Source organism: Perissodus microlepis, chromosome 23, assembly GCF_051167445.1.
Source record: "Perissodus microlepis isolate ML-2025 ecotype Zambia chromosome 23, ASM5116744v1, whole genome shotgun sequence".
In the NCBI taxonomy this organism is placed as follows: domain Eukaryota; kingdom Metazoa; phylum Chordata; class Actinopteri; order Cichliformes; family Cichlidae; genus Perissodus; species Perissodus microlepis.
Window position 1 is genome coordinate 37,778,551 of NC_140482.1, and position 72,089 is coordinate 37,850,639.

General features: G+C 39.0%; 4 protein-coding genes across 4 annotated transcripts; all 4 read left to right on the top strand.

Annotated features, from left to right (window-relative positions):
- Positions 1–1,291: 1,291 nt before the first annotated feature.
- Positions 1,292–3,288, top strand: LOC146362079 (granzyme B-like). The gene is made up of 5 exons (XM_084922149.1): positions 1,292–1,360; positions 1,485–1,644; positions 2,149–2,287; positions 2,420–2,644; positions 2,792–3,288. The coding sequence occupies exons 1-5, from the start codon at positions 1,303–1,305 to the stop codon at positions 2,942–2,944; spliced, it is 735 nt and encodes a 244-aa protein (XP_084778275.1). The 5' UTR covers positions 1,292–1,302; the 3' UTR covers positions 2,945–3,288.
- Positions 3,289–11,928: 8,640 nt separating this feature from the next.
- Positions 11,929–13,677, top strand: LOC146362080 (granzyme B-like). The gene is made up of 5 exons (XM_084921908.1): positions 11,929–12,027; positions 12,124–12,283; positions 12,514–12,652; positions 12,852–13,073; positions 13,169–13,677. Exons 1-5 carry the CDS (start codon positions 11,970–11,972, stop codon positions 13,322–13,324), a joined length of 735 nt encoding a protein of 244 aa, XP_084778034.1. The 5' UTR covers positions 11,929–11,969; the 3' UTR covers positions 13,325–13,677.
- Positions 13,678–27,579: 13,902 nt separating this feature from the next.
- On the top strand, positions 27,580–29,524 carry LOC146362081 (chymase-like). Its single transcript, XM_084922563.1, has 5 exons — positions 27,580–27,686; positions 27,788–27,947; positions 28,149–28,287; positions 28,458–28,673; positions 28,791–29,524. The coding sequence occupies exons 1-5, from the start codon at positions 27,629–27,631 to the stop codon at positions 28,926–28,928; spliced, it is 711 nt and encodes a 236-aa protein (XP_084778689.1). The 5' UTR covers positions 27,580–27,628; the 3' UTR covers positions 28,929–29,524.
- Positions 29,525–35,334: 5,810 nt separating this feature from the next.
- On the top strand, positions 35,335–37,159 carry LOC146362082 (granzyme-like protein 1). The gene is made up of 5 exons (XM_084922564.1): positions 35,335–35,405; positions 35,745–35,904; positions 36,085–36,217; positions 36,384–36,608; positions 36,697–37,159. The coding sequence occupies exons 1-5, from the start codon at positions 35,348–35,350 to the stop codon at positions 36,859–36,861; spliced, it is 741 nt and encodes a 246-aa protein (XP_084778690.1). The 5' UTR covers positions 35,335–35,347; the 3' UTR covers positions 36,862–37,159.
- The last annotated feature ends 34,930 nt before the right edge of the window (positions 37,160–72,089 follow it).

A 72,089-nucleotide genomic window follows, 5' to 3' on the forward strand; every position in this document is an offset into this window, starting at 1 on the left:
CAGATTTCTATCTTCTATCCTGGTTAAAACATCAGACAGCATAATTAAATGAAAAATATGTTGCCTTGCCTGACCTTGCCTGAAATCATCAGCACTCCTGCCATTTTACATCATTACTTGTTTTTTTTCCTTGTCATGTTGCTTTATCACCAGAAAACGATCTCTTTTATTTTTTATTTTTTTCACCAATTTACTTATTTAAATGATTAAGAAACTATTATTTCTTTCCAAAATAACTACACTGGAGCACAAGGCTGATGTTTTTCTACTCGACCAGATTCAGTTTTTGACACAATCATTATGCTTATATCTAAACTCAACAGTGCCTTTAAAAGCTGCTAGCTGTTTTTTCCACCTGTAATGTGTAATCGTTTATCATGACAGAAAGCAAGGACTTGTTTTAAATTTGCAGGTTAGGTTGTTTCTAATGCTAGTAGTCTGTATAATCACCAGTCATTTATATTTTATACTGTATCCAAGACTTCTGTAAGGTGATCACTCCTCATCATTTATATGCTTTTTACCACATTGTCATAAACATTAATTTAGTTTTGTCTTGCATCAGCTGTGGGGTATTGAAATTGCAGACTTACATGCCATGGGAAGGCTGGCTTTCTCCATGTGAAATAAAATCCAACATACAAACTTTTCACATAGCAGCTCAGTATTTCTTTTTCCTTGTAAGACCATCATTATTGTAAAAATATTTTTGTTCTATGGCTCCAGAATTCCTCCTATAAACTCCTTTCAGTATTAATGTTGGTAGTGAAGGTTATTGTGCTGTTTTCTGACAGAACATTTTAAAGCAAATAAAATAACTGTCTGTGTCACAATAATAACAGTCCAAGAAACGAATGATCAATATAGTGTTTTCTTTAAGTTTCTTTAAGTTTCATTTTATTTTGTATATATATTATTCTGTATATAGTGCTACAGAACTGTACCCCCCCCCCCAGCATGTTTACACTGAGTAGGAAATGCTCTGTATCTCATTGTACAACTGTATAGTGACAATAAAGGCATTCTATTCTATTCTATTTTTCAGTGAAACATATTTTAGTTTTATCAGTCCTTCAGGAAAGTGCTAAAAGAAATCTTTAAAGCAATGCATACAAATCAACTGAAGAATAAAATAAAGCTCTGGAGAGTCTGATAAAGTTATAAATGTGGTTCACAGCCACATAATTTGAATATGCAAATAACGCAACTTCTCTCGCTGTTACGAGGAGGTATTTAAAGACTGAACCTGCCAGTGAAGTTACCCACTGCTCTTCAGTAGCTCAGCCTGACTTTGATCTCATCATGTTTACTCACTGTAACCTGGCAGTACTGATAGTTGTACTGACTCTTCATGATAAAGGTAAGTCTCTTTTCATAGTGCATATGTGATGTCATGCATGATGTCAAAACTGAGACTGTGCAAGGTTAAGATTTTGATTTAATAGAATATGACACAACCCCCCATCCTGCTCCCACTCACGCAGTTCACACTGGAGAAATCATCGGTGGCCATGAGGCCGTGGCACACAGCAGGCCATACATGGTGCTTTTGGAGATGCACAGACCAGGTGGTCAGAAAGCACACTGTGATGGCTTCCTTGTGAATGAGCATTTTGTGGTGACTGCTGCCCACTGCCAAGCTGAGTAAGTTTAACAGTTTATGTTTACCTAAAGGGAATTATGTGAACCGATAAATTTTCTTATCCAAACACCAAGCTTAAGTTACTCTCTGAGACTGAGATCTTTGTTTCATGGTGGCTTCATAAGTTTTGTCATAAATTAGTATTGAAAAACTTTTCTTTTGTTGTATATTGTATCACTTAAATCAGCGGTCCCCAACCTTTTTTGATCCACGGACCGGTTTATGTCCGACAATATTTTCACGGACCGGCCTTTAAAGTGTTGCTGATAAATACAACAAAATAAAACCAGAACCAGTACCAAAAAAAAAAAAAAAATATTCATAACACATTTGAAAAGACCCAGGGAAACCAAGTTAATGATAAAAACAAAAAAACAAACAAACATGAATTTTCACACCCGAGCCTCAACTCTCCTGGCCCGGTACTAAACGACCGGTCTGTGGCCCGGGGGTTGGGGACAGCTAACTTAAATGTCTGAAAATTGTTTGCACTCATTTTATTTCAGGTCCTACAGAGTCTTTCTGGGACTTCATAATTACAACAAGCAGAATGAAGTACAGCATGTGAATGTGCCTGGGGAAAATGCATTTCCACAGAAAGGCTATGATCAAGCTGAATTCAAAAATGACATAATGCTTCTGAAGGTAAAATAAACTAAAATAATATTTAATGACAGACTTTACAGTGTTATCATCCTAAATGTGGTTTCTTATCATTTTTGCTCAATTGAACAAAACAGCATTAAATAACATTTTTATCTCTCTTTGTTCCTGAAGTTGAGTACCAAGGCAGTGTTAAACAAGAATGTGAAACCGATTGATCTCGCAGACCGTGATGATAGATCGCTGCCAAAATCATGCATAGTCTCTGGTTGGGGAAGTACAGAAAACAGCAAACACCCATCTCCCAAACTTTTGGAAGTCAATGTAACCCTGGTTGAAAATGAGATGTGTGTTAAGGAAAATAAGTACTGCTCAAAGGACAAGGGTGGCCCAGGTCAAGTAAGTGTTTTTTATTAAACCTTTACTATAAATAAATTAATTTATTAATTAACAAGTTTGGTAAATAATGATAATCAGCTTACTGTTATGATTACACTTAGTTATGGTCCAGTAACTACATAATGTATTGTATGCTTGTATTTCCAGGGAGACTCTGGTGGCCCATTAGTCTGTGAAGATGGAAAGGCATATGGGGTGGTGTCCGCCAGCAAGCTAAACCCAGATAGATCAGCAATTTATAGTTACACTAAGATACCTGACAACCGAGACTGGATTGACTGCATTATGAAACATAATTAAGATAAAATAAACCATGTAAAACTTAGCTGATCAAACCCCAGTATTAGAATTTGTGCTTGGGTTTAGCTTGAAAAAGAAGTGATGCGATACTGCGTTAAAATTAGATAACTGAGTTGTTTTGGTAGATATGCATCAAAAAAACTTAAAAAAAACAACAACACAAAACAAACATACATTAAGTTGCACATCAGTTACAGTTAAGTAGAATCTGAACTTTTACTATATACTCAATGCTGTTTATTAAATGAGATGCTGATGTTAGATACTGCATTACCTGATTTTTTTGTTTTGTTTTTAAAAAGGCCTGTACTTTAAACATTCTTGTTTCTTTTAGATTCAGGATGATTTGTTTGACAGATGTTATTAAAATTTTGCATTTTCACTGTTTTTCTGTTATTCCAACTGACTTCTTTTCATCATCCATCAGCCATTCTTATATCATTATGTCATATTAATGGCATAGAACTACAGTAAATACATTAGAATTACAAATTGATTAGAATTTAGAAATTCTGATTTCACTATTGATATTACTTATTGTTTTGGTTCCCATATCGATTCTCATTGACTTTACATTGGCTGCAGGTGTGAATGGATTGTCTGTCTCTACAACAGTGGTCTTCTTAAAAGTGGACATCTGTATAAAAAGCTTTAGACATGTTTTTTTTTTAGTGAAGCTGAAGTACTTTATAATATGCCTGGTTTATCTAATCATTAGTCAATTAAATGGCTAATTTCACTTACACTGACTGAGTCTCCTAACAAGACATTAGTCTATGTTTATTAAGCTTCTGCAGAAAGAACAGTCAGCACACAAAGAAGCAAATGCATCAGCCACTGAATCTGCCTGTCTTTGTCACAATTGTGCTGTACACAGACATATACACTGCATGTATTAACATGCTGGCTACACCGCGGATCACACAAACCTGTCAGGCACAGCTTGGGTTTCCAGTGCATTCAGCATAGGTACTACAAAATGCTTAAGATAAGATAAGATAACTTTTATTAGTCCCACACATGGGAAATTTGTTTTGTCACAGCAGGAAGTGAACAGTGCAAAAGTTATATAGCAAAATTAGAATACAATAAGAATAAAATACTGTACACAACTGTACAGAATAGAATAAAATAAAATACTATATACAGTAGAATAAATAGAATAAAATTCTTTGTCAACTTTGTCAGAAAAAGAGTATTGCACTTAGTGTTATTGCACGTGTGGATGTGTGTGTTAGATCAGTTGGAGTCTTTGTTGTGGAGTCTGACAGCAGTGGGGAGGAAAGACCTGCGAAATCTCTCCGTCCCACACGGTGGGTGCCGCAGTCTCCCACTGAAGGAGCTGCTCAGTGCTGTCACAGTCTCCTGTATGGGGTGGGAGATGTTGTCCATCAGGGATGACAGCTTGGCCACCATTCTCCTGTCACTCACCACCTCCACTGGGTCCAGAGGGCATCCTAGAACAGAGCTGGCCCTTCTAATCAGCCTGTTCAGTCTCTTCCTGTCCCCGGCAGAGATGTTGCCACCCCAGCAGACCACACCGCAAAAGATAGCTGAGGCCACCACAGAGTCATAGAAGGTCGTCAGGAGTGGGCCCTTCACTCCAAACAACCTGAGTCTCCGCAGCAGGTACAGCCTGCTCTGCCCTTTCCTGTAGAGGGCGTCTGAGTTATGAGTCCAGTCCAATTTGTTGTTCAGATGAACACCAAGGTACCTGTAGCTGTCCACAGCCTCAATGTCCATACCTTGGATGTTCAGTGGTTGCAGTGGAGGATGTTTGTGCCTGTGGAAGTCTACCACCAGCTCGTTGGTTTTACTGGCGTTGATCTGGAGGTAGTTCAGCTGGCACCAGTCCACAAAGTCTTGGGTCAGTCCTCTGTACTCCTTGTCGTCCCGAATAGTGTTGAAGGCACTGGAGAAATCAAAGAACATGATTCTCACAGTGCTTCCAGCGGTCTCCAGGTGAGCGAGGGAACGATGTAGGAGGTGAATGACGGCATCATCCCTGATGGCAGCTTCCCATCCAAGTTGGGTATTGGGTGGGATTGGATGTGTTCAGGCCACCAACTCCCTTTTCTATGACTCCCTCTATGGTCAGTCTACCTTGCTGTAGCCAACATACACAGCATAGTAGCAAAGCACAGCTTAGCATATCAAGTGAATTTTAAATCATATTGCATTTCATCTATCTATGCTACACTAAATGAATGTTGGGGTTAGAAAATAATAAAAGTTAACTTCAGTGGACAACTCACAACTATTCCTTTTACTATTCATTATTATCTGTTACATATAGTGTTGAACTAAATGTGGCTGAAGCTTGGAAGGTATGGCAGCTCATCTACTAATTGGAAGGTTGGTGGTTTGAACCCTGCCTGCTCCATTCTGTATGCCAAATATCCTTAGGACAAGATATTAATACCAATTTGCTCTTAGATGCATTCATTGGAGTATGAATGTGTATGAGTATGAAAAGTAGAAAAGTGCTAAATAAGAAATCAGAACATCTCCCAGAACAGCCAGAGCTATCATAAATACTCTAAAGTGTCCACAAGAGGTCTCTCTCCACCATAAGAAGGTATCTATCTGTGCATATTGTACAGTACATGGATACCTATAACAGCATTGACTACATGGCTATCAACTATTGTGAAGATCATATTACCTTAGTAATATTAGTGTTTGTTAGATGTAATAGGGCTGCACTCTGGACAGGTCCCAGTCTGGCTCAGGATATTTGTGGTCATTCACTTTCTGGTCTTTTCATAAGTTTTGGTTTTTTTGTTGTTGTTTTTTGCAAGAATATATCAGGTTGTTGAACTGACTCCTCTTAAAGTTTTTCTTTTCCATTGGAAAGGTTTATTTTGTTATACCTCATTATTTTTCAAACTGAACTGCATCTGAGGAAAGTGTGACACAGCTTGAAAAATGAAGAAGACAGCGGGTGAACCAAAGTCTGTGCTGACTAGCTTTGCCTAATGTTAACCAGAATTGCACATAAGTACTATCAGCTATCATGATAATCCATTCCATGATTATTATCTGGTTCAAAACATAACAAAGTCTTCTTCAAACAGTGGTGTTTTATCTTTCTCTTGCACTTCTCTGTTTTCTTATTTATGTCTGTGAAGGTTCTCAGTCATCCAGGTCATCGTAGTCTAAGGAGCTTGGAAAGGAAAGCGTCTGGACTTCTTTAAGTTGCTTGAAGACGTTTCACCTCTCATCCGAGAAGCTTCTTCAGATATAAGGGTCAAATGGTGGAGAGTCCCTCGAAAGACTGTTTCGAGGATGCCAATGTTCACATTTTGGACAGAGAAGAAAGAGGAGTGAAAGAAGCCATTTATGTCCACTGTGAGCGACCATCTTTGCACAGAGGCGGTGGCTTACGACACCAACTGTCTGCCATCTATAATCCAGTTTTGAGATCCTTCCCAGACGTCTTAACGCCCACTCACATCCTGGGCCATCTGACCTCAGGAAATCACATGATAGGGTGGGGCTAGGTTTCACAATGAGCTCACCCGAAACCCTGGCTGATTGAGACCCACACCCGTTTTCACACCTTGGCTCATGTGATTAGGTAGAGGATCATCAGGGGGTCCTTTTGTCCCTCTTTGGGGGCTACTCCCACGGGGTTTAAATCTGGGACTCTTAGAACTGAAGAAGCTTCTCGGATGAGAGGTGAAATGTCTTCAAGCAACTTAAAGAAGTCTAGACGCTTTTCTTTCCAACCTCCTTAGTCTTTTCTTATTTACATTGCTAGGTTACACTTATACATTGCATGTGTTCTTCCTGACATTGACTGCTAGCAGCACTGGTGTGACCTGTCTACCACGAACCTCAACATTTTGAATGTACAAGGCTTCCTGTTAATCAGTTATCACATGTCACAATCTGGTTGAACTGTGTACCATAAGTTCTCTCTCTTCATCACAGTAATGTTGAATAGATGCTTTCATTAAGACATGTGCACTGTTTACTTGGTTCTGCTGAGCTGACACCACCTGTTGTCTGGTGGAGGGTCATTTGCACGATGCCTCCCTCTCTCTTAGAACATCTTAGACTCCCCCAGGTGGGGGGCCTATTCCACCCCCCCCCCCCCCTCAGTCTCCAGGGCTTGATGTTTGGGTGTGTGCTGGCTCGTTCTAGGTGGCTTCTTGGCAGGGCCTGTGCCCCCTGTCTCTGTCGGGCCCCTGCTGAGGGTGGGTGCCCTTGGGTCTGGGGCAATACAGATCAAAAGTTTACAGTTTTACTATTGTTTTGCATTCAGTTCCACCATGTTGATTTACTTATTATGTATGCGGGTGTGCTTTAACTTTCTGAATAGGAAATGTGATTTGAGAGGGCATTCCACAAAACATTTACAACTGAGAACTGGAATTTATGACTTCAGACCTATTCAGGAATGCACTACAACCTCAGAAACTGCATGTGGGAGGAAGCCAGAGTACCCAGAGAGAACCCACGCAAACACAAGGAGAACATGCAAACTCCACATGCAAGGCTCTGGCTAAATAGTGGATTAAAACACAGGACTGTGAGGCAACAGTGCTTTTGTTCTGCATTTTATCCTTTATCTAACTTTTATCACACATTGTGATCGATGCAACGTGGGGTTCTTAAGGATACTCTGACACATGAATGGGAGTAGCCTGATCCACAACCTTTTAATTGGTAGACCTATGGCTGCCACTGGAGGGGCTGGAACAGAGTGGTGAAGATAAAAATATATCAGCTGTCAAATGTGGTCATTTTACCATAATCAACATTTGGGTGCATTCTACAAAACCAGGTACTCACCAGAAAACTACAAAATAGAATAAATGACCTGGTGGTCTGAGGAACCATTAATTTTCAGTAGCAAATAATTTGCATAATGACCCCTTCTTGCAACCCAGTTTTACAGCAAAATGTTTAATAGATATGCTGGTGTCCATTTCACGGCAACCAATGCGTGAAATGGACACCAGCATATCTATTAAACAAGAACCACCAACGCACCGACGGCTTAGGGCATCAGCCACTGGCAGGGAGTGTGGTGGTTGTAGACCTGGCCGCCACACCTGGGGGGGGGGGGGACTGAGATGTTCCCAAAGAGGCGGAGGTCCCGTAAGCATGCTGTGTTACTGTGTTACTAAACCGTGATTTTGTTTGTGAGAGTGTCTCATGACAATGATGTGCGTGCGATGTCCGTGGCTGCAACAGACGTATGTAGATCAACAACGGATAATATGGAGTGTGTGACAGAGTACAACCATGTAGTGTTAAAAGCATGGAACTACTGACATTCCTTCAATTTTTACTCCGTAAAAAGTGACAAAAACATTAGTGTCTCTACTGTGGGAAGAAAAAGTAAACTTCAAATCTGAGCAAGCACCTAGCAAGCTGCCACAGGAATGTGAAAGTCACAGAGAAACCCGTGGATCCCCCCACTGACATGACCACTGCAGCACCGGGCAACTCCCCAAATGCTCTACTCCTGCTGAACAGGTGAAAAATAGATTTAAGAGCGACAGGACTTAGTGTTGCTGCTTAGAGCTTTAGTTTTTGCTGTGTTTTACGTTTATCTATGTGAAACAGTGAGTGTAAGCACAAAAAAATATTTTATTTTATATGCTGGAATATGCAGAAAATAGGTTTAAGAGATTGTAGAGATTGGCGTATCATGGCAAACGTTTATGGAAGATGCAGTTGTGGTTAATAGTTTGCATCCACTCGTTATGAGCATGAATCATAATTTTGGTCCTTCAGTGGATGTAAATTTCTGAACCATAGCTATACTGTAGATCAGGGGTAGGCAATTCCAGGCCTCGAGTGCCGGTGTCCTGGAGGTTTTAGATGTGTCCATGATCCATCACAGCTGATTTAAAGGGCTAAATGACTCCTCAGCATTTCTTGAAGTTCTCCAGAGGCCTGGTAATGAACTAATCATTTGATTCAGGTGTGTTAACCCAGGGTGTGATCTAAAACCTGCAGGACACCGGCACTCGAGGCCTGGAGTTGCCTACCCCTGCTGTAGATGTTTATGTAATCCAGCATTAGATTCAGGTGCTGCACTCTGCCAATGACATTTGTAACAACACCCTAACAATTTGAATTATAAAATAATATATAAAAGTTGCAACTGTTGCTTTTGGTGCATGATTAAAAAAAGATCAACTCAAAACTGAGATATATCTCACTGCAATTTTACAACATCAGACAGGGGACACAGTTTATAACAGTAATCTAAACTTCATCTTATAAACAGGATGCCAGGCGGAAGAACATTTCAGCACATGTCGCCAAGACAGACACACAAGACTGATGCTCAAACTGTATTTAAGTTAATAGCTAATGCGTCAAAAAACTATATAAGCTTAGGTATAAATCACAGTATATTGCACTAACAGCCCACAATAGCATCTGGTGTCATTTCCAAAGGTTTAAGTCATGTCATTTGTTATAATATGTTTTTCATTATATTTTGAGCTATGTTAACATGTGGGCTTGCACTAGAAAATGTGACTCCATCCCAAACTGGGCAGCTCTACGTATTTCTTTGGTACACTCAAACCAGGGACAGTGGCAGTGACAGAGTTTTTTCCTGCATTATGGATTCTGAAATGGGCTGCCAATTCTTTCCTGATCGCTACTTTTTCACCGAAATGTTGACTGCTCACAGCAGATAAAAATAAGACTCAGGCCATCAAGAAATGTCCAGGTGCTCTTGATGAGCAGTCTGCCACTGGTTTACTCATGTTATCTGAGAATCCTGTTAAAAATATAAGCACTAACATATGTGAGGTGAACAATGTAACCTTTAATAGGAATTTCAAATAAGGAATTTTAATCTTTCAACATGAAGCTGAAAGAATCACAGTCATCTTGATACAGAGAACTTTTAATGTTCTCTAGTACTTTTGACCTTTCTTGCTGAAAGGACTGTAGTGAAATGAGTGTCAGCTGTCAGTTCTTGTTAATCTGTTATCATATATATGGATCTGTGTACTAAATGTCTCATTAACTACATATCTTTTTTCCTGCAGTGTTCCTGCAGTGTTTGCTGATATGCTTTTTGAAGCCATGTGCACCCCTTATTGCAGCCTACACCGATTGCATGTCATCAGGTTTGCCTTCAAAATACCGAACAGTAAACAATAAATGAATTAAGGAACGACTTCAGTCTATATAAAACTGAATTAATTAAATTAAATATGAGCACCGTATAAGAACATCAAAACTGCATGTGCATGCAAGCAAGAGTCAGCCACGAATCTCATTCTAATGAACAAAACATTTTAATTTCCTATTAGATATGTTGGTAGATACTACAGCTTTATGCCATTTTTTCTATAATGTTTTTGGAAGTCTGGAAGTCTTGTATGCCACTGGTTGAATACAGCAGAGATGTAAAGAAGAAAAGAAGCCACAAAACAAATATGGATAAATATATACTTATAAAGCTGATTTAGCATAGTCAGCATTTGGGTACATTATTAAAAAAACAAACAAACAAACAAACAAACAGATTCTGACCAGAAATCTGCAAAAGTAAAATGAGTTGATGTACTTTGGCTAGAAATGAACCTAGGTTTCTACATTTGGCCTTGTGGCATGTGGTCACCTGCTCATCCGCTGAGATAAACCAAAACCCATGCAATACTGGTTTTGAGCAGAAAATCATATGTCTAGTGAGGTCTTTGTGGCTGTAAAGCAAGCCATAAACATTGAGCAACGTTGAGTAGAGAAGACTAGAGAGTGGAGAATGTAAGAAATTGCAGTTTCACAAGTCAGCGGAAAAAGTGATAGTAATCTATGCTTCCTGATAACGGCAAAAAAAAAAAAAAAAAGATTACAGAAGAACATTTCAATATGTGTAACTAAGACAGAAAAATACACAAGACTGAGAAAAAAAGTGAACTTCAACTGACTCATTAACAGGAAAAAACAAACAAACCCCAAAACTGCGGGAACTTAGATTTAAAAATTGCATCTCTTTTTCTGTCTATGAACTGTGTTTTCTTCTGATTTCTTGAAGTATTCCACAATATGATTTCCACAACAGAATTATGCCTGATCTTAATGCTTTGCCACCTGAGATATTTTTAGCAATTAGTTAACAAAATATTTAAAAATAATCCATCTGATTTTCCCTTGTCTTAATGATAGAGCTGTAATTTTGGTAAGTCTGTTAACGCAGCGAATCTGCATTTTTACCTTTTTCCATTTTTCTAAACTTTAGGAATAGAACAGAGATATTACTATTACATTAATAATGACAAAAGCACTCAATATGCACACTTTTAACACTACTGTGCAGTTCCTTTAACACTCACTGCTGTGGTGCTTTCAATTTGTATTGCTTGTTTAATCTATTCATATCTTTTTCCATAGCACAATTGAATTTTCCTTTGAAAAGTCAAGTAAACTTCTGTGAGTACACTTATCAGTTATTGTGATTAGTCAGATGCTGCCAATGCCACTCTTTTCATGCAGAGGAAACCTAGGGTTAACTTTGTGTAACTACCTATGCTGATTGTCAGTATTATGGTAAGTGATCATGGAAAGATACTCTGGGTATGTTGAAAACACACAGGCCTCTAGTGGACTTGTTTGTTGTTCACCTGCCCATTGATAATTTTTTAGCCATTCCTCCAGTGACATGGATTGTTCTAGGAAGTGCTGGTCACTAATACTGTTTTCAATTAAACTGAATTCAATTGAATTAAATTCAGTCTTATTTATATAGCGTCAATTACAGCAACAATCATAATTACAAAAACAGATGCTTCAAGGTGCTTTATATTGTAAGGTAAGACTGTACAACAACCAGCTATAATACCAGATAAAAATATGACCTATCAGGCTCTGGAGGTGAGAGATCTTGTGTGAATATGGTTAATGAATAGAGCCACATCATTCACATATGCAAATGACACAAACTCCTCCTTCTCTTTCTGTGATAAGAAAGCATTTAAAGATTGAATCTGTCAGTGTAGTGTCCCACTGCTCTTTATTAGCTCACCCTGACTTTGATCTTACCATGTTTACCCACTGTAACCTGGCAGTACTTATATTCGTGCTGATTCTTCAAGATCAGGGTAAGTATGTTTTCTTAGTGCATACTTATATCCAAAGTCAGAACTGAAACACTGCATGATAACGATTTTGATATGCAGAAACTTTTTTCTTTCAAGTTTATACAGGAGAAATCATTGGTGGCCGTGAAGTTGTGCCACATAGCAAACCATATATGGTGCTTTTGGAGCTGCACAACTCAGGTGGTCATAACAAACACTGTGATGGCTTCCTCGTTAATGAGGACTTTGTGCTGACTGCTGCCCACTGCCATGCAAAGTAAGTTTAACATAGTTTATGTTCACCTAGAAAGAATTAAGTGTCCAGTATATTTTGTTATCGCAGTAAGCTGGGTTTATGTTACTCATAAACTCAGGGACTGGGATAAAATTTTTCATGGCGGTTTCATGAATGTACTCATAACATTTTTTGAATTTTTTTTTATTTGGTTAGACCAGCACTCTTCTCTTTTACACTGTCAAAAAGTGTTTGCACTTATTTCATTTTAGATCCTACAAAGTCTTTTTGGGACTTCATGATTACTACAACCATAATGGAGTACAGCATGTGTCGGTGCCTGAGACCAATGCATTTCCACACAAAGACTATAAACCATTTTCCTACAGCAACGATATAATGCTTCTTAAGGTAAAAGAAACAACAGTATTTTGGGGGTTTGTTGTCAAATTATTATTATTTCTTCCAAGTCAAATTTAATTTCTTATTATTGTATGTTATTACCTTTAGATAATGTTCAACTAAAACAAACAGCATTAAAAGGAAGGGTCAGAAATATGTAATATTGTAATATTTTAACAAATATTTTTGTCTCTCCTTGCTCCTGAAGTTGAGCACCAAGGCAGTGTTCAACGAGAATGTGAAACCTATTGATCTTGCAGACCGTGATGATGGATTTGTGCCAAAATCGTGTGTAGTTCCTGGTTGGGGAAACACGGGAAACGGTGAAGACTCTGATGTGCTCCTGGAAGTCAATGTAACCCTGACTGAGAATGAGATTTGTGCTAAGGAAAATAAGTACTGCTCTGAGGGTGCCACTGGACCATCCAGGGTAAGTAGCTTTTATACCTTAAAAAAGTTTGGTCAATAATGATAATGATAGTGTTCACTTGCTGCAATAACTACATACTATTCTTGTATTTCTAGGGAGACTCTGGTGGCCCATTAGTCTGTGAAGATGGAAAGGCATACGGGGTGGTGTCCGCCAGTAGTAACTCAATGCTAGATGGCCTTAAGCTCTACAGTTACATTAAGATACCTGACAAACGAGACTGGATTGATTCTGTCATAGATCATCATTGAAAGTGGTAATTCATGTATTGAATCTGTCTTTAAAAAAAGTTATATGACAACTGAGATTTGAATATTTGAACTCATTCTATTAAAATGATGGGTGGCAAGGTGGTGCAATGGTCACACTGCTGCCTTTTTTCTTCCAGCTACAAACCTTTTCTTTGCAAACCTGTAGTTTCATTTTAGTCATAGTTTAAAATCTTAAATTTAAATGTAGAATGAATACCATTTTTCCAATTTTAATGTTAGATACTGCATTTACTACTCTTAAAATCAACAGATGTTAAGATTTCAGATTAGTTTAAGAGAGAAACCAAGATGATATGTTGGATTGTAACAGCAATAAACTGTTGTGCTTCTCACTGTGTTTATATTTCATTATACAAACATATGGATAAATGAGAATATATGTATGTATAAAATATGTGTGTGTTTTTGTGTGCATGCGTGTATAATGTATGTATGACAGTTGTAAACTGCACATGCTTCCCAGAGAACATCACAGGTCAGAGGTTGACAACATACATTCATTGTTTAGCTGTAGTTCATTGTTTAGCTGTAGTTGTTGGCTTAAAATTTGTTCAGCAAAGGACCCAGACAGAGATGACAAAGAGCAAATTTTATTAGCTCCATAAATGGAGATAATTTAGATTTTTTTTAGAGGACCCTATATTAATACAGTACTAACAGAATACTCAAGTACATATTTTCCCTTTTGCTTGTTTGTGTGTTTTTTAAATAAATTTGCAAGAATTTCAAACAAACTTTTTTTGCTTTGTCATTAAGGGATATTCTGTGTAGATGTCTGAGGTAAAAAATGAATTTAATCTATTTTGGAATAAGGCTGTAACATGAGAAAATTTGGAACACATAAAGCACTGTGAATACTTTCTGCATGTACTATAGTTGGCGCTGTCACCTTGCATGAAGATCCTGGGTTCTAAACCTCCACTGACTGGCTCATAGTGTCTCATCATGTCTTCTTTTGAGGTTATCCGGCTTCCTCTCACAGTCCCAAAACATGCATGTTAGGTTAAATGGTGACTATAAGTTGGCTGTAGGTTTGAAAGTGGTGTTGGAGCTCCAGCCCAAACTCAAAAACCTTTGCTTGCATGTTAACTAGAAAAGTTAAATTGCTCCCAGTAAATGGTAAACACTCAACTACAGAGGACCGTGTTCTTAGAAACATGGACGTAAGTTCTTTATCTATCCTTGTCTATGTAGCTCTTAGGCAGTTTCATCATCTAACTCATTTTCCTTGTCCACATATAGAAATAAATGAAATCATGTGAAGAGGAAACATTATGCTAGCTTTGTATTGGTATAACGGATGAGGTCAGACATCGTACTGAGGGGTCTCTTATAGTTGGATCTTTATGTCAGAAGTGCAGTGCAGCATATGGGTGTATATGTTTGTTAATGTTCAAGAGAATAGTTCACATTCACAGTGTATGTGTGGCTATTTACTATAACACAAAAACACCACAAAGACAGAGAAAACCCCTGTGTTATACACTGCAGTTTCACAAGTCAGATAGAGGAAATGGTGATAGTAATCTATACTTCCTGATTGCTGCAAACTGGATGACAGATGCATAAATTTTTCCAAATATACAAGATCGAACTGAACTTCAATTGATTTATTGACTGAAATATGTTAATTCTTAGTTTAAAAGACCAAAAGTGGAGAAAGCATGGATTTAAAAATGGCGAGAACAATGGGCTTCAACAAATTCATTTTCTTTTTCACATTACTGCACAAAGCTAGACACGCAGAACTATGTACAAAGATATTTTTTTAGGATATTGAAATCCAAGGTTATTTAAAATTTTCCAAAGATTAGGCACTAGTTTTAAGAAAACTCTTTATACCTACAGATGTTCACAGGCTGCGTGGGTGTGTTTCTGACTGTTCTTTTGACTGATTTGCTCCATGAATGGGACTTCTTTTGCATTTAGCTTCATCATTGAAAAGGGCATTTCTCTTCTTTACTCTTCTTCTCCTCTTCTTTTTCTCTCACTTTCTCTCAAGTCTCTCAACTCTCAAGCAGAATCAGATAGACAATGTATGTCTCATTGAATGAAAAATAAAAAACTCAACTGATAAAGATGCATTAGCATGTTTGCAGCTGGCATAATAGAAGGCCATCTTTATTACATGGAATTTTAATGTCAACTCTTTTTTGTTTTCTTATTTTCCCCGAGTTACTTTTAGTAGAACTGCTAGTAAGTGTCAACCACAACTGTCGTCATTATGAATGCACGTGACTTCTTGTTAATCTCTTATCATTTAAAATGGTCTATGCATTAAAGGTTCACAGCATATCTCTTGTTATCTCTTGTGATCACAATATTGCTACAAAGATGATTTTTTGAAGCCATGTGCACTGTTTCATGCAAAAATGTATCAGATCTGAATTCAAGTTAACAAGCCTTCTTTTAATACAGATTTTAAAGAGTGACTGTAATCTATGTAGAACTAAGTATAAGGAATGAAAACTGAAGGTTAGAACATTATGATTAAGGTAAATATATTCTCATGCATGATAGTTTTGCACTCCTTGTGTTTTTCTTTTACGTTGCTGTATCACCAGGAGAGATTAATTCTAAGTTATACTTACCGCAGCTGTTTTTTTTCTTTTTCATTAGACAATGTCAGTTGTCCGCGTATTCATACGTGAATTACATTTTATACTACATCCAGTGTCCCTGTAAGAAGACTTCTTCTCTTTATTTGTACTTTTATGCTTTATTATATTGTATGTTTTTCTCACATGCATCAATCACCAGGTGTGGAAACTGCAAACTTACTTGTGTAAGTCTGGGCTTGTGTCAAACATTTTCATGTAATTCACTCCTTTTCTTTTCCAGTTAACTGTAGACTATGTAGATTTTCTTTTACCACATGGTTATTGTGGCCATTATTGTTAACCTCATAAACTGCTTGAAATCTGCTTTGAATCCATAAAATCTCTTCATCATTAATGTGGTTCATAAAGGCTATAGTTATCTTATCTAAACTAACACAATTACCTTGTATACGCTAACTTTTTAGCTAACAACTACTTTCCTTCTCACAATAATAATACAGTCTAAGATGAGAAAAACATGTGCATTTGTCTTCTTAATCAACTAATATTTGTGGATGTGAATGTGATTCAAAGCCACAACATTTGCAAATGTACACACACACACACACACACACACACACACACACACACACACACGCCTCCTTCTCTCTCTGTTCCAAGACAGCGTTTCAAGATTGAAGATGTGAAGTGTTGTATCATTCTCTTCAGTAGTTCACCCTGACTTTCATCTCGCAGTGTTTGCCCTCTGTAATCTGGCACTAACGATATATGTATTGACTCTTCAAGGCAAAGGTTATTTTCATGACGTTCCTGCCTGGGGGAAATATAGGAAACGGTAAAGACTGACTGTAACCTGACTGACAATGAGCTTTGTACTAAGCTAAATAAGTACTGCTCTGAGGGTGCAACTGGACCAACTTGTGTAAGTAGTTTTTGTATCTTAACTAGAGAAAAAAAGTTAGGTCAATAATAATAACAAGCTCATTGTTCAATTGTTACAATAACTACATACTGTTCATGTATTTCCAGAGATACTCTGGTGGAGCTTTAGTCTATGAAGGTGGAAAGGCTTATGGGGTGGTGTCCACCGGCAAGCAAAACTCAGATTTCCTGCCCTTAAAATCAACAAAAAAAGTAATTTCCAACTTTGTGCTGTGCAGCTTTGATTAATCGAGAGTGAGAATCCAGAATATCTTGTTTTTTAGCAGCGTATTATCAAGCAAGAAATATTTTCTCTTTCACTGTTATCTTTCAAGATGACTTCTTTTCACCATGAAAATGCAAATGAGTAAATAGCTCATTTTAAGTAAAAATTGATTTTTGTATCTTAGATTTACAATATGATACATACTACAGTACAACAGACATTGATGTATGAAGAAAAATGAGTAAAGATAGTTAAAACTACAAAGCTAAAGCTGAAATGAACAATAATAGAATAAATGAAATATGACAGAATAATACAGGTCAACCAAATTGATCTGTTCTACAGGCTGCCTGAACAAAAGCAGCAAATTGTTCAGAAAGAACTGGCTGAAATGCTGAAAATGGGAGTAATAGAAGCGCATGGTGTAGCCCTATACGGTTCTGTGCTGACTACTGCAGGATGAACGAAGTGTTATGGTTTGATGCCTACCCCATGCCCTGGGTCGACGAGCTCCTGAACCAGTTAGGCACAGCTATTTTTTCACGACACTGGATTTAACCAAGGGCTACTGGCAGATTCCCTTGTCTGCAGAGTCCAAGAAAATATGTCCCAGCAACAATGGTTGAGGAGAGTGATGGTGCATCTAGGCTTCTCCACTCTGTACGGTTTGTACCAGTTCATCAGATTTACGTTCGGCTTGTTCGGAGCCCCAGCCACTTTCCAGTGCCTCATGGACCAGGTGCTGCGGCCGCATATGCAGTGCCTACCTGGATGATGTTATCATATACAGTGACACCTGGGTGGGGCATGTGCAGCATGTTGCCGTGGTCCTGGAGTCCCTGAGGCAGGCGGGGCTCACGGCCAACCCGAAGAAGTGTGCGGCAGGTGTGTCCACAGTGGAGAAAATGAAAGTTATTGGATCCTGCCCTCGCCCCAAGACCAAAAAGGAGGTTCCTTGGGCTGGCTGCTTACTATTGCCAGTTCATGCCTGGGTTCGTGGACCTGGGTTCGCGGGTGACCCCTTGACCGGTCTCACCCGAAAGGGCACCCCAGATCTGGTCCAGTGGTCTGAGCAGTGCCAGGCGGCATTTGTGTTGGTAAAGAAGGCTCTCTGTGGGGAGCCACTGCTCCACACTCCTAACTTTTCCCTCCCTTTCATCCTGCAGACCCAAACAGAGGGCCCTGCTCCAGTGGCTGCACCCCATGAAGGATGCCATTACCCAGGGATCACCCGGTGGTATCTGGCTTTGCATCCCTTTAGATTCAAGGTGGTCCATAGGCCAGGGACACAGATGGTTGTCTCCCACTCCGGGGAGTGGTAGGTTCGACCGGATGTAGCCCCAGCCTCAGTTGGGCGGTGGGGTTGTGTGACAGGGGTGTGGTGTCTGGCTCTGCTGCAGTGGAGGGGGTGGTGCAGCGGGCTAGAAGGGCAGTGCCAGGGAGGCTAAGTGCCAAGTGAAGGGAATTTCACCAATGAACGCTCCTCTTTTTGTAGTGATGCTGAGAACCAGGTGGAGGAGGTGTGTGTGCAGAGACAGCTGGAAAGCTTTCCAGAGCAGTCAAGGTGCCAGACAGGAAGCTCAGTGGCTGAGCTGCCATGAAGAAAAGCATGTAGTGTTTTGACACCCTGTAAAAATAAACTGTTTCACTATAATGAAACACTATGTGGGTCTGTGGTGTGTCACACCAACTTTAACTGTTTTCTTTTTACTTCATCATAATAAATACTCCACTTTCTTCTGTATCCTTTACATTTCTGGACCCATTTCTCTAGTACTCAGGACAGAAGTTGACTAAAGATATTCATTGCCTCAGAGACTTTTATTAGTTGATATCAGGGACCTAAAATCAGTCAGCAAGTGGTTGGTCTAAAACTTTTTTGTCCAGGGAGCCGTTTGGACAGCTACACTGTAAAAGTGACAAAGAGCAGCTTTTCCTAAATCTATGTGGTGTGCAACAGAACTCTCTCTGCTTTGCATTTGTCTGTGTTAAGTTGTGGAAAAGCCTTTCTTTTGCAGATTTATATTGCGTCTGTACGTAAATGCCTAAACACTGTAATAATACAAGCTCACGAAAATAGACAAGTAACAGCTCTCAATTTCGCTTCCATATCTGAGTCATCATTCAGTGTTTTCGGTGTCTAATCCATGTAAATAATGCATCTAAACAGATGGATTAGACACAGAAAATAACTTTTAGATACCACTTTTCATTATTTTGTAATTGTCAGATTTCTTTAAGGAGAACAGAACGTTAACTATAACTAAGAGTTTTTAGGAAAAATCCAAAATAGGCCTGAGGACTCTTCATGCTTAAGCATAGCAACATATTAATAACATAGACACTATATGGTGTAATTCAGTAACATTACTGCAATACTCTGTGAGAGTTACACTGTAACTTTCTTTGGAATGGAGTTTCAGCTCATTCTTGACACCTCAAATGTCAAACAAACAAGAATTTCCAGCTGGTTTTAAAATATCAGCTATGTATGTGTGATTGGTCCTTGCATGCATCATAGTAATATCATTCCACTTGGATCAATACCTTGTATATTCAAAGAGATATCTTTCTATAATATCCAAATTTTTTTATCCCAGGGTCACCTTCATGAGTTTTGCTAAATTTAAATCACTACTTACTTTGCCTTTGATATAACTTAATGAGCCAAAAATTATACTCTCTTATTAATAAGTTCTTGAGATTTTAGCTCTAACTGAGAACTTCATGCACATCTATACGTAACATTAGCTCCACTGTGTAAGGCTAACAATATCTGTTTGGAAAATGACAACTTTTTTATTATTTTCTTTCTGCACTTCTCCTTCGTGGACTGAGTTTTAAGCCTTTGAAAATCAGGGACTATTCATAGAAATGTGTATTTCCTAAACAGTTAAGAAAATACTTGGTTAATCGCTTGAATTAGAGCAGAAAATGTGCACTTTAATCAGTTAATTGTTTGATGCATACAGTCATAATTACAAATAGAAATATAACTTCTCAAATCTTCTTGGATCTAACTCATTGTGTATGTCCTTCTCTAATTTCTCTAAGTTCTTTCGCTCTCTCTCTTTTTTTTTATCTTGGCTGTGTGCTTGGGCTCCTTGTCCTGTTGGAAGATAACCATTTGCTCCGTTCTGTGGTCCACAGCACTCTGGAGCAGGTTATCATTAAGGATGTCTGGGCATGGTCATGCCACGCAGGCCTGATTGGTGGAGTACGGCAGAATTGGCTATCCTTTTGGAAGGTTCTCCTCAGCACCACTGCCATCGCTTCCAGTAACCTTTTCATTGCAAGACAGTTGATGGCCTTTTGTAGTTCGCTCAGTGTCAGTCCCGCATCTAGCTTTTCCATGATAGTTAGTTGGGGAATCGCAGTTAGTGCAGTCTTTACAACTTCTCATGTTTTTGCCATTAATACTATGTACATCTTGTTTGATAATTCTCAACACTGAATGGGCAGTGTATAAATATGCCTTTGTACTTATACATCTCCAATAGATATTTTCTTTATTGATGCAAACCTTTTAAAACTAGTTGAGACTCTGCACTTGTAATGTTTTATATAACGGAGGGATAACTTATGGGTGAAACATTGCAGTTTCTTAAATGTTGGTCAGATTTGTTTATTATACTTACTTTTTTCTGTTTATCTGCTTCCAAACAGCAAATTGATAGAGACTCAAGCTAATGGCTGTGGACAAGAAAATCAAGAAAAAGAGTGGCATCTGGAGCAGAGTCTAAAAGAAAATATGTCCCAGCAACAATGATTGAGGAGAGTGATAGTTCATCTGAAGTAGAGGAATAATTTCTTCTTTCTCCTCCTTCTCCAACTTTTTCTTCATCTTCTCTACACTCACGCCTCAATCTTTAATTCAATTCCTTTTTCTCCTCCCTTTAAACCTCTCTTCTCTACCCCTCCTTCCTCCACCTATTCTCCCTCCCCAACCTAGCCCCAACTTTCCTGGATGACCCAGCTTTCAAAAGAAAGAAAAGAAGGTCTTCTAATGTTGAGTACTGCAGTGACTGCTATAGAAGCCATCCTTCTACATATGGATTGAAACCAATTAGTGCCATATATCTTAGTTAAGTCAGATATTTGTTTATTATCCTTATTCTTTTGTCTGTTTGTCTGTCTGGAAACATCTCAAAGAGAGAGAGAGATCTGAGACATCATCTTGATTTGACTCAGATGTGACTAGTTACCTGCTCTAGCCTCCAGTTTTCTCTGCCTTTCATCCTCCCATTCCACTTCTGTCTGTAAATGTAAATAAATGTATTATTGCTAAGGTGAAGGCTCTACACTAACATGCTGGCTACACTTGGTGGTAATCACAGAGTGTGCATCGGTTAGAACGTGCTCCCTTTTTTCCCCTAAGGCTTAATGCAGACAAAGAATCCTAACAGTGTTGATGGGTTTACTATTAAATGCAGCACGGAGAATATGTGTATGCACGTGGTTCTGGAAAGTCAGAAATAATTATAATTGTTGTTAATAACTCTGTCATAAAAAATCAAGGACCGGGACACAAGCAGCAATTAACTATGGATCTGATCGAGCCCTGAACTGTGACTACCAGCTTGGCTGAACTGATTATAAGGGGTCCAACTGCACTAAGTACAGTCCGTGGAATCCCCCTTGGGGGCATGGTGGGAAATAACATGTCCTGCCACATCTTCAGAACAATTGCTTTATTTGATAAAACAATGATATGAAATAGTAATTGGTCACAATCAAATCTGAAATTATAATTTTGTGTATTTAACAACATTTTCACACAACACTTTATGTGTTTAAACACATATGTGTTTAAACCGCACATATTACAGTAATCTTACTTGGAGAAAGAATTTTACTGTTTTAATAATTCTGCATGAATAGTATGAATAGCCTATTTAAGGTCATGCCAAAGCACTGCAATCCGATTTAAATCCAGACTTTTACTAGGTCACTCCAACACCTTTTTTGTGAGACAGCCAGGGGTGGACTCGCTGGTGTGTTTCAGATCATTGTCTGATCACCACTAGCTGAAAATTCATGTATTGTTTATGTCGGCACCTGGTCCTGCACAACTCTTTTAAACACACACACACACATACACACATATATATAAAGCTATATTGTTTTGTTTTGGCAGTGTTCATTTTAGATATATGTATCTATAAAAAATCTCAAAACCGCCAAACTAGATCGATAAGGCAGAGGAAAGGAAAGGCAGAGGTTTGTCATAGTGATCTGTGCTTTCTGGAAACAGAATTTAGAACATTTCAATGTTCAACTGATTCACATAACTCAACAAAATACACAAATACACAAACCTAATCAAACACAACCAAAGCTGTTGGCAACGTGTAGCACTGTTGCTGAATTTTGGAAAGTGTTTTGTGTGCTTTTGCAGCGTTTTTCTATTTGCTGGTGTCTGTTTGACCTCTCAGGGCCACTGTACATATCAGATCTCAATGGGAACCCCCCACCCGAAAACAACCAGTGCTATATCTATATTAATATGCGTTACAACCCCCCAGACCATCACTGACCCACCACCAAGCCAGTAATGCTGAACGATGTTAGAGGCAGCATAATATTCTCCTCGGCTTCTCCAGACCCTTTCACAGTTGTCACATGAGTTCAGGGTGAACCTGCTCTCATTTGTAAAAAGCACAGGGTGCCAGTGGTGGACGTACCAATTCTGGTATTTTATGTCAATTCCCAATCAGACTTTAAAGTGTCTACAGCAGTGACCATAGGGCCCACTAGAGAACATTGGGCCCACAGGCCACCCTCATGAACTCTGTTTCTATTATTGTAAAAATATTATTAAAGTAGCATTACTGAAATATATTCAATTGTACTTTGCTTTACTTGACAGGTGTTGTTTGACTATATAGCTACAGACATTCCCAATTCCTAATTTCAGTTAGTTGGGGTTTTTTTTGTTGTTGTTGTTGTTGTTTTTTTAAATTTTTGCATATGCAAACAACACAAATCCCTCCTTCTAGCTCTGTGATCAGGACACATTTAAAGGCTGAAATGTCAGTGAAGTGTCCCACAGAAGAAAAAAGTTGCCTGACTGTAACTTACTTTGACTTTGACCTCACTATACGCACTGTAACATGGCAGGATTGATACTTATTAAAACAGCGGATGGTTCAAAATCAGGTCCGGAATTTTCACTGGAATATAGGCTTCGTGGTGGTTCTGTGTACGGGTGATCGTGGCTCAAGAGTTGGGAGTTCGCCTTGTAGTTGGAAGGTTGCCGGTTCGAGCCCTGGCTTGGACTATCTCGGTCGTTGTGTCCTTGGGCAAGACACTTCACCCGTTGCCTACTGGTGGTGGTCAGAGGGCCCGGTGGCGCCAGTGTCCGGCAGCCTCGCCTCTGTCAGTGCGCCCCAGGGTGGCTGTGGCTACAACGTAGATTGCCATCTATGATGTGTGTGTGGATGACTGGATGTGTAAAGCGCTTTGGGGTCCTTAGGGACTAGTAAAGTGCTATACAAATACAGGCCATTTACCATAATGACTTTTTTGAGTAATGATTCCAACACTGATCACAAAAAGAGGGGAAATAACGTAACAAACATGCACAAACACTTGACCCACAGTATTCAATTGATTTGCATTAATATAATTTCTTTATCGCTGCTTAGCAGTGGTGGAGACTCTCAAAACAGAGCTGATGAGAACCCAGTGACAATTGATAGGAGAATTGATAAGGAATCGAACTGATAAGTGATATCGCAGTTCCCGGTTTACACAGAAAATTGCAACTTTGCTCTCAATAAACTATTTGATTGGGTAAGGGGGGTCACGTTGAATGAGTTATACTGCATGCTACTGGTCTGTGTGTTTCCTATAGATGTACAGTGACTACCGTAAAGGCAATACAAAAGCTGCGATTAAAATAACGCTACCGTAAATACTGGAAACGTTGCTCACAGCCGGTCAAAATCGGACCGCTGTCCTCCTATTGATGACCTAAGTTACGAAAGTTAAAAACTTAGCTTCTTAACCCTTAATCCTCAGTTCTTTTAAATAGCCACCAGAGGGCGATACCTCCGTGTAAAAAGACTTGGGAAAAGTTTTTCCATACCTCTGAAAGCACTTCGTTTCCACTGTGTATTAACTTTTCACAGGTTGACACCAGGCTTTTTCTTTCTTTTTTTATGATTGAAATGTTGAGTTGTTTGTTTCCTGTCATTTGTCACAGAGTTTCTCTAAATTCAAATATTTGACTAATTTGTTTCTTGTTTCTGTCATTCACTTACTTTTACAAAATTGTAATTTTTAAGGGTCACTGTTGTAAATTTTAAATTATATTAAATATTCAATACTTGTATATGGTTCACCTGCCAGTATGTGTATGTGTAGCATGTGGTTCATACACATTCTATGATGGTAAAATTACTGGGCCACCTAAACACTACATCTACAAGAGCCTCTCAGCCATAAAAACTTGCCATGAAGTTCACTGAGCACAGTTTCTGTCCTGATGTTAATGCCAGAGGAGGATTAGTACTCTGCAGTTTTTGAGTCAGCAAATAGTTGGTGACTTGTGCTGCACAATGTACCTCAGCACTCTGCATCTCTATAACTTTATGTGGTCTGTCACTTTGTGGCTGAAAAAAATCACTTACAGTTGTTTGTGGGCTATCTGAGAAGACCAAAAACTGACTAGGTTATTGATGTTATACACCTGTGCCATTAGAAAGAGAGATGAATTCAAAGATTAAAAAGTCTGGCCCAAAACATTTGACCAAATATTGCAGGTATTCATCACTACACTGATTTACAGGTATTCTCTAAAAATTAACCCATATAAGGAGTGACATAATTAGGGGAAATTTCTACTGCTATGACTGAAGACTTAAAACAGACGATTTTTGAAAGACTCAGACATACCGAACCATGGCGGATACACTGCAGTTTCACAAGTCAGTCAGAGGAAACTATGATAGAAATCTATACTTCCTGATAATTACAAACAGGATGAGAGATGCTATAACATTCACAGATATGTGACCAAACAGAACAAAGTTGAAATGACTCACTGAGTGAGCCATCAAAAATACAAATGTTATTTATAATGAGCAAAAAAGTACAAGCGCATTAATATATGGAGCTATATGTAAATTGAATACACTGTTTGTGCTTCATTTAAACAGTTACTGTCCAACCACATGTTAGCAAACATACTGTAGAGTAGCTGCATTTCTCTACACAGTAAAACACCATACACGGAGCTTTATAGCCAGGACATTCCTTCTTGTCTTTGCGTCTGCTTAAAAATTAAGATAAAACTGAAGTTATTCTGTTCTGGCTGGTGTTGCACTGTCTTTGTTTTGTTTTTGGGTTTTTTTGCAATTGTTGCACTTTATGTAGTCCTGTGTTGATTGTTATATGTCATGTGGAGCACTATGGTCTTGGAGGGACGTTGTGTAATTTCACTGTGTACTGTGCCACGGCTCATGGTTGGAATGACACTAAAGCCACTTGACTTGACTTAACTTGCTATTATACTTGGCCCCCAAAAATCATAGAAACATATTTACTCTGGATGGCCTCCAGTACTACTGTGATGTTTGACCAGAATATGTCTTTCATATTAAATAAATATGTAGAAATACAGTCCTGCATATTTGGATTATATTATAATCCTACAAACTTACGTTTGTCCCTAAAATTTGAAACATCCTGTCTCAGAGTGATGGCGAAAACCACAAAATTTGATACATTTCTACATGTGAGTTTTTGTTTTCAAATTCACCATGAAAAAGAAGTGATTTGATAATTGAGTTTTTGTGCTGAGGTTTATGCAAGAGGAGAAACTCTGCAGTTGTTGAGTCAGCAAATTATTGGCAACCTTTATGCACTGTGTGCAAGCAAGAAAGTGAGCAGGAAGAGCAGAAATTAAATTGTTGAGGTTACTGATTTTATACACCTGTGTAATTTTATAGACTCTAATTTTATATATTTAAGAATTCAAAAACTACATTCTGTGCTTGTACTTCAGGGAGACTCTGGTGCCCCATTAGTCTGTGAAGCTGCAAAGGCGTATGGGTGGCGTCTGCCAGTAGGCCAAACCCAAATTATCTAACAGTCCACACTTATACTAAGATACTTATATAGAGACTGAATTGATTGTATACTGAAACATAAGTGAAACACTTAATCACTATCAAGAGATCTAATGACTGAGATATCAATATTCAGGCTGATTACAATGATGACGATGATATACGTGTTTGTAACACATAATTAGACAATAAACTGTTGCACTTTGTTCTTGATGTCTTTTTTTCATCATCATAATACAAACTAAACACGTCCTTTGTGATTGTACAACTGGCTTATCATATTATACCGCGAAGGGCTGTCTGAGTAAAACACTGTATACTTAAGAATTTATCCTGCTACTTCTACATTGCTGTATAACATGATATAACATTGGCTTCATCATTTTTGGAAGATAAGGTATTTTTCAGATCACGATTGCTTTGCTGTGACCAAGTTGGACACACAAGAAATACTTCACAGTGGAGGTGTCCAGTAGGCATATAGTCAGATACCCAAACTACACGGGTATCTATCTACAGGCTTTACTTTGAGTTCCTCACTAATCTGCTCCCTGCATGTTTTTTTTTTTTAAACATTTTGTATAGTGGTTATGTTAGTGGCAATAGGAAGGGTGTGAAGTAAGTGTCAAACTCCAGCCCAACTTCTAAAGTATTACAAAAATGCAAAGTGACAGATGACTTGACCTGTAACTGGTGCTACATGTCAGCTGGCTTCCTGTTTCACGCGCCCCCAACATTCTGAAAATAGTTTGTTTCCAAGTAATCCGTCAGGCGTTCTCACTGAATATGGTGAAGATGCTTTCTTGAAGCCATGTGCACAAATTCTTGCAACTCTTGCAACAGTCATAGCTTTCCATCTAATACATCATGCTAACAAACAACAACTTTTCACACTGTTGTCACTCTTAAAGTATATTAAGTTAATTAGCTTCTTAATTTTCTTTTAAATTTTTCTTTCATCATGAACCCCAAAAAACCTTTTACCCCATGGTTTTAACATTCTTGCTATAAATTGAAAATGTTATAAAATGTCTTCTTTCTTTAACATTGTTCATAGAGTTTGTACTGTGAGTTGACTCTATCAAGTCATATACTTGAATCTTGGACCAATTTATAGCAAAGCCTGTCTCACAATATCTCAACAAAAAGCCATGTTATATTCACCTTTTTGTTTTGTTTGATTTGATTTATTTGAAGCTTTATTGAAAGATTTTGAATCTATAACAACGCATAATGTGACCCTTGTTAGAACTATATTACTATTAAGCCTGCTTAAAGACTCCAACTAAGACTAATGAGCTACATTTAATAAGCTACACTTTTTTTCAGCTTCTGGAGGTGTCAGAGATGATCTCTTTATAAATGTGGTTTGACACCCCATCATTTGCATTTACAAAAACACAAACACTTCCTCCTTTATTACAAGGAAGCATTTAAAGACTGAAGTGTCAGTGAAGTGCCCCATTGCTCTTCAGTAACTCACCTTGACTTTGATCTCACCATGTTTACCCACTGTAACCTGGCAGCACTGATACTCGTGCTGACTCTTCATGATCAAGGTAAGGCTCTTTTCATAGCACAAATGTTTATACAAAGTCAAAACGGAGTCCATGAAGTTAAGATTTTGATGCATAGAATATGAAAACCTTTTTCTCTCCAGTTCATACAGGAGAAATCGTGGGTGGCCATAAGATTGCACCACATAGCAGGCCGTACATGGTGATTTTGGAGCTGAAAAAGTCAAATGGTATTAGAACATACTGTGATGGCTTCCTTGTAAGTGAGCATTTTGTGATGACTGCTGCCCACTGCGAAGCCAGGTGAGTTTAACCCACTCATGTTTATCTAAAATGAATTATGTGGCCAAGTAAATTGTGTTATCACAATAATAATAAGTTACACAACTTCAAGCCACAACCTTTGACTGCGATATAGGTTTCATGAAGGATTTATCTTTTCTTTTGTCAGTACTAAAAATTATTGTCTTTATTGTTTCAAAATATTTTTCCCCTATTTTTCAGATTGTACAAAGTCTTTCTGGGACTTCATGATTACAAAAATCGTAGAAAAGTACAGACTGTGACTGTGGATGAGACAAATGCTTTTCCACACGAAGGCTACGACAAAACTTCTTTAAAAAATGACATAATGCTTCTTAAGGTAAATAAAGACCAAAATAATTGTATTTAACAAAAAGATTATTATTAATTTGAGCTATAATCAACTTTCATTTATTATATTAGGAAAAGCTCAGTCATCAACAAACAGCTGTCAATCTATATACTGTATATATTGATACTAAAATTTTCTTATTTCTCATTTTCTTGAAGTTGCATCCCAAGGCTAAGTTCAACGAGAATGTGACATCTATTGCTCTCGCAGGCCGTGATGATGTCCCAAAATCATGTGCAGTCCTTGGCTGGGGAAAAACAGAGAATGGTAAAGCATCTGATGTACTCCGGGAAGTCAATGTGAACCTGACTGACACTGAGTTGTGTGCTAAGGAAAAAAAGTACTGCTCTAAAGGTACAACTGGACCAAGCAACGTAAGTAGATTTTGCATCTTATAACAAGAAAGAAAAAAAGAGCCTTGATCAGCATTGATAATTAGCTCATTGTTCACTTATGATCACAATAACTACATACTGTGCTTGTACTTCCAGGGAGACTCTGGTGGCCCGTTAGTCTGTGAATGTGGAAAGGCGTATGGGGTGGTGTCTGCCAACCAGCAAAACACCTACAGTTATACTATGATACCTGAATACAGAGACTGGATTGACTGCATACTAAAACACAAGTGAAAGTCATAATACATTTAAACCTCAGATTGCTAAGACATCTGATGACTGAGATATCAATATTTAGATTGATTCCACTGAACTGAGACTGCCTAACAGACAAGATATCATTGTGACCTAATATACTGATACTGCATTTCATATTCTTAAAAACAGTAATAATCAATTATTGCTTTGCCTTTCTGTTAGAGTAGATTCAAAGAGAACCCATGACGTTATGCTTGTTTGTAACATTTAATGAGACAATAAACTGTTTTTCTTTGATGTCTTATTTTCTTAATAGCAATGCAAACAAAACATATCTTACATGATTATGCAGCATATTTTAAGTCAATGTAAACATATATATTTCCTAGATATATGAACAAAAATCAGGAAATACATTGTAAAGGCACTTGATGTTAAACATGTCAGCTAAAGCATGCATTACAAGTGAAACAAACAGGAACAGAATCACAAAAGCATATTGATAAATGGAGACATCAGGTTGGGATCTGAAAAAAATTACTCAGGTTACATAGTTCATTTGATAATATATCATTAAATGACCTGATATGAGGTACAGTACACTGGCTGTTCAAATAAACACATCCAACACTTTGTATATCCATGATGTCTCATATGATCTAAGTAACACTGAGAATGTACATAAGAATTTGGTAATCATTTCAGCTTGCCTTTAGAGCCACCATCAGGTTTTTCTCTTTTAACACACTTTATGAACATGTACACTCACTGAGCACAATTGTTCAACTATTCATTTATGCAAACATCTAATCAGCCATCAGCAACTCAATGCATTAGGAATCTAGACATAGTCAAGATGATCTGCTGAAGTTCAAATCGAAGTTCACATGGGCATGAGGTCAAAATATTTATGGCCCTAACTACTAGTATACATTATGACTAAATGAATCGTTGTGTATCTCACTCCATCTAGTTTTGCACACGCTCTACAGTAAAATAACAAATGACAAAGTTCACAGGTTACAGTTAAAAGTCATTCATTTATATTACAAATTTGTAATATTCTTGGTATTTATAATTGAGTGCTTTCTATATATTAGTGCTATTTCTTAAATGTGTAAACTTTGCAATAAATTGTATTATTTAATTAGTTTAGTCTCTTACTGTTACTGTCTTGGAGCAACTGTAATGCACATAGTTTCCTTAGGGATTATAAAAGTATTTTGATTCTGATCCTCCAGTTTCTTCCTGCCATAAAGTGTAATGCAGATTAGACTAGAGCAGTAGATCACTGCATATGCACATAAATGATCTTAAATTGATTATACCATAGACATGGGGACATGTTTAAAAAAATGCTTTAATATAAATAAAATATCTGTCTGTGAAAATATATATATCAAAGAAAATGTACATAAAATGCGTACTATATACATATTTTTTATTTTAGTACCGGCTCACAGGAAAGACGCATATTAATAAAAAAAAACATTAATATCCATCCATCCATGGATTAATATGTGAAAAATGCCAGAGAAAGTTATGTAAAGTCTTTGAAGTCATGCATTTATTTTTTTTATTTGTAAATGCTTCATGCTCTTGCATTACCTTTCTCACCCACTAGAGGGTGCTGAAGCACCACCTACAGAACAGGACGCACCCACTGAAGTCAGAGCAACGAAAAGCAGCTTTCTTACCTCAGAGATCAGAGTAGACAGAAAGAACAATGGGCAGCTGAGGGTTTGTTGAATTGGAGCATGGAGCTGGTGAATAGGTTATGAGTTTACACGCGGTCTGGTCTATTCCTGTAAAACAAACAAACAAACAAACAAAATCCCAGCAGTTTCCAATGTCATCAGAGCCTTTGAATAGCAATACTATTAGTTAAATAATTGCTACATACTATTATTATCATTATTATTACTCTTTATAGTTATTATTACAAGAACCCTGGCTGTAGTGAAGCGGATTTAATCCTGTTCATAAGCACAATAGCCAAATGTAACCACAAGATGGCAGCAGTTTAACCCCCTTAGACCCGAACTCTTTCATGGCATGCATTTTTTTTTGCAAGTTCTCTTTGCTATTTGGGCTGATTGAGACCTGATGAATGTAAAAAGAATTAGATCGGTTTTTGTTTTTTTTGTTTTGTTGTTGTTGTTGTTGTTTTTTGGTTTTTTTTACCTAATATATATTTACCACATATGAGGACATTCGCCTTAAATTTCGATAGAACAGTGGTAGTAAAATGTCCCAGTAAGTAGATACCAGCAAAACTTTGTATTTTGGTCTAGACAACCCAAAATGTGATGTCCACATATGTGGATGCCAGGTCCCATGAGGTTAAAGAATGGACACAAAGAGGCCAGAAACTTTGACAGGACGCTCTTTGAGATGAAAGGAGAGGGATGTTTTCGCTTACATTTGAACTGATGTCTGATGTTTAATTGATTTTCTGCTTTGTTCTGATGGAATGCCACTGGAGGAAATATATTTGTTCAAATGAGGTATTTACTATAGAAATCACTGTGCAGTATATAGCAGTGATATTAAAATGTAGGGCTACGGAAATATCTAAATAAAACTATAACTTATGTCGTCGTCTGAAAACATTCTGTTTATGCAAAACATAATTTTACACTTTGCATAAGGAATAATAGGCCAGAACAAATGTATTTGCTAATGTGCAATGAAGGTTATTCAAATTTAAAAAACAAAACAAAAAATATAAAACAACAATAACACCAAAAACCCCCAAAACTAAATATTTGTGACTAAAGTACAAATCTGAGTACCTGTTCTACCACTTTCCATCTAAGTAAACTTGAAAGATAACCAGTAACATACCTACCTGGACTGCCTGGAATGCACCTGTTATAGCGGCTACAAATATGTCTAGAAACATTAAAAAGAAAAAAACGTCCAAAATTATTCCAGTTGCTTAAATGGTTTGGAGAAACCTTTCAGAAACCCTTCATACCTGCACTGATTTCACAGAACATAAGCTACAACAATGTAAACAGCCTATGAGCGTGCTTTTGCCAGTGTTTTCAATTCACGTCTGCCCTGTATATTTCTTTCTTTCTCTTTTTTTCTTATGCGTTCCTCCTGTCCATCTTAACGTTCAAATCTTTTCTGAAAACAGGAACCTGGACACTGCATGTCTGATACCTGATGCATGAATTCTAAAGAGTTGTCAATTTATTTCTGCTTGCTTTGACTCTTTGCTTCTTGCAGTACTGTAGTTTCCTATTCACCTCATTTTCAGGGGATTCTTTCTCATACTGGCTGGTAGTGAAACCGGTGTAAAGTAGGTTTTAACCACCATCAAAATTCTGAAAGTTTGCGCACAACTGCTTGTTTATCTTTTATCATCCCCAGCTCATTACATTGCTGGGGAGCTCTATGACAAATGTTTCACAGCATATCTCTCTTCATCACAGTGATGCGTGCAGAAAGGCTTCTTTTCTGCATAGTTATTTTTCACTGATTGGAGTACAGTGGCGATAAAATGATAAGAAGACACAAAAAGATAATGCACCAGAAAAGTGATCACTTTAGCATAGTCAGCATTTGGGCACATTTTCATTTTGTAGGTTGCCACAGCATACCTACAAAATGAAAAATGACTTGGTTCACTGAGGATAAATCATCTTGGGCACAAATCATTTGCATAATTTTCTCTTTATGACTATGCAGCAAGTTGAAAATACGCTACATCATATAGGTCTCCCTGTTTTGTTGTCAATGCTTAGCAGAAGAGCCAATGACCGAAATGTGCATGCCCTTTCGTTTTGAGCACTGTGTGCTGCAAAAGGATTTTCCTGCACCAACATAAGCCTTCTGAAATTAGTAGATTCTCACCACATTTAATGCAGTATCCATTGTTACATTTTAAACCGTCTGAGAAAAGGTGCAACTGTTCAAGCGCTTTTACATCAAAGAAAAAAAAGAGAGTAAAACATGTAATAGCACCTCAAAGACTGAAATAAATTTGCATGTGAAATACTGAGATTTTACATAATCATGCAGAGGAAATGGTTTATGATAGCAATCTCTGCTTTCTGCAAATTGCAGGCACATTGATAGATGCAGGAACATTTCAACCAGTTACACAAGACTGAGATATGAAGTTCAAATGAATCATAGAACAATCTGTATCAAAAAAAAAAAAATAAAGAAAATAAAAAAAAAAAAAAAAAAAATATATATATATATATATATATATATATATATATATATATATATATATATATATATATATATATATAATGGGCAAACATAGAGGAAACTTTAATATTTAAAAAAAATTATAACCATATGCAAGCCAAAGAAGAGAATGGGATGGATGAACGCATTACTTCACATACATAAACAGATAAATGAGTAGAAAGACTGAAGGTTTAAAATAGACCTTCAGAGTAGCAAGTGTAGAGTGATATTTAAAAAAATATGCTATGTTTCACAAATTTCTGTTTTGGTTGATTACTTTTCTAAAACCTGAAACAAAAAAAAAATTGTAACTAAAATTGAGAAGTAACTGATCATTTGAATCAGGTACATATTCTCCCCAATAAATGTGTAATTATATCATATCAAAAAATGTAACTTACTAAGCTAAATAGTATTGAATACAGGCCTTTATTATTCTTAAATGGATAGCTCATGTAAAAGACAGAATATGCAGAATTTTGGGTGCTATGTCTGTTACTTTGCCTTGTTGTTTAGATTAAAAATATAAAAAATGTGTAGCCTATCTGAATATTGAGTTTTTATGGATACACTCTTAAAATCCTATTAGATGACTGTTCACAGCAAGTCAAAACCATATTTCAGGTCACCAGGAAATGGGCTTACAAGTACTGTTTGAAAATACTTTAGGCAGTATAAGCAGTACCACATCACTTAAATCGTAATATAATGTTACTGCTTTAGCAGGTCAGTGTGCTGCAGTGTCATATCTCATCCATCTCTCCTGACGAGACAGTGCACAGGTGGCGTCATTCAGCAGTCAGCCACCCAGCAGTATATAAGCTAGTGAAGCGCTGCTCAGTTGGTGTGTGGACCACTCTTGGGTGGAGAGTGTTAGTGTTGTGGTCTACTTGCGTTAACTATGATGTGTTTTCTTTCAGACATCCCACAAGTTTTGGTCTTCAGCACTTCTGTATTTAGTAAAACTCACACTGATTCTTTCTTATAGTAACTGCTGGTTTTAATAGTGTGAAGTGACTATTCGTCTTCATCATTTTGAAAGTACATGGTAATCTATTGTATATGTTGGTAGATCTGTGGACTGAAAGTTTTCATGGCATAGATCTATTCATAACTGCTTTCTTGAAAACAATTCTTGGAACCACAGACAGTCGTATCAGATTTGCATTCATGTTAACAATTCATTCTCATAAACAAAAATTCAGTATATGTAGTAAACTATGATTGTCTTGTGCAAAGATAAGAACAGCTTGAAGGACAAAGTATCTTTACCTAGCTGATAGTAATGTATAGTTTTACACACTCCTGACATCATTACTTGCTTCTTTCACACTGCTGCATCACTTATATTGTCAAACTATTTAAAACTTTCTTAATAATATGTGATATAATTGTTGGAGCACAAGCTGTTGTTGAAAGAAGGCTTTCAGTTTTCTTTTTTTTATGTTTTTGTCTTTATTAGATAATACAGCAGAGAGTAGCAGTAAAGCACTAGAGAGAATCGGAAGATTCGCGGCAAATGGCTATAGGCTGAAGTTGAACCCAGGCTGCTGAATTTGGCCTTAGTGACATACAGTGGCCCACGAATGCCATGAACTAAACAGACATCCCACTTTTGACAATTTATCAGAAAAGATCTTACTTACCTCAAAAGTCTGCATTGCTTTTACCAGCTCAGCTATTTTTCCAGTTGCACGCATGACCACTGATGGCCACATAAGACAAAGAGCACCCTATTTGCAGGTTAGGTTGTTTCTGACTTGCCAGATAATGCCAGCAGTTGGTGTACTGCATCAAAATTACAAGATCGACCTTCTTCATTTATATTCTCAGGCCTTTCACCACAATTTGTTTATGCCAGAAAACAACTACTACCTATATATATATATGTGTGTGTGCGCGTTTGTGTAAAGTTACTGATTTTTTTCATGAAGTTTGTTGAGCTGTGATCCGACAAAATCACCCCACATGCTTAAATCTTGATTGTCCTATGTCCAGCATTAAGCCTATATGTATATATATATATATATATATATATATACACATAATGTAATACTATGAAAATAAGAGTTTTTGTCAGGCTGTGGAGGTGTTCCTTATGTGGTTCAAGGCCACATCATTTGCATATGCAAATAACACAAGGACGTCCTTCTGTCTCAAATATAATGAAGTATTTAAAGAGTGAAGCTGTCAGTGATGTGTTCCACTGCTCTTCAGGATCTCAGCCTGCCTTTTGTCTCATCATGTTTGCCCACTTTAACCTGGCAATACTCACTGTTTTGCTGATTCTTCATGATCAAGGTAAGATTCTTCTCATCACACAGATAGATGTATATATATCAATTATATTATGTAATTCATGAAGAGATCTGCTTTGCCTCTGTGCAGCAGTAATTGCATAGAATAAGTTATATGATGAATAAATAAATTTATAGCATACAGATAAATATTATGGAATACCACTGGTTATGAAGCAGAACTGGTGAAGACATTGAGTTCTGTCCCCACAAAGTTTCATAAACGCATACAGGGGCTCCCCCAATAGTGTGCCTTCATCAAAGCATTCATTATGTATTGCATCATGTCTGAACTATAAGACAGTATGTTTTTGTTTTATAAGGTATTGGATTTTTATTTCAGTCCACGCAGGGGAAATCATCGGTGGCCATGAGACCGTGCCACATAGCAGACCGTACATGGTGCTTTTACAGCAGAACAAGGCAAATGGTCATACAGCACACTGTGGTGGCTTCCTTCTGAATGAGAATTTTGTGTTGACTGCAGCCCACTGCCAAGCTGAGTAGGTTAAACACACTTTATGTTTAACTACCAGGGATTCTAATGCCCCTAATAAGATAAGTCTTGAAACTGGGAAATATGTTTTATGATGGCTCCATGTATGTTTCTTTTATTGAACACAATAGATAAATAAATAATCTATTTATTGTCACTTAACAGTTTTGCTCTTAATGTATTTCAGAACATACAAAATATTCCTGGGTCTTCACAATTACCATGATATGAATGGTGTACAACACACGCATGTGGAGAAAGCCTTTCCGCATAACAACTACAATGCAAATACTTTTGAAAACGACATAATGGTCCTTAAGGTAGGAGAAGCAAATGACTTTATTTGTGCTTAATAACATGCCATAAGTAATAATGGTTCATTACTGTAATGATTTATCATTTAATATATTTAATTTAGATAAGCATCAAAATGCTATAATTCTAATATCTAATAAACCCTTTTTTAATCTCTGCTCTTTCCTTAAGTTGAAGTCCAAGGCAGAATTTAACGATAAAGTGAAGTCCATTGCTCTCGCAGACCATGGTGATGGCTCTCTGCCACAATCATGTGTCGTCTCTGGCTGGGGAAGAACAAAAGAAGAAAGCAATATGTCTTTGAAACTCCTGGAAGTTAATGTAACCCTGACTGATGATGAGAGGTGTGCTATGGAAATGTTTTACTGCTCTAAGGGCGAGACTGGACCAGGCAAGGTAAGTACTTTTTTGTAACTTAACATGAAAAAATTAAACTTTTAGTCAGAAACGATCATTTTTTTGCACATGTATTAATGCTTTTCAGGGAGACTCTGGTGGTCCATTAGTGTGTGGAGATGGAAAGGCATATGGGGTGGTGTCCACCAGCAGTAGCCCAACTCCCAGTGCTTCATCAATCCATAGGTATACTAAGATACCCACCTACAAAGTATGGATCGATTCCATAATCAATGGTAATGGGAAATACTAATACGTCTAATGCGTGATGGATCATGTCACAATATTTGCACCACTGAAGTAGATCGCTCTTAAATGAGATTAGAATAAGGTTCAATCCCCAAAATAATTATCCCAATCACTGTAAAAAGACAAAAATAAAAAAACAACAACCCAAAAACAAAAACGTAACATCATATAGCAAAAAAAGTGTTATTGTGATTACTTTTTAAAGCATCTTTTTCTGTATTCAGTTATTGAGCTTTATTAGATGTGACATGTGCTGATATGATACTGCTTTGCGTGCTCTAAATAAATAATAATAAAGTATATCAAAGGTGTGTGATGTTTGCTTTTAAAGCTTTCCCACTGCATTTTCTCAGTACTTGGGACCCCCTGTTTTCCTTTGACAAGAATGATATATCAGACACTAACTTTCATTACCACAAATGAAGTTGAATTTAAAACTATTTAGGGGAGCTTATTTGTACATGTTTTTAATATACTGAGATAGCCTAGGATAATATTATGAATTGAGCAAAAAATTGATATTTGTAAAAACATTTTATTTTAAAACATTCAAGTTTAAGCCGACGTAAAATCTATGCTGTCATTGATGTAAAAATAAAATACACTAAGATAAACTTAATGGTGATTAGTGCTTTAAGATATTGATACCAGTGTTACAAACCAGGCAAATTACATCTGTACAAAGGCAAAATTGTGTTTTAATATGAAACTACACAGAGACTACACAGAAATACACTGTACTAATGTTTTTGTTGGCTATCGCTTCTGTTGAGTCCCCATGTATTCATATTATACCTGTAGATCAGCTTCTTCTAATTTGGTTCACTGGTCAGTTTTCACGTTTTAACTGGCACCTTTCAGTTATTATACAACCCCAGCTGCAAATAAATTGGGAGGGTGTGTAAAATGTAAATAAAAACCAAATGCAATTATCTGAAAAACACAATATCCTATATTTTATTCACACTAGATCATTGAAAACGTAGGAATAATTGGGCTCAGGAGCACTTCTGTAAATCAGTATTTAAGAACATGGGTCACTGGGCCATTTACAAATGCATGTTAAAGCAAAGAGGAAGCCATATTCAATCCATGACCCATAAACGCTGCCATCCTTTCTGGGGCAATGCTAATATAAAATGCACTGAGGTAAAGTGGATTACGTTCTTTAGCTATTAGTAACATTAGCAATGAACGGTAGAGGTTTTAGAGCAACATATGCTCTAAAACTGAGAATGTCTTTCAGAGAAAGCTTCGCATATTTCAGCAGGAGAATGCTAAATAGCATACGGCGTGTATTACAACAGCATGGCTTGGCAGTAGAAAAGACTGAACTGGCCTGCCTGCAGTCCAGGCCTTTCACTAATTGAAAACATTTGGAGCATCATGAAAAAAAACATGACAACGACAAGAATGGGACAGCATTTCTCCCACAAAAGTGCAGCAGCTGGTCTCCTCGGATGTCAGATTTTTATGGACATTTGTTAAAAGAGGAGATGCTACACAGTGGTAAACATGGCAATGTCCCAACTTTTTGCTGCCATAAAATTCAAAAAGCTCTCATATTTTTTTTCAGTTTAAACATTTGATACATTATCTGTTTTGTAGTATCAATAAAATATAGGCTTTTGACAACTGCAAATCATTGTATTCATTTTTTATTTACATTTGACACATTTCTCACTTTTTGGAACAGAGGTTGTTTGTATTATTTGCATAGTATGAGATGTTCTGTTTACATTCCTCATGGATAGATAAATGATTCAACGTGCTATCTAGTTATATAAACAAAAACAAGGGACTTTGGCCTTTTAGGAAACATGTTTAACCATCTTATGTCTATTATGTCTCATATAAGGATAATTTAAGTAACATGGATGACTGTTTAAATCCTCATGACTAACCATTTTGAACTTGGTAATGTTTTACCTCTAGTGCCACCATGAGGTGGTTTTCTTTTTTACATTGTTGCAGTTAAAGAAATATTAAGACTACATACATATACATATATTTACACACATAATATTAAATTCACTTGTAAAAAGTAAAATAAAAGGTTTTATATATTTATTAGATACATTTGTTCATCCGGTTGTCAATAAAATGTCTAATTTGCTAACCAGATGGCATTTGAGCATGTTGACAATAAGACTCACTCAAGTTCAAACAGACCATACAATTTTAGAGTAAAAGTGGTTTGAGTGAACTTGAATGTGACATGGTTTTTGGTTCCAGACAGGCTGGTCTGAGTATTTCAGAAACTGGTATTTTCCCACTCAGCCATCTAAAGTGTTTTTCATGATCCAAGCTAGAGCAGCACCTGATGCGAGAGTTTAGAGAGGAATGGTCAGACTGCTGAGTGGGTAGGAAGGAAACAGTTACTCAAATAAGACCAAAAGTCTGAGGCATTTTGTTACATGTAATATTGAATAAACACTCAATAATATGCTAATTTAAAAGTGCTCTATTAACCCGAGAAGCATTACAATGCTGTAAACATGATGGTAATATTTAATGTTATTTCTGGTCTTTCTTTAAGTTGTGGTCCAAGGGAGAATTTACCTTATATGTGAGACTTGTCTCTGGCTGGAGATGAACAGAAATCGATAAACACACCTATTTAAAACTCTAATGTAACCCTGATTGATGATGAAAAGTGCTCTAGGAGAACTTTTACTACTAGAAACTTAACAAACAACAAGCTTTTGCTCAGAAATTGTGAATTTCTAGTTTAATTTACTGTTTATTTGATGCAATCACTAAATTCTATTAATATACTTTTAGAGAGATTGATGCTCCATTATTCCATCTTTGGAGATGGCCCAGATGGCCTGGCCTATAGTCATACTAAGCAGTGACTAACATGGTGTTTTGAATGTATTAATGTTCATAGTTTGGTACCCCTTTTTATTTTGCTTTTAGTGCCACCATGTGGCAGTTTCCTTTTTTACATTGCTGTAATTAAACTCACATCAAGAGAGAGACTAACAACACATATAGTGTTCACATATTCACATACTCAGTATTCTGTACACCTAAAAAACAAACAAACATAAAAACCCTAAAACTTTTATATTTCATTGTTAGCCAGTGATTATCGACCACCCTTTTACACTAAATAAGTACACCTGTTGAACTGCTTAGTAAAGCAATTATCTAATCAGCCAATCATACACCAGCAACCCAAAGCATTTAGGCACGTAGACATGATCAACATGGCCTGCTCGAATTCAAATTAAGCATTAGAATAGGGATGGAAAGGGAGGTGACTTTGAACTTGGCTGTTTGTGCCAAGGTCCGAATGACTGGCAACTGGTCTGAGAATTTCAGAAGCTATTAATTTTTTGAGATTTCTCCACATAAGCTCAAGGGTTTATATAAAAAGATCCGAAAAATTGAAAATATCCACTATGTGATATGTCATTGGATGAAAATTCATCGTTGTTGCCACAGGTCAGAGCACAAAGGCCAGAGTGCTTCAAGTTGAGAGGTAGGCAACAGTAACTCAAATAACCACAGCAGCAAGAGAAAACTACAGCGCTGTCAGCTAAGAACAGGAGACTGAGGCTATAACTCATGTCATATCACCAAAATGTACAACAGAAGATGGGAAAAATATGGTCGAATAAATCTTGATTTCTGCTGTGACTTTTAGACGTAAGTTCAGAATTTGGCATGAACCACATAAAAGTATAGATCGATCCTGCTTAGGATCAAATGTTCTCAGTTTTACATTGCTGTAATTAAAAAAGCCTTTAAATACTATATAGTTGTTCATAAATTTAGATTCACAAAACATGATACTGGAAACCCAAAAATAAAGGTTTGATGTTTTAATTGATGTTTCTTTTCAAATGAGGAAGACTACTTGATGCTGGCTCCTTGTCTAATACCACTACGAGGTGAGGAGTCCAGAGATGGGCCTGGAGACCGTTCCAGGAAGAAGATTTAATGCTTAACCTGATCTCTCATTCTTTTTCAAACCAGAGCAACACAATATTAAAATATATGACAATGATTTGGCACATTTATCGCTAAAAAGCAGTAAAAACGTTAGAGTAGGAGTTAGTATTTTCATTTAAAATTATGAGAGTCAGTTACATCTAAGCCTTGGTTTTCATATGAAATCAACTTTTCTTTAAATATTTAGCAACTCTCGATTATATAACTAAAATATACACTGCAAAATTTTGTAACGAGTAATGACTATTAATGAATATTAATCATATTAATAACTGAAGGTTAGAGTTTTCAGAAAGAGCTAAAGCAAGGCTTGAGGCCTCTTCATAAATCAGCATACTGGCACAAGAATGGTGCAGACACTAGATGCCTACTTCAGTTACATTAATGGTGGACTCCATAACCAACTTTACATCTCATTACTGACTTCTCAAATGTGGGAAAAACAAGAATCTTCAGATTATACTTGAAATGTCATTTATATACATGTGAATGGTCCTTCATGCTTCCTATGAGCATTATCTTAAAACCTTATATGTTCAGATAATAAATTCTCTTTTTTTTCTTCTCATCTCAAGTATCCACCAACTCCACCAACAATATCCTTTTTTTCCAGAAAAAACACAAACAAAAAATAATAAAAGGATTTAAAAGATTATTTTTAAAAAGGACTGAAGCTTTGAAAAATCATCTAACTCCACTGAAAGATTGGAACCTACTTTTTAAAAGCTGTTCTGTCCTTTAATATCCAAAATCTGCCACAGGTGTTTACTTCAGATGAGTTTAGGTGACACTGGAGTATATATAGCATGTGATTCAAATATTTTCATAATCACCAAGCCATCCAGTGTCCTGCCATGCCCCATGAATAAGGACATTGTCATCTTGGATTCAAGCACACTCATCACTCATCGCAACAGAAGTTCTTCACAAGATCAAAACAATTATTGTACAGCCTACACTACACTGAACAGCATAGTGCTTATTTGCAGTAACCTGAACCTCTAAGGTGACAAGAGGGCCCAAACTAACATAACAAAGGCAATGAGTGCTCTTCCTGTTGTGGTTGAGGGTTCTGCTTTTTCCTTTAATTTGTCATCTCTCTTCTGTACCGTATAGTCATTGCCTTGAAAAACAAAACAAAATAAAACAAAACAAAACATAATGCAATTCTGTGTTATTCCACTAGGTGGCAGTATGTGTACAATGGCCCAGTCCCTTACAGTAAACCGCTGTCTCAAACTGTGGGTTAGGTTAAGGGACACCTTGCAGTTTAAGCCTTGTGCTGCTGAGATTACAAATCAGTGATGCGTAAAAAACAACAACAACAACAAAAACAGAAACAAGAAGGGCACAAAAATGTTTGAATAAAAAGATGAATCATTCTCACCCAAAAGGAAAGCTGAAATGCAAGAGTACAAAATTATTAAAATGTAAACAGTAAACACCCCCGACCTTCCCACCCCAATCATACACACACTATAAAGTGGAAAGACAATGACTGTTTTACTGTTGACTGAACTTACAATTAAAGGGCCACGACACAAACTTTTGCTTGCAGCAAGCTATTTTGAAACTGTAATTGTGGACTGACTCTAAACAAATTGTGCTTAGTGCAAGCAATTAAGATTAGAAAGTTAAGACCACAGTCAGGTTAAAAATAGAAGACGATAGTGCTGCAGTAAGCACTCTAACTTCTGAACTACCCTGTTTCTACCTCAGCACCTCCTACACAAGCGCACCTCATGGCTTCCTGTTCAACACCACAGTTTTCCATTGTGGTAGACTCAGGCCTGTCAAGCTTCACTGACAGCTTCAGTCAGGTGAGAAGCTGCAAAATGGGCATGTGAGATATATTTTTTTAAAAAGTGCACATTTGTGCTTCTTTAAAATACATTTATCTATATATATATATATATATATATATACATATATATATATATATATATATATATATATATATATATATATATATATATATATATATATATTACATGTAATTTTACTGATTTTGTACAATGGAATTTTCATATCAATCAATATGCCTAGAAGGAAATTAATTAGGACGAGTAAATCAACAATAAGGTTAGCCTGTGTGCATGCGTGCGTGCATGCGTGCGTGCATGCATGCGTGCGTGCATGCGTGCGTGCATGCGTGCGTGCATGCGTGTGTGTGTGTATGTGTGTGTGTGTGGGCGAGCATGTGTGTTCTTCAGATATACAAAATTATAATCGCTTTTGCTATTTTTGCAATGTCATTTATAAAATTCATTGAAATGACAGAAGAGGGCACTCTAAGTAAACCTAATAAAGGCCAGTGAGGACCAATACCTTCTGTGAGAGCTTCATTGACTGCAGCCTGTGAGTGCTGTGTCTTGTACTTGACTCTCTGTTTGATGTTGATTGCTATTCCGGAGCTGCAGCTTTGCAGAGGCTTTGGTGTTTCAGTGCCTCAGTGGTCAAATGCAACTGTGATGTTGAGTTTTTTGTATTTGATGATTATATAGCTATGATCATTTTAGTTTTTTTAAGTTTTTGTTTCTTTTCATTATTTTGCTTCATATTACAATGCATATTTGAATGCCAGCACAGATATGCCACAGCTAACAATTCTATCAAATGAAGTAAATCTATAAGTGGTTGTATTTTATTCCTTTTTCTTAACCTCAGAGCTACGGGGAGTACATAAATGTAGTAGCATGCTCTTGAATTGATAGATAATGAACTGAAGATAAGGATGCAAAAAGCTGCTTGTGTATCTTTAAGAGGCAAGATCACATTGTTATTCTGGGTTTGTCCACAAGCCGACTGTGGAGGTGGACAGATAGTGGTTCTGAGGGTGGTGTGCGGAGGAGGAAGAGGGTGTGGGAGGGGCGAGTGTAGGAGTCTCCTAATATGAGTCTCCAGGGGCCAGTATGGATTAGAAAGAGAAGGGGGAAAAGAGAGAGAGAGAAAGAAATAGAGAGAGTGAGAGCGAGACAGAGATGTGGATAAGATGTCCTTTAGATGCATCCCATGTTTTACAGCACATCCAAGGAGGCAGAGATTGATCCTGTGTTCCCCTCTCTGCTACAATGGTGTTGCAGGCTGAACACTCAAGGCTAAGCTACCCATTAACAAGCCAATAATTTGTGTCATTATGTAAAGACTGCAGCTGGTGCTACTGATGCACTGCTTCTCACATGTCAATGCTGAAGACTGAAAGGAGTCTTAGCACTGCTCATTATAAAGCCGGCCTCTCATCCCTGCTTCCATCCTTTGTCTTGGAAGTATGCATGGCAAAAAAGGCTTGGCCTGGATAGCTTATTTATTTCCTCCCTGGCTCCCCCTTTTTGAAACACAGCATGCTCAATATAAAATCAATGTATTAAGTGTTCTCAAGTATGCAGAGTGACGTGCTGCCATTCCCACTCTATGCCTTTGGCTGTGATTACAGCTAATTTGAATGATTGAAATGCTTCCATAGTGGAACTGGAGTGAGTGAAGTGAAGGGCTCACACAGATGAAGGGGGAGGAGGCGAGAAAGGCTTGGCTCTACTCCAGGTGGAGGAGGTGAGTCATTCCCCACACAGATAGACAGTCTATCAGTGTGTGTGTGCACGTGTGTGTGCATGTGTGTGCCCAAATTGTTGCTGAGAGAGTAAAATAGTGCAGTGAGCAACATTATATCTTAAGAATGAATGCCATTCTAGGCACACAGTGCTTTGTTGTATGTGTTTTTGCAATTTTCTGTTTTGATTAAAATGGATATCTTCGGCTAATCTGTGCATTGCACAGATGAAAAGAGAGAATACCAGTGGTCTTTAGGTGGGCTGATTTTACTTTCCAAAGTGGGTGTAAGATTCACAAGGCTCCACATAAGCAACTGTAAACAAGGGTTTCAGTAGTATTTGACAGATAATATGAGCTTGTGAGCTGTCGAGTATGTTGTGGTACATCCTAGAGTATACCTCCACTTTTTTTTAAAATGTCTGTTTAGTAAAAAAAGGCCTTGCCATAATTGCAACATATTTCTTAAGCATGCATTGTTCTATAACACAAAAAGTGCCCTTATTTCATGAATTATGCATGCTAAATTAATACATTAATATGTGCAAAACTCTGCATATCACTTGTTGATTTGCTGGTGTTGCAGTTGCACAGTGACTCTGCTTTTCAGGCCACCCGATTCCGGCACTAAAGGTGGGCGTCAGATTTATTGGGCTTCAGCATCAAAGTAAACAAAGGTAGTGAGAGGTTTCAGTAACCGGTCCTTGCGTCCCTCGTGTCAGATCTTAATCTTTTATCTTACAAAGCTAGCGTACTTGGTTTGAAAGTTATTTTTGGGAAAGTGGCAAATTATTTAGGTCTTTACCACAAAAAGACACCGAAAGGAAAACACCCACCTACAGCGATTGTCTAGGCACATTCACATGGTCTTATTGTTCCTGTCTGCTCTTGAGATGTATTCTTTCTTCCTATCAAGTAGTGTAGACACATATCTCACTATATTCAAAGGGTATTTCTGGATGGCTGCAAGCAAGTTGCTGGTTCCTTGTCTTGCATCGAGGGAGGGGTGTACACAAAGAGCCATTCTGTTCTAGACAAAGCAAACAAGCAGGAATACAACTCTACTGCCTTCTTCCACCCCCGCCTGCCCATGCAGCCCAGCCCACTAGCCTGTGTCTTCCCTCTGTCTCTCTTCGCCACATCCTATCTATCTATCTATCTATCTATCTATCTATCTATCTATCTATCTATCTATCTATCTATCTATCTATCTATCTATCTATCTATCTATCTATCTATCTATCTATGTCTGTCTGTCTCCACCAACGCCATTGAGAAAGCACAAATAAAAAGTTGTTGTCATGGAAACCTGCCGTGCCTTTCCTCCTCTCCCCTCATCACCCCCTCAGCACACTCAAACTTGGAGACACACTTGCGCGTGCACACGTGCACACACACATACACAGCAATCTCATTCTAGAACACTCAAGAGAGGAACAATTTCAAGAGGCAATGCAGAAAAAAGGACTTCTGACTCTTAGACAGGCAGAGTGAGAATACAGACAAACACTAGAAAATACTACAAATTGTTGACAGTGCAAACCACTGATGTACAAGTCAGGTCATAAAGACAGTGACTAGTTTTGTTCTCTGTAAATGAACTCTGTGTATACCTGCTTGTTTAGCATAGATGTAGGAATCTAATTAGAGCATATAACGAGTGGGGAAGTAAAACCAATAAAAAGATGCAAATAATGTTAAAAGTATTAATACCTAGAGATTAACTTGTTTTAAGTTAATCTAGTCACCTGGTTACTTGCCGGTGATCATATTTGTACAAGAGGGTGGAGTGCTAATTTATGAATGAACTCTGTATAGTTTGGATACAAGGCTCCATCCATAATAAGAACAGGAGTAGCCCTCCTCTGCGAGCCACCAAGTAAAGGGCAGTCTTCAGATGGAGCAGCAGCTGGTCCGCTGCTGCCGCCACTGTTGTTACTGATGTTGATTTTGTCCCTGTGGTGGCAACGTGGTCCTTAGAAAACCAGCTTCCTTTGCTGTCTTCTACGAAATCACAGAAATGCACATTTACGCTCACATGCAGACAAACACTAACACAGGTTGTCGTGGGTGTGTCCCCAGCTGCTCCTAGAACTGACGCACTTCCACTACGCCCCCCTACATCCTCCCAGTGGAAGGCACATGTCCCGCAGGCCTCCTTTCATTCAAGGTGAGACACAGATGAGGTGACAAGTTGCTACCATGACAACGCCTAGTTGGGTAAAGCCATGCAGCATGAGCCTACATGTTGGGTGATAATGAAATGGCCCCTCCTTTTTTCTCCTCTCCTTTCTTTACTGGAACAGAAGAAAGACAGAATAGCTATGACGGTGTTATGTTTATTATGTTGTTGTTGTTGCGGTGTTATCAGCCTCTGTTGATTGGTAATGTGGGTGTGTTGGATTTGTAGATTCTGGTCAGGTGTCTAGCTCTCCTCAATCAATATCTAATCAATTCACTGGATGTAATTGCTGAGGTGCTGATTGCTTCTCTAAGCTCTTTCACCTGAAATGCATTTTCTTTTTTCTTTGGCTATTTTGGGGGGGTTGTGCTCGATTCATTGTTGCTTTCAAGATCAGACACAGTGTAATTTCAGTGTTAGCTTGCCAAGAATTGATGAGCCTGTACTTCCCATCTCGGTCCTGATGTGATGCATTGAGCATGATTGGCATGTTGGGAGAGAAAATAAGCCAAAAGAAAACAGAAGAACAAAGTGTTTGTCAAATTAGTCTATCATCCCCCCCAACAGCTAATGCATTTGATATGATAATTATGTTTGTTTATTTTCCAGCTACTTGTTACGCTAATTAGACTTAAACAAGCTTATTAGGCAGAGGTCTGCATGGGAGTTCGACTTTGTTGTCATGTTTATGGTGTAGGAAGTTTTGTTAATTTTTTTTGTTCCAATTTAATCACCAATTATAAACAATAAATTACTCTGGATGATCTATAGTAAGTGTTTAAACATGATACGAGTAATTCAATTTGACTTTAAGCAGGTGAAACACTAGAGCCTTTTACCATTAGGACTCAGCAAATTAAAACCAAAATTAATATTTTATGTGCATTATTATTGTGTCTTATAAACCTCCTCGTCCTGCTTCAAATATTGCATTCAGATGGACTGCACCACAACAGCACGTAGATAAGAAGCTACATTGCAGGTGACATTTAAAAAGAGTCACTACCTCACTAACCCCCTCATCTGCCTGTCCATTGTCAGCGTCCTCGGTGGCCTATAATGAGAATTTGTACGCCCAGGCCATTATAAATAGCCCATGTCCTAAATAAATGCAACACTTCTCTTTGGGTGCTATTTGGGCTCCATGATTCACGGTGATTCATGGCAGTGTGTGTTCTCTGTGTTCTCACACATGAGCTGGATGACCAGGGGGAGGAGATAAGGACTGCGACGGGAACATGGATCATGGGCACATGTGTGTAGTATTTGTGTGCTTGTTTGTGTAGGCTGTGCCACATGTACAAGTGGTAAATTGAACAAAGAGAGAAAGAGATGTGGAAACTGAAAGTGCACCGCTGAAGTGCCAAATTTTTCAGCCCACTTTTGAGCCCACTTTCAAAAATAACAGACCTACTTGAAGGAGGGAGGAAAAAATAGCAAACAGAAATGACCAATCATTTCTTTCACTGCAGTATTGAATGGTAATGATACCACGTAGTGTGTGTAACTGTAAGTTTGTGTTAGAAATGTGTGTGTGTGTGTGTGTGTGTGTGTGTGTGTGTTTGTGTGCAGGGGCAAGTAGCTACTTAAAGAATAGAGAGCCTTGTTATCACGCAGCTGGTATTTTCCTACTGTGCATGCAAACTGTACATTACCTCCTTCATGGCTGTGATAGGCATAGTGATTGAGTGATGGACACCTATTTAATTGCACCCTGCTGTCTGTTGTGTATGCACCAGCAAGGTAAGAAGAGCAGACATGAACTAATAGACTGATACGAGAGCCAGCCGAGAGGGCACATTCTGTTCTCTACACTTTGCAACCTGATATATTGCCTGCTTGTTTAGCTTCTAATTATTTACTCTGATATCACTTGGCATCTGCTGCTGGGACTGTATGCGTGTTTGTTTTTGTGCATGCATGTGTGTGTCCATGTGCGATTGTGATTTCTAGAGCACAACATCTCCCAGTAGCCATGTGGGTGTGTGGTGGGTAGCTTAGAGTTACATTAATAGCCAAAGGGCAGGCAGGCAAGCAGGGAGGGAGGACATAGACAGGAAGGGGAAATACAGTTTGCTGGTCGCCCACCACTTCCTGTGTCTCTCCTACGTTCACAGCCCACGGACCAGAGCTGCTTCTAAAACCAGTTTGTTTGCTTGCACTGCAACAGAGATAAGAGTGAACAAAAGGTAAACCCTGTGACAAATGGGAATGTTTATTTTTTGATAGGAATGCTATCAAAAAATACTGTGATGGGTTTGTCGCTATAGCAAAGTTATGCAATTTACTGGAGATGACTTACCAGCAATGCCCTACCCTTTCACTTTGGACTTGCCAAGTGTGTTCTAAGTGAGGCAGTCAAGCATTGCAGTAACAAAAGTAACAAAGATAACAAAGATAGCAAATATTTTTTAATTAGTTTGTCAGCTTAATATAATTACTTCAGGCATGTGTGTCTTTTAATGAAATATCCAACAAAATCCTGTTCTTGTTAGAGAAAGTGGAGTCAAAGATGACACTACTTCGATCTCAGAGATAACAGTTGTAACAGTTGCAGTATTAAGACATATCCAGTAGAGGTCCTTCTCTCATTAACTGTTGGCAGTTTTTTGTCTTGAAGTGGAGAACAGCAGCAAAAAGAGGTAAAGGTGAACTGCAGAAGTTTCAGAATTATAGCTATATGTAAAAGACACTCAGGTGATGATGTACTACAAGCACCGCTAGTTTCTGAACATTGTACCTTTGTAACTAAGAGATAATAACCACAGTTTCTTTAATATGAATCTGGGGCATTTTTAGGCCTGTCAATATGTGCCACACCACTATGCATTTACCTCCACTGCTGATAATATGCAGAAGCAGACAGATGCTGTTGAGTTGTGGTGATGCAGGGCGGGAGATTGAACCAGTGGATAAGAAGCCCCTGATTTGCACTCGTGCTGTGCGCTAGTAAGAGGCAAACCCCCTGCCCTTCTGGGATCCCACATCCCCATTGAACTTTCCACCCACTCACCAAGGAATGTGGAGAGAGGAAGAGAGGCGGGTGGGGGTGTAGGAGGCAGAAATGGGGGATATAGAGGAAGCAGAAGGACAAGGAGAAGAAAAAATTGAAATGGCAACAAAAGACCAAGCAAAGCAAAGTTTGAAATACAGTACTAAGAAATGGCCCCTATGATAATACTCAAAGACCTTTCACCAGACAGTTAGAGAACAGGGACAGGAATGCAACTACAAAGCGAGCGATGACACATTGTGCGTATCCATGTAGGAGTGGAGGCTATTTGAGGGATTGCATGGCTGAAAATGTATGTTCACTTTATCTTCTTCTGGTCAGGTATGCTTCGACGTTCATAAGATCATAAGAAGATTACAATGACAAATACATATGGATTTGCACACACAAAATCTGCAAGCATAAGCGCTAAAGTGCACACATACAGATAGAGTTTGATCCCCACAATGCAATGCACATGCATACTTCAGTATCTGTGCATCTGTATGTGTGTAGCTGTGTGTATAGCTTTTGCTATTGTCCCATCCGTAAAAGCTTGTTTGTGCCACATGCCCTTAGGTGCTTGTTTCATTTTGTTTTTGACACCCCAGTGTTGTCAACAAGTTGATAATGCCTCTCTCCATCACTATTCTCTCTTTCTGCAGACTTTCTCAGAGGACCTAAGCTCTGATGAAAGCAGGTGCCTTGGTACGCTTCTCATTGAATTAGGAATTCCACCGCGTAAAGTGGCAGCATTGTTGATGAAAGGTTAGAGCTGTTTCAAATTCTCCCCCCTAAATGAAAAGGCCCTCTCTCCAGCGGTTGTACAAAAAGAGGGATGACATTTTGGTTGCATCAGCTGTATATCTAAAGTGTCTGCAGCAAAATGCCAAAACGATCAAAGCCAAATAGGGAGGATAATACACAGAGAGAGCACCTAGGCACTTTTTGTTAGGTTATCTACCCACAAACCTTAGTCAGACCTCATAAAAAGTCATTACACCCTCAGTGATAATTCTATGAATACCACCCATTTAATGATAAACATTTACATGGTGACAGTGAAAAGAAATGATCAGGTCTTTGCATTAGGGATTAGATTCGGTGGTTGAATTAGTGTCTGTTCAAGGGCAGAATGGAGGATTGGAAACTCAGTGGGTGGAACATGAAGAGATTTCATAAGAGGAGGCAGGTGGTGGTGACACAAGACATTAAAGCTTTCTCACTCCCTCAGGATCAGTCTCTGCATCTTGCTCTTCCTGCCTTTTCTTCTTGTGCCTACCTTCAAACACACATTTTGTGACATATTGTGTCCACTCACATCTACCTCACTTTGAGGTGTAGGCTGGAGGACTGAGAACGAAAATGTTGCAATTTCAAAGATGAGAACGTAAGAGGCTGGATCCTTGACCTTTTTTGTCAGTGCCCTCGTTCCATTCGCTCATGTACACATCACTACCGTTCTGTATTGTTTGTTGTTTAAAGAACAGACATGCTATCTGCTTACCTCACCAACCTTCCACTTTGCTGGTGATGCCGGCTTTCTGTGTCTTACAGTGACTCACTAGAGATCAGAGCACTTCATGTTTGCTCCTCTTCTAAGCCAGTGACACCCCACAAAAGGGAGACATCATGCTTGAGATTCAGTCATATATAAGGATTATCAAAGGAACATGATGTCGGAAGGTAAACTTAAACTCTGTGTCTGCCCAACAGGCAGACAGAGCTGCAAGGCAGCGCAAACAGAATGGATGTATTTGCTTTTCATGTGAAAATCAATGGGCCCAGACAGATGGTGGCTTGTTTCCTCACTATTTACTCCCCGGCTTCATGACAAATGTCCTTGTTGCCCCTCCTGGGCTGACGGTGCACAGGTAAGCAGAAATCATCCCTTCCCCGCTCATTCTAAACGTATGACAGATGTCTCAGCTTTCACAATCTTTATTTCTTTCTTTTGTAGTAATTTTTGTTTCTCACATGAACACACACACAAGGCTTTTATTCATACAGTACAGTGGGTGACTCATAAAATTGAAGAGGAGACAGACAGCATCTATGGTCCATTACCACCAAAGATAGAGAGTGACAAATACGTTGATGAGTACTTCATGCCAGCCATGCCTGAAGTGTCTGAACTCTGAGGGAAGGTTAACTTGCTGGCCTGGCTTATTTAAAAGGCTGATGTGTTAGGAAGAACAGCTAAACGAAAAAGGACTTGTCATTCTTTTCTGAACCTCACAGAGGATACCGCCAGTATGACTCAGAGATATTACAACAGACTGGCTGTGTGCCAAAGTAAGAGCCATAACGTTCATTCAAAGCTGAAAAGTAATGTTTTTTAGATCAGAACGCCCACTCTGAAGCCATTTTCCCTGGACACAGATTTACACAAATTGCTTTTACTGGAATCTGCCCCAGTTGAGACTGTATGTGAATATTTTTCCTTGTCTCAATCAGTACAAACTTCAGCACTAGAGGCAGGAATGATCCTCACTGGAATCAGACTGAGGTCTGCACTGCTGAATCTGTGGGTTTTAACAGAGCCTCGTATGGAATCAGACTTTCCTTCTGCTGCTCAGAGAGATATTTTTAGTCAGACAGTGGCACTTCCACTCAAGTAAAAGACGGCACAGAAGGTAACTTTCTCTGATTTCGCATTCACAGACAGACTGCTGGTCAAACAAAACTTATGGCAGGCAGCCTATAACAGGGTACGCTGCTGCTTCCTCTTTCTTTCTCTCCGTTGTGCAATAGAAGTAGGGCTGAGAAATATAGAGGGGGTGGATGAGGGTTGAAAGTCAGCATTCCAGCTGGATCGGAGTGGAGCAGAGGTTGCACGAGTAAAGAGCATGGGTGGAGGTGTGGGTGTTGCGGTGGCGGTAGTGCAGGGGCGTAGCAGAGTAAAGAGCAAACAGCAGTTCCTGATTCCACAGCCCTGAGCTCACCACCTTTGAGCTTGCTGCCAGCCACTCCTTTTCTCCTTCACACCATCCTTCTCCTCCCACTCCTCTCTTTGCTATATCTCTGAATCTGAGGTGTTAACTCCTTGTTGGGAAGTCTCAGAGTCATTGGCATATATGTCAGTTTTCAGGGAAGCCTAGGGAAGAGGCGGGTGTGCACTTTACTGGAAGCAAAGGCGTGTTTTCCAGTAAGGTTAAAATGATTCACTCTGCCAATGTTTTTAACCACCGGCAACACCTTGTTATCTTTATGGTAATTAACAGTGACCTAGCAAGGTAGATATGTCAGCATAATCTCTCTCTCTCTCTCTCTCTCTCTCTCTCTCTCTCACACACACACACACACACACACACACACACACACACGCACACATAGACTGATATAACACAAGATCAATCAGTGAAGCAAGAAGCAAAACAAGAAAAAACAGGGCAGACTGAGGAGGAGCTCCGGATTGGTCATGCATGTGTTTCACCCATAAACACTGGGTTTAGTCAAGCTACGCTAAATCATGAATGTTGGCTATATTAGCTTTATAAATAATACCAGATTAGTGATAAAGCCAACTGTTACAGTGTTAACCCATTTATCATCTTAGGCTTGTCCACAAAAGACCATTATTTCAGTGGATAATAAGATGCATTAAGCCAGACTGACAGGTGAATACAAGAATACCACAGGACACGAAATAGTGACACACATACTGTACAGTATGTCATGAAGGAGAATTAACATCCTAATATGGAAGGGTTTAGGAGAGGCAGTGGTGGTTGGGAGCATCTTGCACAACACAGTACCTGGAATGGACTGAGTAGGGCTTGGCAAATAAACAAGAACCCTGTGTACTGTCTTAACATAATGCACAGAAATGGTCATGTGTGCGTAGCATTACACAACCCAAGAAGCAGGCAGTGACATTTGAATGAGCCGGCTGTCATTTGGTGACGTCTACAGGGCGGAAAAAGATGACCTTATGATAGATAAACTGTTGTTGTCTTTGTCTTGTTCTACCCCACCCATGCAACCTTGTTCTACCGCTTACTCCGTTTAATGAAATAAACACAGCGCATGTGGTTGCATATTGTCCTCTGGCTGCTGGAGCTATAAAAAGACGCACTTGGCTGCATTTATTTATCAATGAATCTGGGCTGTGCCTACCCTGCTTTCACGCTGCAGGATCAGGTGGTATATGATTAAAGGCACTATTAGAGTTTGGCAGCTGTTGACTTTACTCTGTAACCTCTGCTGGCAAAATGCACTCTAATGTGTTTGAGTTCCATTTGAACTTCAAGCTATCCCACTGTCCCATTCATGTTAATGAAAAATGTCCACCTTTAGAGAGCACACTACAATGTACAAGTGTAATTAGTGTGAAAAGAGTGATCTGATAATAGAATTTTCAGATATAAAACAAGTCATTGCTTTGTATTTTTTTCTCCACTGTGGTATTTACTCGTACTTTCGTTTATTTTGTCTGGAAACTGAGACAAGAGGGTTAATGAACTGGGGTTTGTGCGCATCTGTGTGCTTCTGTGCCGATGGGTTTGCGGTACTGTGGTCCACACACAGAATAGGGGATGTCAATGTAAACACGGCCAGTCAGCGCAAAGGAATGTGTGAGGGAGGGGTACGGAAAGGAATGAAGGGGGAGGTAAACCGAATAGAGAGTGAGAGAGTGGTTAAAGTGGACATTTTGGTGTAAAAGTAGAAGATGAGAAGGAAATAAAAGTTGATGTGAGAAGTTGAGAAATGTGTGGGAGAAATAGATGCTCTTGAGTGGTTGGGGAAATAAAAAGTGATGAAGAAAAAGGACCAGAGGAGAAAAACATAAAGACTGAAGGAAAACTGGATGAAAACAGGAGAAATGTCTTTAGAGTTGAAGACACAAAGAAAGGAGAGAGAAAGGGATAGAAGTGGGATAAGGAAACCCAGGAGTGGGATGGAGAAGCAGGGGGTATCTCACTGTGGAGGTTAAGAGATGGAAAGGGGGAGGACGTGGAGTGGTGAGATAGCAGAAAAACAGACTGAGAGAAGTTGGTAGAGGGCAGAGGTGAAGGCAGAGCATTCATTCATTCATGGGATAGCGTGACGAAGGAAAAGCCAAAAGAAACTTCAAAGGCCTTGGGAGGCCTTGATAGAGAGACAGGTTAGAGTTCTCTAATCCAAAGAGAGCTTAAGGGCCAGCTACTCCAGCTCCTGGGGCTGCTGAAACTCATTTAGCCAGTGGGCCCCAGAGGCACCCAAGAGGGGCCAGGTCGTAACCAGAGGAGCTGTGAGTGACGAAGTGCAGGAGACTGAAGGCAGAACAAAAAAAACAAAGGCTGGAACACGTACAAAACAGGAAGGTATACTTAAACTGCCTTAATTTACCTGCAGAGCTACAGGTTTGGCACAAACACTACTTACAAAAGAAAATTTATAAGATCATAAATACTAATATGACTTCTCAGTGCATCATATGCTATAGTTGGCTACTGTACAAAATTTTAAATGGTCCAAACAGATGGGTCTTCATCCTGAATCGAAGTGACACGATGGAGGGAGAAGGAGGGGCATGTCGGATGTCAGATCATCCAGTAACACGCTGTTCACATTCAGGAAAAGTTGAGGTTTTTTGTTTAAGCAATTATGTTTTACAATCACCCACATTGAATTCCTTCTTTGCTGACACATATGGAATTACTGTACTGGCTCCGAACCACCCAGAATGACAGAAAACCGTAAAATATGGGTTGGCTGTGCGAAAGGAGACACTCTTGTGACGAAGCTTCAGTGCCTGGTGCTAGCCTCTGAAGGGACTGAGTGTCAGCTGCAGAGTCGGAGAGTTGTCAAGACCAATGAGAGCATCAACCACAGCCTACATATTAACTGCATAAAAAAGCATTTGACATCTGGCAAGAAATCTATGAGCACTGAAATTTTCATGGGTGTGATGAATACATACATATATTCCCTTTATGTATTTAATGATGTGCATGTTGTATGCCCGTACACTCGTGTGTAAGTGTTTGTGTGTGCCTGTGCACGTATGTGTCTTTATGACGGAAAGCTGGGATGAATGAGTCATCCTGCATTAATCATACAGAAAAGCTTGGATCTCATTCACGTCTTTGCCAAACTGCCCATATGAAACTGACCACAGACCATGCGAATGTGAAGAGGCTTGAGATTGGGCACACTGTGTTCAGATAATAAAACCAAGACGAATGCCAACATAATTAGTTGACTCAGACACAGTCATCGGAAAAACAGCCGCATGGGGTATCTTAAAGAAGAGAAAAGATACTGTCAACAATGTAGGCAGCAAAGAAGCTGTGGGTGTCTGAAGTTTTGTTGGAAAAAAAAAAAGAACACAGGAAGTACAATCAACAGCTGCAGGTAAGTGCTTAGAGCCATGTGAGATTGTAGGTGTGCCTATAATAGCAAAGGACTGTTTATGTGAGCTTCTGCTGTGAATGAGTGTGCACATGTGGGCTGCCTGCCCCTTCTGCTCTGTGTGGGCTCTGGGCGTTGGCTTGATTAATGTCTTTGAGGCAAGAACTTCTAAATGCTTTTAAGTGTGACAACAATAAGCAAATGCTCACATAGAAATAAAAAAAATGAAACTAAAATGATCAAGTAAGGGCCCACAAACTGGCTGGTAAGCCACTGGCAACCTACAGTTACTAGGACAAAATGTGTATTTCCCAGCCGGTTAGTTGCTGGATTTTGCTGGCTGTTGCTCGGTGAAATCTGCTCCAAAGAGTGTGGTGCACCAAATATGATCTTCAGATGGCTTTGGTTGCTAGCAGATTGGCATGGTCACCTGTTGTTTGCTCCAAAGACACTAACTTGTCTAAAAAGCGCTTCAATGAAACTTGAAAAAGTGTGATGGAGACCAGAAACAGACAGCAATGTCATCACAGTAAAGGATGTGCATTGTTGCATCAATCAATGCATTTCAAAAGGAACTTTTTTCTTTGAAGTCATATGGTCTCTGTTTCCAATTTACATTGCACTTTTCAGTTTCACCACCACTTGGCCAACAGTTTGTCAGTGTTTGCATATTAGCGTGTTTTCACACCTATATTTAATTTACTCTTCTCTGAATCTGCTAATGACATTTTAAATTTGTATTTTTTTCACAGTGATTTGATTTGGTTATAGAGGAAATTCCAAGTGAACTCCAAGCAAACCAAAATGCGTCACTCAGTGTTGCCAACTCCTCAGTAAGGAAAATCGCTATTGATTGTCCTAAAAGTCGCTAGAAGTCGCTAAATGACGTTATCGCCTAATTTGCATAATTGGTCATGCTAATCTAATTGTAACCTATGTTGTTGGAGAGAGAAATAACATCGTGGAAGAGACATAAAGTGAGTAAAAAACGTCCTAAATGCATTTAGAGTTTATTTAGAACTACAAATTAAATTTCTTTTAGCAATTATTGTTTTTTTTAATGTCACAATTCCAACCCTGCTCCTTTACCTGGGCTTGGACCGGCAAAAGTGACCCGAAATAGGCACTCTGGTGGAGTTACTTTGTGTGTGTGTGTTTATAAGTAGTTTTAAACCTTTTGATCCACAAAACAGCATAAGAGTAAAAGAAGAACTGACTGCGTTACAGCACCCGCTGCTTGTTGAGAATAAAAGCAATACGCGCTTTCACGTCTTTTTTTAGCGACTTTTTTTTAGAAAAAAGTCGCTAAGGGGTCTGAAAACTCGCTAAATATAGCGACAAAGTCGCTAAGTTGGCAACACTGGCGTCACTACAAAATGCTTATGGGCCAAATGTGTCTGAGGTGGAAGCAACAAAAGAAAATACAGGAAGAAGGTTTTGTTTGTAGACTACTGGAAAACATGGAGTATTTACATTCATTTCATGACTAATTGCTAGCCTTTAAAGACCTTTGCATCCCACAATGTAAAGCATATGTGACTGTGGGAAGTTTTTAGGTCAGACTTACAACGTACACTTGGTAGTTGGTTGGGATCACGTCCAGACTGTAAATAACTGCTCTGTAGTTCATGTGGAACTGCACCAAGATCACTTCCTCCAATTGGTGCAATTGTTTTGGTCTAAGTCAAAACAGACAACCTGCTAGCGACTGCTAGCGAACAGCCACCAGTCACAGACGGACAAACCATTTGCACTCACAGTCACACTGGATTTTAGAGTTTTAGATTTGTCATTTAGAATCACTAATCATCAACTAACTGTGTGTCTTTAGAATGTGGGAGGAAGCCAGAGTACCTTGAGAGAACCCACAGAGACAGAAAGGTGGATTCAAACCCAGGACCTTTTTGCTGTGAAGTAACAGTGCTAACCATATAGCAACATACTGCCCACATAAAGCTCAGTCCTATCACTAAATTAATTATAACACTGCCACACCAAACAAAAAACACCACTTACTAGCTGTGAACTGACTAGACTATTACCAGTGCTGTTACAGCATTAGTACAATGAAACTTTACATTCACTTTGTATTAGGGAGATGCTAGGTTTTGACTAATGTCCAGATGACCTGCATATGACTTCCATTTCCATTCTCTTGTACATCTGTTACAGATGTCTAAAAAAAGATCTGAACTTCTTTTCATCAAGTGAATCAAAGGGCATGAAAAAGTGGCATAAACTGTCCTATGTGTACATGACAAATCCTGTGTCTTTACAGATGATATCAATGAGGAAAACGAGAAAAGCACTTCTGTGATGAGAAACAATGTTTCCATGCAATTCAATGGAAAGGAAAATCAGACAGATTATTTTTTATGAAAGCAATTAAACCTCCCCAAAGAATTAGTCATGTGAATTTTGGGGGGAAAAGACAGAGACATATCTTGTTTTATTACTAGTTTATTTATGAAGGTAGTCAAAGGAGCTTGCAAAGAAAAGCGTCTGGACTTCTTTAAGTTTACTTGAAGACGTTTCACCTCTCATCCGAGAAGCTTCTTCAGTTCTAAGGTCAAATGGTGGAGAGTCCCAGATATACCATTTGACCTTAGAACTGAAGAAGCTTCTCGGATGAGAGGTGAAACGTCTTCAAGTAAACTTAAAGAAGTCCAGACGCTTTTCTTTGCAAGCTCCTTTGACTACGATGACCTGGATGACTGAGAACCTTCACAGATTTATGAAGGTAGAAGCTGAATTGTGATAATCAACCAATAAAGTTCTCCTCGACTTTCAACCTCTTCAGACATATTTCTCTCCTACATGCACCTTGGAGGTAGGTGAAGTTGTGCCAAAAATATGAACTTCATTCACAGCTTATTGAAAGTATAAAATCCAAGGCCATTATGTGCCAAACCTCACACTGTTAACAACTGCCACAGTAAATGCCTTCCCATGGAGCTACACATGTTTGATAGAATTTCATGTCATGAACAATAATGAATATTTCCTATCATGATACAATTTCTGAATTTTCAGCTTGATCTGAACATACTGTTGATTGAAGCTTAAGGCATATAAATAATTGCTGAATGTCCCTATTAATGTGAAAAACAATATGAGACAAAACATGTAAATATGATCATTCTGATCATTTGCCTCTAGTGTCAAATTTGATGCAACGCCCTAGCAAAAAGAAGTTATGCTTGCAATTGGACCATTTATTCCTGCAATGAAGCAACACTGAAGACTTCTTTTATTTGGTGATATTAGTTTAAAATAGTAAATAAGTTAGTCAACCTCTGTTAGGCTAACAGATTCAAATTTGTGAAAGCACCCTGTTTTTCACAGGTACTCTGCCATGAAAAGGACTGCATGAAGGCTACAGTAATGATTCGTCCTTATGAAAGTAACACCATAATTTGATCAGATTAAACCAACCAATTGCCCAGCTGATCTGGACACTACAGTACACATTTCATATATCAGTTTTTACGATGAATCTCTGCTATGCATGTTTTTTTTAACAAAATACTATTTGCTATAATTTTCTCACAATGAAAATTGGAGATTTAAGGGAATGCACTAAGGCTTCCCAGGGTTCATTTAATTAAGTCAATAATCTTCCATTATCAGTTTGTTGCTCCATGCTGGGAACTGATTTATCAGTCATTGGCACATTTTTCAGTGGAAGATTTGTAAAAAAAAATCTGCTGAAAACAAATGTGCCATTGTGTTGCACATACATAAATGCACATGATGGATTAGTACCAGTGTTGGGTGTGACGCGTTCCAAAGTTACAGGTTACAATAATCACAATAACTGCATTTTTCAATTAGTAGTAATGTAATGCATTACTATATAAAATTCAGCAATTACATTACAGTTAGCTGCAGTCCAAAGGTTTTTCATTTATAAAGAAAAAATAATAATAAACATGCCTTTTTCTCTCTGCGAATTGGTACTAAAATCAGCTTATTCAGTACTTGTGCAAGACTGAAGAAATGTTGTGTCTTGATGCATGCTAAATCATCCAGGTAAGTAAATCTCCAAAAGTTTTCAGTGGGAGAAATGTTTCGTCACTCATCCAAGTGACTTCTTCAGTCACAGGATGTGTACATCCTGATGAGGATGTACACATCCTGGACAGGGAGGAACGCTGGTTTGAGCGCAGAGTCAAGGAGGCAATTTACGTGAAAAGGGAAAGACCATCTCTGAATCGAGGAGGGGGCCTAAGGGTACATCTTTCACCATCTTACAATGCTGTGATTGCAGCCATTCCCCAACTCTCTGTGAATGGTACTCATGGCCATTGATCAGTGGGCCTTGATCAGTGGTTGTTGATCAATGGTCATGAGAATTTGCATAATTATGATGAAAGAATTGACCTCCCAGCCCTTTGTTCCTTCACTGGGCTGGTTCCAGTCATTATGCAAATGTACTGTTTATGAGACTGGGGAAACCCGCAGTCAGCTGAGACTGAAGTGAATGAGTGACGAAACATTTCTCCCACTGAAAATGCTACGTCCAGATGAACAGAATCAACTTTTGGAGAAATGTTGGAGTGGTCTACAGCGCTCGTGGAATAGAGATATGGGCTGGTAACTAGTAATTATATGACAATACGTTACAGGTCAATTTACAGAGTAACGAGAAAGTAATATAACAATTTACTTTTTCCAGTGATCAACTAACTGCTTTACTTTTCTTAATAGTTACATTTTGTGAGTAATGACCCCAACACTGATTAGTGCACAAATGCAGGTTTCTTCAAGTTAAACACACCTCATCTAATGCTTTCTAGTGAATTTTATGCGCTTTTAAACGGAATCATTAGGGCTATGTCGACCTCATTTTAGTGATGCACATGCACCGCAAAAGACCTACAGAGAAAATAAGTGTTTACCTTGGGAAATGGAAAGGCTAAAAAATGATCATGGTGGTATAGAGGGCATAATGAGCATTCCCTTGGTGGAGATTAAGGTGGACAAGATAGATCAAAAACTCCTCTGCTCTTCTTTAATGTAGAGAAGTTGGACTATCTTTGAAAAGTGCACAGCTCACCCAGACCCAAAGGCCCTGGTGACCCAGTTAGTGAGTCCCTGTGGTAGGTTTCAGTACTTCTGACAGGCTTGCCTCGCATGTGAGCTCTGTTTTTAGCTACTTCACTTCCTATCTGACTCTCACACTAGTGCTCACTCCACTCTGTATCTGTGGTCTCTGCCTCCTACTCCTGCATTAACCAGGGCTGCATGTGCAGTGATCGGCCGAGCTCACGGTTGCACTGTAACCTTTACATGGATACATGTATTTGTTTGCAAAAAATGTGTGGGCTCCTAAAGCGTACCAGGTTTCTGCTTAAACTAAGCATAATTATGTGAATTGTCTATTCAGGAAGTACATTGAGGTTATTGCTGGGCAGGTGAGTGTGTGTTTGTGTTTATGTGTGAGTGTGAGTGTCACCCATGAGATCATCGAATGATGACTGTGGGGGCCTGAATGTCACCATCGGGAGAACTGTCACGAAGAGAAACGCCATCTCTTGCAACAAAACGTGACAAGTTTGTTATCTCTCCCCTTGCTCTGCTCTGTCTCTTGTTGTGTTGCTGCATGATCATGAAGGCTCACAGTGTTCTCACAGAAATCATGAAATACTGTTCATTTTCACAGCACGACAGGGATTACGAGTCCTCTTTTTTTCTTCCTGAGGCTTGGTGCTCTTATAGAAAGGTTGCTATTTAATGGCCATATGTTGAATAATGGTGAGGCTTTGTGTGTCTCCAAGCACACACATATACACTTAGGAGAGGTACATCATACAAAAGATCCAGGGAGACATAAATACATTGTTTTCAAATTTAAGCATATCTTTAAATTTGACGTAAAATGCTCGCCACACTCAATAGTGCAACTGTATTGTGTTTTGCATTCCAAGTGAACAGTTAACCACGCACTGTATAGTATCACTGAGAAACTGGCCAAAGCTTCTGTTTTATAGAGTGAAATACTGTTAATGGAAAACTGGTATGTTTTGGTGGATATAGAATTTATTTCTTTTTAAAGGAAAGAATAGGCATATTAGTATATCATGCTACATGTGACACATTGTCTTGCATGACAAATGCAGAGGTGAAAGTGTGAGTGGGTAGAGGCAGCTGTCAATTGTGGGATGTGATAAATGACAGATATTGGGGGGGGGAGGTCATCCCAGAGCCTGTCGTGACTCCCATCCTGGCCCATGCAATGACCAGAAGAGTGGGAGGAAGACAGAGAAAGGAAGACAGATAAACAGAGACAGATGACCCAGTATGGAGGAAGGAAAAAGGGACTAGGGAAAAAGAGGAGAAAAAAACGTGGGTCGACCTGTTTTAATTTTTCTCTGCAGTGAAGCGAAGGACACGGCAGGAGGGGTAGGTGGGTGTCAGAGCGGGAATGGAGCATCATCTATTTGTCATCTATCTTTCTGACTCTCATCCCGCTATCTTTTTTCCCTCTGTTTCCCTCTTTCCACGCCTCTGTCCTGCTGTTTCTGGCTTCTCGTGGGAGTGTAGCGAAGGCAAATAAACAGAGGAGATTGTTTATTTCTGCCAGTGGGGAATAACAGTGCATTATTAACCTTGTATTACCTTGCCTTGGGTTACCTCAACCCACTAATTTATTACAGAGAACATAGTGTAATGATTTCTTCTACTCTGGATATGTCTGCATGACACAGTGGCTGTGTCAGAGGAGCAGAACCTCCTCCATCTCTCACAACACACCAAATACACACTTGGAATGGATGTACGCACATAAGCATGGGCAAACTTTCAGGGTCGTGCATGCGTAGGAACATTCACACATACATCAGAGAGCACTAATACACAGACACAAATACAAATTATCACTTAGATGCACAAAAGTAGATATGAATCCCTAAAGCACACAGACAAGGCAGAGTCACACATCCACACACGCACACACAGATTATTAGCTTCCAGTGCCAGATGTGCCACCCACACACAAACACACAAGGCCTCGTCGCTTGTCCACAACAATCACAGGAAGTTAGTCAGTGCTGCTTCTAATCTCTCCATGCAGGATGTGTTCCATAAAATGGGGACAGCATATAGAGCACGTGAATAGAAAGCAGCCTTCATCTACAACATAATTTGTATGTAGCATCAAATCGCTTGGATCAACATTCATTTGAAGAAATGTTGTATGGACAGTGGTGTTACGAAGGGGTTAGAACACCAGGTTTTCAAACTGTGTTAGAATTTTAGATTTCAGCAATACTATATATTTAACTAAATCTATATATGTTTACTATAGATACATTTTGGCCATCAATAGGTAGAACTAATGGCTTTACTTACATCAGCAGTCACAAGCTTCAGCTGCCATTCCAGAAGAAGCCAGTCAGAGGCATGAATCAGAGCGGCAAATCTAAAAGGCTTTGTTGTTGAGCATGTGAACAAAGCACAACACCAGTGAATTTCACCCCAAACCAATAAAAGCATGACAGTAAATAGATTTAAGCTGCAGGCTGTGTGGTTTGATCTTACAGAATTTAGAGCTGTGGCGCTGGATGATTCTCATTTAAATGTACCTTGAACTGTACTTAACCTTATAGCCTGAATCTGTAGCTTCAGTTTTTTAAGTTGTGCATTTTTGTATTGATGAATTGCACACAAGTCCACACAAGATTAAAATAAATTAATAAATAAAAACTAAGATTTCAACTGACCAGTAGTCAAACTGTGGACATTGTGGCTGCCAACCTCTCACCTTGTACATACTTAAATACTTTTGGTTTTAAAAGCACATGTACCTGCTGATTTTTTTTTTTTAGTAAACATTAATGTATCTTCTTTATATAAACTACTCTGGACAAGAGTGCAAAAGGCACTACAGTCTAGGTAAAGCGCAAATGTAAATCCCAACTTCTCTCTGGCACAGTCTGAATAACATAGCTGTTATTGTTGCAATGCCCAATATCAGCATCTCTTAATAAAACGTATTTTTATTTAGGAAACAACTTGACAAACAGTCCTCCTCCAGTTTGTGTATCTGATTTACATTTCCTCCTCCTCATCATGTCAGTGCCAGAAATGTCCCAACCAACTAACCTTGCGAGTCTAGTATTTCCAAAAACATTTGTAAACTACCCAGCCCACACAGTCTTGCTGCAAACTCCCCAATTTAAAATGACTATGGAGAAAATTCTGACAACCCATCCATGCGACCACTGCGTAAAAATGAGGAGAGAAATGACAGATTTCAGTATTATTTTTACATTTGGATCTCTGTGGGCTAAGTGGAAGAGGCAGCAGACTAAGACAGGTTGGTGTACTGGAGATATATATATAAAAAAAGGCAGTGCAGACTAAAAACACAGTGGTGTGTCTGACATTCTGACACAAAACACAGACACACAGGCACATGCAGTGTGGGTGTGTACCTGCTCTTCTTCAGACAGCTTCATACCGAGGTGATAATTAGCTCATGCTGTATCCTGGTTCTCTCAGCACATCAACCTAACAATGGACACACGACCACGTCAATGAAACGGCTTTGTTCTAACGCATGAGCAGCCTGTTTGTATCACAGCCAGGGCTTTTGTTTAGTGTTTGCTCAGATGGGTTTATGCTTACGTGATTGTGTGTGCGAGCCTGTTTTTTGTTTTTTTTTCTTCCTGTAAGTCCACTGAGATTTGCACCTCCTTCCACGTGGTGTCTCCTCTCCTCTGACCCAGTCTGGAGGTGGCAAGGCTGAAGCAGCACTCTTGCCTCCGGGGAATTCACTGAGTAACAGCGCAGACCACCGGGCACGAAGCTGATGTCCAACCTGCAAGAACGCAGACAGAAGCGCACCAACAGAAGCTCCCACACATGGGCCACGAACAAAGAGGCATGCAGCCACATACGCTGATCCTCTCCACCCCCTCTTCCTTCCTCCTCCATGCATGCATGAAGAGATGGGGAGTGAAAGAAAGACAGCGATAGGAGAGGCAGCATTGATTTTTATTTTATCGTTTCAGAAAACCTGTTTTTTTGGAGAGATCTGACGCTGAATTATTAATATCATCATTCAATTTTGATGCCTTTCTCTTATTGGAAAACTAGGAGTTCCTGAGCAAGGGGCCCTGCATAACCTCCTGAAGACATAGTGGTAGTGCAGCAACCACCTCCACCAGCTCCACCCGTACACACACACACACACACATCAGTCTATCTGTCTTTCACCTCTTGGTTCATCCTCCATCCTCGCTGGCGTGGAAGTGTGTGTGTGTGTCTGTGTGTGTGAGTGTGTTTGAGAAACAGGAGGGAAAGAGATATATGGAGAGGGAGAATTAGATCATGTAATGAGAGCTGCTGGCAGTGTGACTAAATTGGCTAACTATAGCTAACAACATTACACACTGTCCATCTGGGGCCTAGCCTGTCTTCCCTTTGCTTTGTAAAACCTGCTAGTAAAATCAGCCATGTAAAGGACTCCCATGGACAGGGCTCCCTCTTGAGAATAAAATGTAGTGTAAGCAGAAAAAAAAAACCCTAACATGTTTAGTGTGTTCAATGAAAAAGGGGGTGCTAAATGCTTTTGAAATGAGCAGGTTATCTGCCCCCACTGATATTTTCCACAAAATCAAAATGTTCAAATGAAATGATTTCACACTGCCAATCCAACACATATTTTACAATTACCATCAATGCATAGTCTACATGTGATCATTTATCTCATGCATGCTTTTCTTTACTTTTGATCAGTAATTAAAAAATGCAGCCAACACACTGTGTTTTATAAAGTCTGTTAAATCCTCTACCCTCTGCAGTACCTCCCGGCTGTTTCTGTGTCCACAACTGGCAGTTCGCCTGAGTAGGAGGCCAGCGCCAGGCAATCTGTGCACCAGCACCTATGCTGACCTGGCAGCTGCTGGACACCATGTGTGCCCAAGAATGTGGGCACTGGGCAGATGCTAGGAAGTAGGCGAGGATGGAGGGATACTGGAGGAAGAGAAAGAAGACGAAAGTGAAACAGAGGGGCAGCAGTTGGTTTCTAGCTGTACTGCAGCACTTGAAAGTCATAAATGTGTTCACCCCAAAAGTTCCTCAAAAACTTCCTCAATGAAGACTCCTGAGTCGTAGTCTAAATTGAGTCTAGCTTTGTAGCAAAGTTATTTTTAAATGCACTTGGGGAATAGCGAATGGATGAAATACTATAAACACTGTAGGAGGATTGTTTTTTTTATAAGTTTTTATACGTTTAATGATGTGCTACGTCCACACTAGCCCGGATAGATTTGAAAACGCTCCGCGTCCACACTAGCGTTTTCAGTCGTTTTGACAGAGCTGTGCGTCCACATTGAAACGGCCGAAAACGCTTACGTTCCAGTACTGCGCAGTACTGCACGTCCAAAAAGATTTGGCCTGCCTCATTTCTGTCTGCCGTTTATTTACTTTCCGGCTCGTTGAAACGTTGCGGCAAAAGGTCGAGGAAAAGCACTGAGTATTTTTAAATGGACTAACAATGAGGTGGAGTTGTTGCTGCGAGTAACACAAAAGTACAAAGCTGCAAAAGCAAGTGAGAATTAAAGAATTTGAAGAAAAGCTATCTGGAGCATGTACAAACTGATATTAATCTTTAATAGGGCTGTCAAAATTGAGAGCAAACAAAACAACTTATTATGCCCTCCGCTATCTTTATTTAATTGGTCACATGACTGCATCACATGACTAAAATGCGTCATCGTTTTAGAAAGTCTGCGTTTTCCTGTGTCCACACTGCGACGGGACAGCTCCGTTTTGAAATGTATGCGTTTTCGAGAGCGTTTTCAAAACGCTGCGTTTTTCCTTGAGGAAAGCGCCGTCTCAGTGTGGACGGAAGGCCAAACCGGAGAGAAAACGCATTAGTGTGGACGTAGCCTTAGATGGGTGATTTGGAAGACAGTAGGTATGTAGATACGTGCAGGGTCAGCGTAAGCATGGGTGGATAGCAGAGGTGAGCGTGTAAGAGAGCAAAGAAGAGAAAGGAAGTAAAAGAAGAGAAAGAATAAAACAGAGGGAATAATAGCCAAGGTGTAATACTGCGAGGCTCCCAGGCAAAGATGAAATATTTGCAATTCCACTGGGTCCCTGGGCTGCAGGCTTTCACTCCATTTGTATGGAAATGAGTTTGTCTTTCTTTTTCTGAGTGCAGAAGATACCAAAGAGAGAGAGATAGAGAAGGATGGAGACAGAGGGAAGGTGGGCAAACTGACTGACTGTCAAGGATATTGTGATTCCTGCCAATGCAGTTGGAAGGCAGGGGCCTTAGTTATTTCTCTGCAGCACATATGGATAAAATAAATCTATGTGTTTATGACAGACTGATCTATGCGCTTGCCGCACAGGGAGCCAGTTTGCTTGTTGTAAAGCTCTTTGTTATTGACAGTTTTTCTCACCAAGCTTTCTCTCTCCCTGCTCACTCTCCATTTCTATCAGTGCCATCCTGCAGTCCAGGCCCACAGCTGGGACTACTCTGATCCAGGGCCCAGGCCTGCTTTCTGCCAGATAATTAGCAGATGTTGCGGAAGGCCTCTGTTTTGCTATTTTCAGCTGCTCCTGTGTGTCTGCATGTATCAGTGGCATGTGTGAGTGATGCTGCCACTCATGTATTCATGGCCAGCTGCTCATCTCTGCGATGCCGGGTGAAGAGGACAAGACATTCCCTCTCCAACACCCTCCACCTCACTCGGTTTCTGATCCTCTTTAACTCCCTTCCCCTTCCCTCTCCATCCTTTCCTTTCCTTTCTGAGTCACAGCTGCCAGCCACAAGTCTGCGTAGGTCTGAGTCATGCCTCAGCTCTCGTGAGATGGGCCCTGCTGTCTGTGAAACCGCAGACATGAGATATGAGAAATGGGAAATGAGAGAACAGACACTTGCACAAAAGCTGACAGACACATACATGCACGCACACACACAGAATTTATGTACAAGGAGTCATCTAGGACGAAGCACCTGTCTCTCCCATTAACTATTGGCTGTTGCAGTGAAGTGACTAAGGCTTTGTGAGGCAGGACTTTGATGATTTTTTTGTAACATTAAGTTTTCTTTGGATGAATAATGCTTTCTGTGATGCTGTTTTGACAGAAACACGTATTTGTATATGTTTGTATATGTACTGGGATGTGCCTGAATCCCTGAAAAAGAACCCCCTACAATGCTTCCACAAGCGCAGTCGTGTTAAAAATATTTTGCTTATTTTTTTTTGTTTTTGTAACATTGGAGTGGTTGTTAGATTCTTCAGTTACTGGTGTATTGTGGGAACGTCTGTTGTGTTGTGTAGGACTTGCAACATTTAATCATTTACATAAGCTTTTAAGTATTTGCAGCACATTTCTTTATGACACATATGTGTTGGCAAATTGGTGAATGTGTTTCTTAGCTGCTTCTGTTTTACTTATTTGGAGTATTTTTTTCTAAATGTAACATATTTGTTGTCAATGCAGTGAAGATGTTGCACATATTTTGTCTATTAGCTTGTTTTCTACTTTAAGGCATAGTGTAATGAGACTTTTTCAGTACTCTATCCTTATTTGGCATATGTTAACTAATTTCAGACCTAGATGAGGCCAAATCAGATTTCTTGCTTTTCAGGTTGTTTATTCATTTATTAGCAAAATAATGGATTTTTTGTTCTCTTAAAATTACATCATCTCAATTCAAGTATAAACAGTAAGCTGTCTACAATATATCTGATGAATTCAGGTGCTTTTTGCTTAGTCTCTGCATCACTTTGTTTTAAACTGATTCTGAGTTCATTCTTTTGGACATGCATTCTGCTCCCCAATATTTTTGTCTTCATCATCCTCTTTCTCTCCTTGTGTCTTTGTTCTTTGTTCTAATTTTCTTAGTTATTTTCTAAAGTGGTTTTTCTTCATTCAAAAGTTAAAGTAATTTTTTCTAGCAACCCACCACTCTGACTCTTTGGTGTCATGAATTTAGGGTCCCATTTTCATATTTTCCAGTGTGTGTATAATCTCAGAGAGAAGAGTGCATTCAGTATTCCCATCGTGTTATATTGCTGATGATTCACTGCTGTTAAAACACCCCCAGCATATCTCTCCGACACCCACCGAGACCCACTACGTGTGTTTGTGTGTGCGTTTTGCCATTTGCCAATGCGTGTATTGAAATCTTGAGGTTCCAGTCTAATGTTAAAATAAAGCTGGAAATTGTCATGTGGGAATAAGGATTGAAATGGCTGTTTTTGTAAGTAGTATAATACCAGAGTCTGTAGCAACAGCAAAGCAAATGCTGGAAGGGTTTTAGACCATAAAGCCGCTACTATTCACAGTATCAGCTCTAAAGCAGAAACTGAGGAAGCTTTTCCAACTCGAGATCAAAGAACTTTACCTTCCTGATTAGAATGCAGGGCAGCTCAACTTTATGATGCCGCTGCTACACCATTCTAGCATAAGAGGATTAGCGATCTGACTTGTTAAACTACACAACAAAACCACAATAACTAAGGATCAAAATGCGAAAACCTAGTTTGAAGTACAGAGGAGGTATCCATGTATGACATAAACAGATTGGGAGAACTTGAAAGGATTCATCTCACTGAGTTCAAATTTCCACCCGGAGGTTTTGAAGTCTGTAGGCTAAATTTGACATTTGTAGCTCAAATATTCAGAGTTGGAATTAAAGACGGATAAAGATTATTTGCTTTGATCTATTCGAAATTTACATACCCGCACATATTCCGGTGACCCTCTCCCCTTATCGGATTCGTTTTCAGCATAAATCTTCCGCATCATCATTAGTCAGTGACCGACCCTTGTGAGGTCAGCTGCTTCTGCCAGCCTGCACCCCAATTCCAGCATCTCTGTGGTCCCTCCATCGCCATGAGCGCTCAGGCCAAAAGCCTGTGGCGATGGTCAAGAGCTATTGATCCCTCGAGGTGATAGTTCACACAAGGGCGGCATTGCCATAGGTCAAGGGTCAAAGCTGAGTGGGTCAAGTGAGATTGAATGTGCCCGCCTTGTTGCCAGCAGCCATGAAGGTCAGCCTGGCCCAGTTCATTGCGTGACCCCAGCTGGTCAATAGTGCCTCACGTCCATCAACTGAACTCTGATTCCTCATTAAATTTTTTAAACGGGTGCCCATTGCATATTATTCCCTTGAAGATAGAGGAATGGCCATAGAGATGCACGCAATACTCCCTGAGATTGATTTTGGATGGAAGTCATCTTGACCTGCACACAAGGGCTCTAGCAAGGGACTGATTTTTGTCAATAGTGAACAATTGCTGCTGATTTGGTGTTGTTTTAGTGTGTAATCTGTCCAGCTGAACTACATAGCTCATCAGCTGAGTCAGGAGGCCAATTGCAGATTTGCATGGATAGACACTTTTCATCACATGATTTGGCTTTTCAGCTTGTATAAGGGCAGAAAGAAATGCATATTTGCATGGATAGATGCTGCATTGAATGCTTTGTCATTTTAACTTGTGTGAGAACATAAAGAAAAGCTTCTTGTGCAATAACTTTTTTCTCATCTCTCAGTAGGAAAATAGTTTACCTTAATTAATTATGTAAATTCAGTTCTATGACAGACACAGTTATGTCAAGGTACTTTATATTGGAAGGTATAAAGGTATATATTTGTGACAACAAAGAATCCCTGATGAGCAAGCGAGCGAACACTTAAGGATAAAATAATCTTTTAACAGGAAAAAATCTCCAGCAGAAGCAGGCTCAGGGGGGGGCAGCCATCTGCCGTCACCGATTAGGATGAGTAAAAATTAAGAAATATGATTTTGGATGCCTTAGTGATTGCTTTGAATCACGCCGATCAGCTGTTGATTCAGACCTACATTTTGGCATCTATTCTTCAGATAGTCACAGAGTTTTTGCATGTTCCGGCTGTCCTGCAGACACACCTGTGTACACACCCAAACGGATGCACTTACAGTCAGCCACAGTCAGTCGGTACTGATGGATGCTCGCATAAGGTTGTTAGTGTTAGCACATATCAGAGATGGCAAGAGAGACCAGACGCATAAGATAAGGATGTGGGAGGGTATAGTACATGTGTCGACAACAAAAATATAAATGTATACAAAAGAGAAAAGAGGTCTGAACATCTGTGCACATTTGGTACAAAGTGGTTTACCACAGGTTTTAAAGCATTTTTTTATTTCAGCACTGAGTCACTGAAGTAATAAAAATGCATACATTGTTTACATGTTCTTTGATTTAATAATAAACGGTACATAACATGTTGTACTTTTGGTTTATACTTTCAGTTACACAATATGCTCTGGTCGGCCCCCTCCTTTCCTTTTCCACTATTCTCTCTTATAAATCTTCGTTCATTTATACTTTGGGCCCCCCTCTTTTCTCTCTCTCCCGCTCTGCCTGTCACTGCGAGGTGTGTGTAGGCAGCATTGTGATAGGAATAGATGTTCCCCCTAAGCGAGACCTGCAAGAGCCATTTGAAAAAATCAGCTTAATGGAGAACAGTAGGTAAGGAGTGGGCAGCTTGTACTTTTTTTCTGAGCTTTTTTTCTCCTATTCTTTCTGTGCTGCTCCCACTGTCTGTCATTTGCTCTACATCTATGTCTTTTGGGCTCTCCCCTCCCTTTCTCTGTTTTGTTTCCCTCGCTATGCCCTGCTTTTCACCCCCGTCTTTGACTTTAGCTTGTCTTCCTCCACTCCAAGTGTTTCTCTCTCAGGTGGCACATCCCCCTATCTTCCCTCCACCTCTACTTCACCTGCCACACTCTCCATGCCTGCCCTCTCTCTGTCTATATCTGTGTCTATCTGTCGCACTCTCCACCCCCTCTCTTTGCTCTGTTTTTCTTTCACGTTTCTTTCTTTTATTTGGGCGCACATTCCTCTCCTCCCACACTCAAAATTCTCACTAAATGATTCCAAGTGTCTGGGCCCCGTGCCTCCCTGAGCAGGCAGCACAGCCACCACAAACACACAGTTACACCCACAAAAAGATGTCGTAAGCACACAAGTCTCATTCTGGATGCTGCAGAAAGGGGATAACAAAGTAAACAAAAGATACAGAGAAATGTGAGGTCTCTCCTCCATTCTTTGATAAGAATCCTTTTCTGCATGTTCCTTCCATGGACATAACTCCATCCATCCATGGACATAACTGTCTTTTGTTGTTGTGCTCCAGTTCTTTCTACATAATCATTCTAAGCATGTTTTTAGTGCAGTTTATTCATTGTGGAAACTT

Bases quoted from the DNA above. Each gene is read 5' to 3' on its own strand.
- LOC146362080 (XM_084921908.1), top strand. From the start codon at position 11,970: ATGTTTACCCACTGTAACCTGGCAGTACTTATATTCGTGCTGATTCTT. The intron at 12,028-12,123 runs GTAAGTATGTTT...TTTTCTTTCAAG, and splicing joins GCTGATTCTTCAAGATCAGG to TTTATACAGGAGAAATCATT. The intron at 12,653-12,851 runs GTAAAAGAAACA...TTGCTCCTGAAG, and splicing joins ACGATATAATGCTTCTTAAG to TTGAGCACCAAGGCAGTGTT.
- LOC146362082 (XM_084922564.1), top strand. From the start codon at position 35,348: ATGTTTGCCCACTTTAACCTGGCAATACTCACTGTTTTGCTGATTCTT. The intron at 35,406-35,744 runs GTAAGATTCTTC...TTTTTATTTCAG, and splicing joins GCTGATTCTTCATGATCAAG to TCCACGCAGGGGAAATCATC. The intron at 36,609-36,696 runs GTAAGTACTTTT...AATGCTTTTCAG, and splicing joins GCGAGACTGGACCAGGCAAG to GGAGACTCTGGTGGTCCATT.
- LOC146362079 (XM_084922149.1), top strand. From the start codon at position 1,303: ATGTTTACTCACTGTAACCTGGCAGTACTGATAGTTGTACTGACTCTT. The intron at 1,361-1,484 runs GTAAGTCTCTTT...CCACTCACGCAG, and splicing joins ACTGACTCTTCATGATAAAG to TTCACACTGGAGAAATCATC. The intron at 1,645-2,148 runs GTAAGTTTAACA...ATTTTATTTCAG, and splicing joins GCTGCCCACTGCCAAGCTGA to GTCCTACAGAGTCTTTCTGG.
- LOC146362081 (XM_084922563.1), top strand. From the start codon at position 27,629: ATGTTTACCCACTGTAACCTGGCAGCACTGATACTCGTGCTGACTCTT. The intron at 27,948-28,148 runs GTGAGTTTAACC...CCTATTTTTCAG, and splicing joins GCTGCCCACTGCGAAGCCAG to ATTGTACAAAGTCTTTCTGG. The intron at 28,674-28,790 runs GTAAGTAGATTT...TTGTACTTCCAG, and splicing joins GTACAACTGGACCAAGCAAC to GGAGACTCTGGTGGCCCGTT.